This window comes from Xenopus laevis, chromosome 1S (genome assembly GCF_017654675.1).
Source record: "Xenopus laevis strain J_2021 chromosome 1S, Xenopus_laevis_v10.1, whole genome shotgun sequence".
Lineage (NCBI taxonomy): Eukaryota > Metazoa > Chordata > Amphibia > Anura > Pipidae > Xenopus > Xenopus laevis.
Window position 1 is genome coordinate 44194122 of NC_054372.1, and position 72089 is coordinate 44266210.

General features: G+C 38.0%; 1 protein-coding gene and 1 long non-coding RNA gene across 7 annotated transcripts in view; both read right to left on the reverse strand.

The window, feature by feature from the left end:
• Nucleotides 1–312: 312 nt before the first annotated feature.
• On the reverse strand, nt 313–51017 carry trim2.S (tripartite motif containing 2 S homeolog). Of its 6 annotated transcripts, none has more exons than NM_001092023.1 (12): nt 39279–39342; nt 17645–17823; nt 16553–16790; nt 10575–10726; nt 10035–10215; nt 9188–9911; nt 7517–7620; nt 6584–6751; nt 6321–6501; nt 4659–4729; nt 3290–3430; nt 313–2126 (listed from the first exon to the last, which is right to left on the reverse strand). In NM_001092023.1, exons 2-12 carry the CDS (start codon nt 17776–17778, stop codon nt 1974–1976), a joined length of 2247 nt encoding a protein of 748 aa, NP_001085492.1. In that variant the 5' UTR covers nt 17779–17823; nt 39279–39342; the 3' UTR covers nt 313–1973. The 6 variants fall into 6 exon arrangements, with proteins under 6 accessions (NP_001085492.1, XP_041431161.1, XP_041431158.1 ...); XM_041575227.1 differs by lacking the exon at nt 39279–39342 and adding an exon at nt 50742–51017 and having other exon boundaries at nt 1488–2126; XM_041575224.1 differs by lacking the exon at nt 39279–39342 and adding an exon at nt 33361–33494 and having other exon boundaries at nt 1488–2126.
• A 20238-nt stretch (nt 51018–71255) lies between these two features.
• The window catches only part of LOC108706053, a 6857-nt gene continuing 6023 nt past the window's right edge, over nt 71256–72089 (reverse strand). The window contains exons 2-3 of the long non-coding RNA XR_001933981.2: nt 71695–71800; nt 71256–71527 (exon numbers count right to left, since the gene is read on the reverse strand). This is a non-coding gene — a long non-coding RNA (uncharacterized LOC108706053). The remainder of the gene's footprint in view (nt 71528–71694; nt 71801–72089) is intronic.

The following is a 72089-nucleotide window of genomic DNA, read 5'->3' on the forward strand; positions in this document are numbered from 1 at the left end:
ATCAGTTTGGTTGGAATTGGCCAAAATGTGTAAACGATGGACTTCTATGTGAGCAGCTAAACACAAGCCAGAATGTTCCATGGTGGTGAGTGTAGGTGGAATCAGAGGATAGATCCTATCCTAGAGGATAGATGATAGGGCTGGACAGAGAGGGTTTGGATAAGTGAAAGGATATTTGAATATTTGGCTATAGAGGCTCCATTCAGAATTTGGATTGTAGCAGTGAAACCTGCAAAATATGAGTGTGTGTGTGGGGGGGGGGTCTGTTTATATTACTGCATCTGTGTATAAATGGGAGTCATTAAAAATATCTCAATATAAACATGGATATGCCATTTATTGGTCAAATGCGATTTACAGAATTCTGAAAACATGATTAAAACATATCATTCCAGTGTTCCTTCAAAAAACTGAAAAATGTTTATTTTATCAAAATCGGACTTCAAAACAGACTTTCTACAAAGCTTCTTTTCCCAACAGATCCACCTTTCCCTGATTTCAGGTAATTCTATAGCCTAAAACCATACATTCACCAGTTTATCTTTGTTTCTCTCTATTCTTGGTTCCGTTTTCACTACCAAAAGAGATGTAAGGCAAAAGGTGTGCACATGGGGAAATATTTAGATACAATCCTCCCGCATTAATTTTAATACTACAGGTATGGGACCTGTTGTCCAGAATGCTCGGGATCTGGTGTTTTCCGGATAACAAGTCATTCCATAATTTGGATCTTCATACCTTAAGTCTACTAGAAAATCATGTAAATATTAAATAAACCCAATAGGTTGGTTTTGCTTCCAATGAGGATTAATTATATTTTAGTTGGGATCAACTACAAGGTGCTGTTTTATTATTACAGAAAAAAAGGAAATAATTTTTAGGAATTTGATTATAATGGAGTCTATAGGAGACAGCCTTTCCGTAATTCGGAGCTTTCTGGAAAATGGGTTTCCGGATAATGGATCCCATACCTGATATCTGATTTTAGACATGGAGAATTGTCATGCTCTAATTTTCTCCTGCATAATCTTCAAATTAGATTATCACTACTATTACTAATGTTGCAGTCAAATTATCGGAAAAGTGCTATCAAAATATGTGACTCACCCAAACCAATTTCGTATGGCTATTTATCCATTTCAAGGCAGCCTAAATTGTCCTTCTGCTTTCTTTATATTTAGAACAATGTATGTGAAGATATCTTATTAGGAAGGGAGCATGCAATAATGTTTCAGTTCCCCTTTTCCTTCCACATAGTACTGTAAGTTATTAATCAAGCATGACCTCACGGGAGCTTAGAAGTAAAAAAAAATGAATTTATGAGTACATTTAATATGAAACGTGTATTGTCAGAATGCATGAAAATGGAACAATATGTACTGAATTTATGCTCGTTATATCAGTGTACCACGGAATAAATAGAAATGCACATGGCCTTAAAAGGCTGCTTAGATTTGTGTAATAATTACAAACATGACAACAGCTTGAAAATTTTGTAAGGATTACACTGTTCTTTACAATGCTATATTAATGTACAGTTGTACAATCTACTTTATAACACAACAGCTACTAATATACATGGATGAGAAGAGTTCCAGATTTCCGTGTTGGAGAGATATGAATAACAACCGGTTAGTAATTATTTGGAAACTCGCATATGGAGTCGCCATTCCAATATGAGTATGTATTCTAAAAGGTCTATGACCTAAGTGCACAAGATGCGTTATTTACATTGTTGTATTAAGGTTCCTATAACACGTTAATGCCATCCTCTGATAAGCTTACAAGTTCATTCTGAATTCATAGCGATGAAACACTTTAAAGAAAAACAAGTCATCGCCAGACCGTAAACATGGTTAAATAAAATCTTTTGGAATTCACTTCCAAAGCATGATTTATTTTCCCCATCCATCTTGCATGAAGGTGCTGGTTCAAATACAATGCAGTATTACAATAAGGTTATGGCCCTTTAACTACTGCAGGTATCGATAAACTTTGAAGCAATGGTTTCCCGAGTCTGCTACAACCACATGACCATCTGATGTCAGGGAAAGTCCCTGAGGCCCATACAGTGGGTCTGCAGATGTATTAATATATGATAAAAATGATCCACTTCCATCAAAAACCTAAAAAGCAAGAACAAACAATGTTAATAACACACACACACATATATATATATATATATATATATATATATATATATATATATATATATATAGTTCACCCTGTACCTTCATCAACTGGTTTAGAGTGCAAATGTTTGAACATATATGTAGAGAGAGAGAGAGAGAGAGAGAGAGCGAGAGAGAGAGAGCGAGAGAGAGAGAGAGAGATTGAGAGAGAGAGACTTTCATTATTATGCAGTATTTTGTATTCATAAGGGGCAGGCAGGGGGCAGTACATGGACATCCCCTTGTATTCAGACATGCAAGTTAGGAAGCACCAACAGGAGCAAAGTGTTTTGGAGTCCTGTAATTACCACCTGCCTCGGTTGCCATTTTTATTCCAGTGCAAGGTGCAGATTGAAAAAGCCAATGTCCCCAGTGCAGCAGTTAAGTGCACAATCACAGTGCATCTGGGTTAAAAAATAAATAATCTATCCCTTCTCTGAGAGTTCTCCAATGTCCTACTATTGGGTGTTATTAAAATACTAGACTGTTTTCACCCCAGAAAATTAAAGTGTTTTCAGCCCCAAAACTGCCTGTACTAATGGTAAAACCGAATCACAATAGCCTTAGTATGGGTCTAAGTTTTTGTACACATTTTGCAGAATTTATTAAAAATATCTCTGCTCTCACATTAAGTGCACAATCCATCAATCTTATTACAAAAATTTTCTATATCTCATATAGGAGAGATTTATCAAAGTGTGAGCTCATCACAGAAAAACTCACTTGCTCTCTTATCAGTCCAATGTGATTTTTACTCATTTGTAAAAGTTCGCCATTTGATAAATATGATTAAAAAAACATAAAAAGTGGTTGAGTTTTTTCTGTGATGAGTTCTAATCTCACACTTTGATAAATCTGATATATATATATATATATATATATATATATACACATACATAATAATTAAATTATTAAGCTTTTAAAGGGAGTGCTGGTCCCTTTTAATGTCCTTATGCTATTGAATCCAAAATTACACTCGATATTCATGAGGCGGATTAGTATTCTTTGGTTCTTTGCCATCAAGGATTGATTTAACATGAAGCATTTCATTATAAAAAACTGGACTCTGGAATAATCATCAATATGTCCTATGCTATTTAACTGGTGGCTCTTGTTACCTGTATCCTGCTGTTCCCCCAGTCAGCTACAATTATGTTTCCATTGGAATCCACTGCAACTCCAGTTGGAGCATTAAACTGCCCATTGCCTTCTCCATTTGAGCCAAACTTTAATATGAACTCACCATCCTGGTTAAATACCTGAAAATATAATATGATTAAACCACAAGTTAGAAGTGTCACTGTGGTCCAGTAACCCAGTAGCTATCATCAGTTAATGCAGTGATCCCCAATCAGTGACTCGTGAGCAACATGTTGCTCTCCAACCCCATGGATGTTACTTTCAGTGGCCTCGAAGCAGGTGCTTAATTTTAAATTCCTGGCTTGGAGGCAAGTTTTGGTTGCATTGAAATCATGTAAACTGCCAAACAGAGCCGTCTGTAGGTTACCAGTTCACATAGGGGCTACCAATAGTCAATCCCAGCTCTTATTTATCATCCCCAGGGACTTTTTTCATGCTTGTGTTGCTCCCCAACTCTTTTTACAATTTGTGGCTCACACGTAAGAAAGGTTGGGGATCCCTGAGTTAATGATTAAGAAAACTAAATGTGGACATCCGATTGGTTTGCTATGGGCTGCCTGACCGGTTTATACCATTTAAACCTGTTTTTACTTATTTATACTTATTGTGATCATACCTATGCAAAGTGAACTGATAAGTGCTGCCTTCTCTCTGCCAACAATGGAATGGGGCATAGCTCTTTCTTTTGCATTTCTAATCCAAACTACTGGTATGGGACCTGTTATCCAGTATGCTTGGGACCTGCAGATAAGGGGTATTTCCATAATTTGGCTCTCCATACCTTAAGTCTACTAAAAAATAATTTAAACCAAATAGGATTGTTTGCCTATAATAAAGATGAATGATATCTTAGTTGGGATCCAGTAGATTCTGTAGGTACTGTTTTATTATTACATATAGAGATTTTGGTCCAATTGTGGCCCTAGCCTAATGGTGCAGATTGAAAAGTCTGTTAGCAGAAATGACCCTCTACTTTCATCTATAGCCTATACAAAGAAGAACAAAAGCTGTCAGCAAAAGTGTCCTTGTACTGATCAAATTCAAAAGGGAAAAATAATGGTGAACTGTCACAGCCAGCAATAAAAATGCAAACAAAAAGCTTTGAAAGATTAATAAATGGCAGGTTCTACTTTTTTTTTAAAGATTTTGAAATAATAGTTTTTTAATTTCTCTCAGCATAACATCTACAGCTAACAGCTCATTTGTGTTGGACATTCCTAGTGTGAGATTTCTAGCATGCCCATGTATCCTAAACATAACAATTCATATAAACAGCCAGTTTGTTCCTAATATCAGTAACGATATCCATAGTCTGATAGTGTCCCACACTTTCCCCAGGTTACATACCTTAACTGAGTGGTTATGAAAGTCTGTCACGATTATTTCATTATTACTGTTGACAGCTGCAAAATGAGGACCTATAAAACACAAGAATTGTATTTGCCTTATTGAAGCCCACCATATATTGCAGCATTTTTGTTAAATTGACACTTTGTAAGTAATATCTATTATACACTGTGTCAGTATTTGTTCTTTTAAGTAGCTACTGTAGCTGCAAAAATGTTATGGTTCTCTCTAGATGCAATACCATTTTTTCATATAGAGCCTTCAATTCAGCTCTATTATAAAACATTTACATAACATCTGCTGATTAAATAAAATTAGATACTTTAAATCTACTGTGGATACTCCAAAAGAGTACCAATAGCCATACACACTAGTTTCTTATCTCTTAGGACTAAAATCTTTTAAGGTCTCTTTGGCATCTCTGTAGAGTAGGATCTGTAACACATCTCTTTTATAAAGTCAGTATGTCAAAAGGACAGGGGCATATCGTGAACAACTATGTTGCCATGTGTGGTCCTTTTGCTTGCTTTGGAGAGATGCAGGTAAAACAGAAGCAAGTTCACTACTATATCTAGCTAACTGGTCGGTGTATATTGATTGGCAGCAGCAAACTGCTGCAGTCAGGCTATGGCTAGGGCCACACGGGAAAAATCAGCCTGCTGAAATATGCAGGCTGATTTTAGCCCCTACAGTGGACAGTAGCCTCCTTCTTCTGTTTACATCTGAAACCATTAGGTTGGCTCCAGCACAAATGAATGCTGGAGCCAACACAAAGTTTCTGGAAGCAAAGAAGAAGGAGGCTGCTGCCTGCAGTATTTCGGCAGACTGTTGCCGTAGCCAACAATGGCCAACTTCCAGCACTGTATAATGGACACCTGGCCTACCCCAACTGACATTTACTTGCCTGCCTGCATTACATTTTTTTAAAGAAATTCTCCCACACCCTAGGAGTGAAGACACATGAAGCTACTAGTAGCAGCTACAAAGTACCAATACAATACTCATAGCCAACAATGAGAATTGCCTAAAACAAGACAGGACTGCTGGTGTTTTCTTGACAGAAAGGAATTGAACAAATGAAGGTCTCAAGAAGTGAAAAAATTATTATTTAAAAATATAAAGGAGCAGTATACCCCCTTGTACAACATGAATTCAGTAAAAAGGACTAGTACTGAACATAGTTTTTTGCTATTTCTTGAGCTAAACAGGGCACATAGAAACTGAACCTACTCCATTAGATATTCAGTATACAACCCCCTTCCTTCTTATTTATGGTGACAGTTTTGTTAGAAGAAGGTCGTTATACAGGGGCATTATCTGTGGATTGCTGTCCCTACGTCTCCTTTATTAAATGGGTAGTATGGCATTTATGACTTGGCAAGAATAGTTAATAACACAGAACCCAAAATCCCTTCAATACAGGGTCCATAACTGTACAGAGACACTATATATTTTATATTGTTTTATACAGGATCACATAATAGTAATACCTGGGTCAACAAAATTAAAGGTTAATAATACTGACTGGTATGCTTATCCAGATACACACACATTATCATCTCATTATATCAGACATGCATAACAGTCATGCCAACATGCTAATTATACTTGCACAGCATGCAAAATATTAGAAACAGACAACATAGGTGGCCTAAATATTACCATGGAGTGTACCTGCAAACTGTTTGTCCCCATTTCCTCGGCTACCAAACCTGGTAACTATTTTTCCATTTGGCTGGAAAATAAACACACAGCAAGCTTTGTTGTCCACCACAATGATGTGGCCATTGCGGTCAACAGAAACACCTTTAGGTCCCATCAGTTTTCCTGATCCAATTTTGGTCTTTTGAAGAAAAAAAGAAAGTGTTACAGGCAACGACATAGTGTAAAGCCAAATCACATATATAAACAGCAAAACCAAATACCTTAAATTTGCCATCCGCTGAGAAAATGCTGACCCACTTGTTATCATAGTCTGCAATGATGATGTCACCACTGGGATGTACAGCTACTCCTGTTGGTCGCTGTAGTTGACCTGGGGACCTGCCTCGAATACCAAAGCGGCTTTTGAACTGTCCATCATTAGAAAATATCTAAAATAGAAACGTGGTACGATATTAGGAGACGTTTACTCTTATTATTGGTGAAAGTTTTAAAGACAACCATGGACATAATTACATGCTTTAATGTGAAATCACTAGCATGCACATGTATCTTAAACATAATTCACAGAAGGAAAAAAAAAAAGTGACAAAATAGAAAATTAGGAGACGTCAACTATTATTATTGATGAAAGTTTTAATAACCATGGGAGTAACTTCATGGCCCAGAGTATAAAAATTAGCACTCGTGGTTCATCTACAGTGCACACATACTCACCATATATGCATGCTGATTACCCAGAGGGCTGCAAATAAAAAATCCACCCAGTGTGCCAAAGAACCAGCAGAACTGATTTTGTTAAATGTACCTGTAACCTTTATTTGTCTGTTGTGCCTTAAGGGCAGAGAGACAAACTCAGATTCGGGGAGATTAGTCGCAAAGCGACAAATCTCTTCTTTGGGTGACTAATCTCCCCAAACTGCCTCCCGCCGGCTAGAATGTAAATCACTGGCTGGATGGCAATTGGTGCGATTCCACCCCCTATGCCATCAATCTACCTCTTTGTTTAGATTTAACCACTGGCAAAGGTGGCAACCCTAGGGTATACTGTGCCTTTAAAATAACCCAAGTTGGGCTTGGCTGACAGACCTAGAGGTTGAGAATATCAAATTATACAAAATCAGATATTGATTCTTGTTGAGCTAAATTAAAATTACCCGTGTTACTGAACATGTAAATAGCAGAAAACGAAATACCTGAACACACTGGTTATTACTGTCTGCTATTAGGATTTTTCCATTTGTTGATGCTGCTACCCCCTGAAGATTTGTAAATTCACCTTTATTTCTTCCTTTGGTTCCTAAAGAGAAATGGAAAACAGGCTTACTGTCATAAAAACAAATTTAAAATCAAGTGAAATTTCTCAGTGCTCTAGGACAATATTACATATAGATCAATTGTTGAAAATTATTTAAAAGTGTATATGTGTATGTATATACACACATATATTTTTATATATATATATATATATATATATATATATATATATATATATATATATATATATATATATATATATATATATATATACACACACGCACAGGTATGGGACCGTTATCCAGAATGCTAGTGACCTTAAGTCTACTAGAAAACCATGTTAACATTAATTAAATCCAATGGGCTGGTTTTGCTTCCAATAAGGATTAAATATATCTGAGTTTAGATCAAGTACAAAGTACTCTTTTATTATTACAGAGAAAAAGGGGAAAAAAAATCAGAATTATTTGATTATAATCGTGTCTATGTGGGACATCCTTTCCGTAATGCGGAACCTTATGGGTAATGTACCAGATCAACGGATCCCATACCTGGATATCATTTTCAATTTTATTTTCTCTGTGTAACATGCACCCATTTTATTAGATTACCAAAATTATAGCCAAACAAGTTAAAATAACACCTGTATGAAAATGAATATCCTCACCATCACAATTTCCTGCAATAAAAAAAAAACACTCGTTTCTGGCAGCTAAACAACATAAAGAAGACTAGTCGTTGTAGTGTGGTTGGCAATAACTTCTATTGACTTCTATACTTCAGTATGTTCTGCCCATAACGCATCTATAAAACTCATAAAGGATGTCAGTCAATTCAATTTATTTGACCATTTGTACAGTAGCTTCTAACTTCTACACAAATGGGCATTTAAAATGCAGAAACATTTTTATGGACCAGATTCCCATCCAAAACAGAACAATTAGTCTTTAGGGACATATGGGGTATTTTCTCTGATCACTAGATGTTTTCAATTCAAGTGACTTGAAGGTGTTAGGGGCTGACACATGCCAGCCGAGAAAACACCCTGTTTGTATTCAGCCTAATGGATTTAGAATGTAATAGGAGTGTTTATATATATTATGTATTAAAGCATGACTTACAGAAGTAATAGTCTATGAAACAAAGTTATTTTAACTTAAACCATCAATTATAAAGAAGGAAAGAACTGCAAGGTTGCCAGAAAATACTTTTGCATCCAGGATGAAATTTTTTTGGCACACATCAATGCAACACATAAAAATTAAAATGGCTTATGTCTTTACTGAAAAATAGACGATTTAACTAAAAAATACCCTAAAAGAATTTAAAGCTATTCTAATACATATAATACACAAGAGCAACCAGTGATGTCATCAGTTATACACTGTGCTCGGTGACATCATTTCTGTCACAAAACTCACTGAAAATTGTTTATTCTAATAAATAATATACCCCCCTGTTTTAAATTTTATTTTACATTAAAAGTCACCTGGGAGTTCCGTGACCTTTATATGGTCAAGTGACCTCGTTGACTCATATGTTGTAATACTAAATGACTTTGCATAATTAAACCTTAAAAGTAAAATAATATAAATGTAAGTGTTACTAACCAACTCTGAAGATCAAGTCATCTTCTATAGGATTTTCTTTCCGTTTTCCTGTGCTATACATACTGGCAGGCCTCTTCACAGCTTTCTGCTTGACATGACTGCTTCCAGGTGATTTCACCCTCCTCTTAACTCCTTCTGTGGTGGGTGAAACATCTGCTGATTTAATTACTTTCAGTTTAAAGGGACTACCCTTTATATGTTGATCATAAAGTCTCAGGGAAAGAGTGAAATCACCTTCTGCGGGTATTGTATATGAAAATTCATATGTACCATTTTTATTGTCAACTATTTCACCATCAGTAACACTACCGTCCGGGGTGAATAGGTCCGCTGAAAGGCAAGCGCTTCCAGTCTTACATAGTTCTCCATCTTTGTCTTTTGTTGTTATGGTGACTGACATTGGTTGTCCAATAACACTCTGCCTCAACCCCTCTCCAGTGGCCACTGTTTCAGAGGCCACGGCATTTGTGGTTAAGATAGTTCCAAGGTTGTGAATGGACTTTTTCAATCCCTCTGTTTCCACAATAAAGTCCAGCTGGTCATTCTCATGTGGTTGTAAGGGAAAATCCTGTTCTGCCAACTCATTCAGTTTGTCACTCATTTGCTTCTTTACTAACAAAACCTCTGTTTCTGTCCCATGGTTAAATGCCTGTGCAGTAAATGTAGTGCAACTTTTAATACTGTCCTGACCTTCAATTAATGTATCTAGCTGTGTCTGAAGAACCTATAAACAAGAGAGATCCAGTTTAGACATATGGAATAGCCTGACTCAACATGCTAGAATAGAATTTATCTAAAGACATCAAAATATGTAAGAACTGGATATATATTCATTCATGCTACTTACTTTATGTTTCAGACCATAGTTCACTTCAAGTTCCATAAGAAGGACGCTTTTGCGTACATTTAGGGTTTTCTGGAGATCATCAAAGGTGGAGTGTATTTCTTCTACAATGCTAGTTTTTTGTGAGGCTAATTGATTTACAATTTCAGACACACACTGAAGAGCAGAATCAATCTCGGGTAACCTGAAAGCACATCATACGATTAACATGGAAGGAAATGTTAGAAAACTGAAATAGATCTGCTCAACAATGAAGGTCCTGTTCTGACAAGTCAGCAAGCATTAGCAAATATATATGATATGCAAATAAATATTCAGACCCTTGACTAGTACTACAATCTTTCGAAATAATACATCCTAAATAAATGATATTAAAATTTTGTTTTATTTTTAAGAAATTGTTCAGTATAAAAATAAAAATTGGGTAAACAGATGTGTAAGCTTCAAAAATAAAACTTGTTTAAATGTTATTGGGTACAGCTCATTGGCAAGGATATACTCAATCTTAAAAATACAAACAAAGCAGAGTATTCACTTTGGTACCTTTTCTTGACAGCATCCAGCTGTGTCTGTAGTGCAGCTTTATGTTGTTCCACCACATCTTTAAGTGGCACAGTGGGGTGCTCAGCATGCTCCCCTCCTGTACAATCTTGGCACATGGCAGTCTCACATGACTGGCAGTAAAATTCCATCACCTTGGGCAAAAGAGAAATTAATTAATGTACCACACTGGTTAATCGACTGGCCCCCATGTTTGCACCTAATTCATAATATGTTTAGGTGTGATAGACAGAATAATACAAGGACACAGGGGTATAGGGAAAAAATGGCATTACTTTTCTTAAATGACATTACTTTTCTTTCATATTTGACCATGTAGTTGTACAGGTATAGGGCCTGTTAACCAGAATGCTCAGGACCTGGGGTTTGCTGGCTAACAGATCTTTCCATAATTTGGATATCCATACCTTAAAGGGCAGATTTATTGAAGATGAAATTGAAAATTCGAATTTTCAAAAAAATGTTATGGTCAAAACACTCAAATTTGACTAGGGAGTTATTCAAATTCGATTCCAGTTTTTTTTTGTTTTTTTTAAAAAATTGAATTTCTAAATTTATCATACTCTGGCCCTTTAAGAACTCAAATTCAACTGTTTGCCACCTAAAACTGTCTTTGAAATTAAAATCTAATTTGATTCAAATTCTATTCGAGTTTTCGGGTCAATTCTTTTCACCCATCTTTGAAAAATTAGATTTTATTGATACATTTGATTTGGTCGAAATTCGAAATTCATGGGAGTTTTAAAAAAACTCACATCAATTCGAAATTCGACCCTTGATAAATGTGCCTCTACTAGAAAATCATGTAAAAAATAAATAAACCCAATAGGCTGGTTTTGCTTCCAATGAAGATTAATTATATCTTAGTTTGGATCATGTACAAGAAACTGTTTTATTATTACAGAGAAAAAGGAAACATTTTTTAAAATTTTAGATTATTTGGATAAAATGGAGTCTATGGGAGATGGCCAATCCTTAATTCTGAGCTTACTGGATAGCGCGTTTCCGGATAAGGGATCCAATACCTGTATACAGTGAAACACCACACTCAATACATAGGTTATATGGGAGCATAGCTTTAAAGCTTCCTAGAAAAGCAAGCCTTTGCTATGTCATTTTAAATATCTCAGATACTATAAAATGAACTATTCATAAACCCGTTAACATTTTTATTAAATGCATGGGTTTTAGTAATAACCATTAAAAATCCACTTGAATTATATTTCCAGACATTACAGTTTGCCTTTGACACATTGGTTTCAGGTTAACATAAAAATTATTTTACAACATGGTAATATTATGGAGGATATTTTAAGACATAAAAACTCATTTATGTTTCAAAATTGTAACATCAATCATTTTGTCAACAGATGATAGTAAGCTACAACTTTGACATATGAGTACTGAGGGCTGTGTGCCTGAAATATAAAAAAGAAAACTATACATCACTGGCTAATAAGAAACTACAGATCCGCTAAGAAGGTATGTAAAGAAAATGGGTAATCATTTAACCTGTAGTTCTAGGTTAAGTATAAGAAACTTGCATCTTCAATCATCCCTAATAAGCTTTTGCTATTTGTTGAGGGAGGGGGTGTTTGCAGGGTTTTTTTTTTTAACATCTTTTTATTAGTAAACAGACAGGTAATGCATGTCACAGACAGAGTCGTTTTAAAGTGTTTAAAGGGATACTGTCATGGGAAAAAACATTTTTTTCAAAATGAATCAGTTAATAGTGCTGCTCCAGCAGAATTCTGCACTGAAATCCATTTCTCAAAAGAGCAAACAGATTTTTTTTATATTCAATTTTGAAATCTGACATGGGGCTAGACATATTGCCAATTTCCCAGCTGCCCCAAGTCATGTGACTTGTGCTCTGATAAACTTCAATCACTCTTTACTGCTGTACTGCAAGTTAGAGTGATATCACCCCCTCCCTTTTTCCCCCCAGCAGCCAAACAAAAGGACAATGGGAAGGTAACTAGATAGCAGCTCCCTAACACAAGATAACAGCTGCCTGGTAGATCTAAGAACAACACAATAGTAAAAACCCATGTCCCACTGAGACACATTCAGTTACATTGAGAAGAAAAACAGCAGCCTGCCAGAAAGCATTTCTCTCCTAAAGTGCAGGCACAAGTCACATGACTGGGGGCAGCTGCGAAATTGACAAAATGTCTAGCCCCATGTCAGATTTCAAAATTGAATATAAAAAAATCTGTTTGCTCTTTTGAGAAATGGATTTCAGTGCAGAATTCTGCTGGAGCAGCACTAGTAACTGATGCGTTTTGAAAAAAACATGTTTTCCGATGACAGTATCCCTTTAAGTGTTTTAAAGGAATGACAGTATAATGTTGTGTTGCCCTGCACTGGTATAACTGGTGTGATTGCTTCTGAAACACTACTATAGTTTATATAAACAAGCTACTGTATAGCCATGGGGGCAGCCATTCAAGCACAGGATACACAGTAGATAACAGATATATTCTGAAGGATCCCACTGTATACTACAGAGTTGATCAGTTATCTGATGTGCATCCTGTGCCTTTTCTCCTTTTTCACCTATGAATGGCTGGCCCCATGGCTACACAGCAGCTTGTTTATATAAACTATAGTTCTGTTTCGGAACACACCATTTTTACCAGTGCAGGGCAACAGTACATTATGTTGCCATTCCTTTAAATCACTTTAATGTTTTGGTGTGCTCCTTTAAATTAGTGGTACAACGATTTTACAGGAAAAGCCAGTTAACATCCCATATAAATAATCAGTGTGTTTGTAAAAGGGATGCACCGAATCCACTATTTTGGATTCGGCCAAACCCCTAATCCTTTGCAAAAGAATCGACCGAATACCGAACCGATTCAGAATCCTGATTTGTATATGCAAATTAAGGGTGGGAAGGGGAAAACATTTTTTACTTCCTTGTTTTGTGACAAAAAGTCACACAATTTCCCTCCCTGCCCCTAATTTACATATGCTAATTAGAATTCGTATTTGATTTGGCCGGGCAGAAGGATTCGGCCGAATCCTGCTGACAAAGGCCAAATCACAAACCGAATCCTGGATTCGTGCATCCCTAGTTTGTAAGTTAAATTAAGTAGTGAAGGACCTCTACATTTGGATACCCTCTATAAATGGTTTGTAATAAAACAAATACATAAATATCAGCTGCAGGAATAAAGATAAAAAAATAAATAATGGGAAACTCACAGTCATAACATAATTGGAATTTTGGCAGACCATTTAAATGCATGAAGGTATGATGCTATGGTTTCTGCAACACCACAGTAAGTATCAGTTCGCTCTGAAAGCTGCGTATAAAGGAATTATCATATGGCACTTAAAACAGTCCCAGGGATTAGGCTGGTTAAAATAATAAGATTTTGCATCTGATTAGTGGAATTAAGCACAATCCTCTCTAATAGGCTCCTTTCATTTCCTACTCTCTACACTCTACAAGGGTACTATTGGAAGTTGGACTGCATCTGACTGCATCAAAACAATCATACTGTGGTGCATTAGTCTTTAGGAGAAAAGCAGTTGAAGGAATTAAGAAAATAGCTCCAACTGTCAAAGTAGTGTTCAGCAAACTATACTCTGACATAAAATGATCATGATTCCCAGATGCTACCAACCATCACTTTTAGGGAAAAAACAGTTTGCCCTAAGCATATGTGGTCAGAGATTTAAAAAAAGACCAAATTTTCTCTAAGAACCAGGCAGTGCCCCACAAGCCCAAATAAAAATATGTGGTTTACAACAGCACCTCTGGCATTTCCTGGAATATACGGACACCCCAAGCAATGAGAAGCAATGGATACTGGCACCCCTACCATGTACAGTGAATGAAAGTGTATACTGGCTCCCCAAGCACATGCAGTGATTGTCAGGAGGTACTGGCACCCAAGCACAGTCACAGTGCAGTGCTGTTAGAATAAAATAAAAGTACAGTTTATTCTATTGTGCCACCAACGTGGGCACTGCAAGTCATGAATCAACACAAATCACATGCCCACAATCATATAATTTATAGATATACAAAGTATATGGGACACACCACTCACATTCTACTTTTCAGTACTTTCTGTTTTTCTGTTATTTTCATGTCTTCTCTGCTGCTTTCCTCCACTTTCCCTTCTTCACTTACCGCACTTTTTCTTCACATCCAAGTTACTTTTTCACTCGCTTTTTTACTTTTCCCACTCTTTTCACATTTGCTTGTCTATCATCAAGCCACTTCCCTCAATTCTACTTTCTCAACAAATACTTGCTACCCCTTTCTGCCTAACTGTATATATTTTTTTTTTTCCTACTCTCTATAACTGTCCTTGATTAAATTTTCTTAATTTTTTCTGCCCTTTTTGATTGTTCCTCTCTACTCTGGCTCACCATGTTACTTCTCCCCATTACTCTCTGTTCCCACAAAACAAAAACTGCTCACTCACTGACCTTCATAGCTGCTCCAAAGTCCCAATCAAGAAACAGAAACTCGATTGGCTAGAGGGAGGGTCTGTATTCACCTTCCAGCCGATCAGATTCCCTAAACCTGTAATGGGACTTAATCTTTACAGGTACCAGCACTGAAACTTTAGAAAATGCTTGACCTGTAGTCATAGATGTGTAAAGTAGCCAGGCACTTATATAACAGCCCCACTATGTATGTCTGAGACAATAGGCTACATGTTTCATCCTCAGCTCAAGTCTTTATTGAGTCTTTGCATCAGCAAGGTGAAGCAATTTTCCTTTTTTTTTTTGTCAGGCAGTTTGGGGAGGCTTAGGCTATGGACACACATGGCGGTTCGCACCGTGGTTTTTAAAAAAAGCCAACCGCTGGCAGAAGTGCCATAGCCTTAACTTGAAACCGATATGCAGCGGTCGGCTTTTTTTAAAAACCGCAGCGCTGACCGTATCGAAACTGCCGTGGTTAAACGTATCTGTGTCCATAGCTAAAGGACAAGGTCACACGTAGCTGCGCTTTTAAAAACATACGGCTGAGCATAAATACGCACAAAATGGAGCCCTATTGAAAAGAATGGAATACGCACTATAGCAATTCCCACGGGGTGCTTGCGAGCCAACATCCACCACAAGACGCCAGTATTTGCGTTTTTTAGCAGAATCGCCGATACGTCAAGCAAATGCCATATTATTGAACTCTATGGGATCTGCAGATTTGGAAAAACACTTTGCTGAAATACACAGTGTATTTTCAACATGGTGGCTATCACGAGATGGATTTCGCATATACGTAATTACAGCATTGTATGCTGGTAACGTAATTACGTTGCATATTGACGGGCAGTACAGCTACATTCTGCATGTAAATTGTTTTTTCCACAAAAGTTTACTAAATCTCTTATGAGTGGAATTGTGGGGAACGAGTAAAAACAGAAATGCATGTTGGGAAAAGAAAACTACAAGCTGAAAAACGTTTATTATCATGCATGTGTGGTTACATTGGTGTATTTAAGTTTTTAAAAATGCAATGTTAAAACGCCACGTGTGACCTTGTTCTTAGTCTATGGACACACAGGCTGTTGTCAACTGTTTTCAGCCTGCTTAATTGGGCTGATCAGATTCAAATCAGGGCACTGAGCAGATCTGCTTCTACTCAGGTTTAAAACAGCCGCTGATCAGCCTCTGAAAAAAGCTTGTGTGTCCATAACCTTAGCCTCCCCAAGTCTTATTAAAAATGGGCAAATTGGTGCAGTTTTAGAGGGAAGTGGGGCTGTCCCAAGATACTATATTTTATCTAAGCCGTTCAAAACTCAAAAAAACAATGCATTCTGGATCATAGATATCAATCCTTTAAAAAAATACATATCTACCATTAAAAAAATGAATGTACAACAATATGTCTTCTTTTACTACATTTAGCATAATATTATATATATTATATATTTATTATTCTTAGTTGTGTAGCAAGCATTAATCTGTAAATATTGTCATTTGTTTCTTACATTTCCATCATGGTTGGGACAGGACAATGGCTTTCCCGCTGCAACAGCACTCACTGTCTCCAGAATGGAGGATTCCTCAATGCCATTATCTGGACTCCGCTGCAACACATCCATCAGGTTAGTAATAAAAAAATTATTCTGTAGAGCAGAGACGCCCTTCTCAGGCAGGATTGATGTCTGACGGCAGACAGGGCAAGAAAGGGTCAAGCTGTGAGCTGGAATGTAGTTCTGCAAACACCTGTAACGTGAAGATACCATACATTTCTGAACACAGGAAGCATTTATGAGTATTCTGTTTGCACATTTCTAAAAGTATTAATGGTATTAACTTTTATGTTTTGCAATCTAAACTGAAAGGCATTAAAAAAATATCAGGGTCTGGGTATTGCTAAAGCTAATAAAGCTTCTAAGCTAGTGAAGATCTCATTTAAATAGCTCAGGAGCAGCATCTTAATGGCATAATGATAACTACAAGTCAGAAATTTCAGGGGCAGATTTATCAAAGTGTGAATATTGTGAACTTTCACTTTCTATTTATTGCTATGGGATTTTTAAAAGCATATTTCTCAAATGGTGAACTCAGTTGATAAATATGATTCTAAAAATCCCATAGGATTGAATAGAACATGGGTGAGTTTTTCTGTGGTGAGTTCTAATCTCACATTTTGATAAATCAGCCCCTTAATGTCTGCTATAAAATCTGCTTACTTGCAGACGTCATGGTTTTGGTACAGTTCTGGTGAGTTGCAGTCTTTTTCCTCAGTCCTTTTTGAACAGAAATAAAAGGACATAGGAACATACAATATTCATAGAAGAATTTGGCCCTGTAACCCTAGTAGGTTTTTGGTGGTATGGAAATAAATACTTCCTTGGCCTAGGGCAGCAAGTTGTTAGGAATAGAAAGCTCCCCTATACTCCAGAGGTACACAGGTATGCTTTTGCATGAATGCTGATATCATTAATATATGAAACAAGGGGACAACACCAATCCGTTGGAGGGCCAAATACGACCCTTCTTTTTTCTTGCGATGAGAATTTTTCTTGCGATGAGAATCTGCTGGTAAACACTGACAAAATATAAGACAGACTCACCTTTCACAAAATGTGTGTAGACAAGGAAGTACCTTTGGATTTTTATATCGGTCGAGACATATACTGCAGATCAGAAACTGCTTGTCTATCTGACGCACCACAGGACTGGGGATATTGGAGCCTTCACTGGCCATCCTAGACCACTGGCATGTGGGTTAAGCTCCCTTCCACCTTGCACACTATAAATGAAGGAAAACCAAAGCGAATCAGAAGACAGCAAATGAAAAAAAAAAGATAATTGACAACATATATATTTTATAGATATTTTTTCTATTACTCAGAGAATGCACAGCTTTAAAGGATAACTAAATCTTAACCACATAAATATAGCAGAAATGTTCATTATGTATGGTATATTGTTCATAATATAAATTATTATTTGGGCTTTTTTACCAGTCACAGCCCTTTAGCAGTAAAGATCTGTGACTCCAACAAGCCTCTGTGCTACTGTCAGTTACTGAGCAGACTCACAATAAACCTCATTTTCTGCTTGATGATTTGTGACAACCCCTAATCTTAGTTTCTCAACAGCTGCCCTGAGCACACTGAGCATGTGCATGTCACAAACACTTCTAACAAACTCCAAGATGGGAATTTCCTGTGACAAACTGAAGACCAGGCTGCTGAATCTTAAGGCGGATTCAATATATAAAATATGGAATTTCTAGCCCTATTTATGTTTTTGGGTTTAGTTTTCCTTTAAAGTGATACTGACACTAAAAACTACTTTTTAAAATATGAATAATGAATATGTACATTAAAAGTTACCTATAGGTCATGTTGATCATTTTGCTGAATGGTTTGTTTTTGTAAGTGATTGTTAGTTGCTTTTTCTAAACTGACTGTTTAGAAACAGCTAGTTTCTTCGGGACAACTCCGCCTCTATACTATTTTCTAATTTCTAACTTTTATTTATGAATTGCTGACGCTTTATTTTTAATTGTTTGATACCATGAACTCACTTTAAAATGATAACTACAGCACTAGCACCTTATTTAATTCATATAAGAACCTTATTTAATTCATATAAGAACCATGAACTTTTAGATTATTCATCAATTGTGTGCAGATAAATTTTATTGCGGGTCACATCACCTGATTTATTTTATATATTTATATATCGATTGAAATACCATTAATTGTATGTTGGTGCTAAATTGATTGAGAACTAAGCATATGTTTATAATAGCACTAAGCACTTATATAATTAGATCTCAATTAATTTTAGTAAGGTAGTGTGGGGTTTTACTGCTTTCTCTTGTTTTTAGTATCCCTTTTCTGGTTTATATACCCCTACACAGCCTGAAATTGGGTAATACAAGTGAGTGAACATTAATTACAAGTGAACTATATTTTTGTTTGTGATCAAACCTGACTGTTTTGCCAATAGGGTTGCCACCTGTTCTGTTTTGACCCCGAACAGTTTGGTTTTTCTAAGGCCTGTTCGGGTCTCCAGTTTCTGTTCATTTCAGCCTTGTGAAAACCGAACACTAATCTGGCCAATAAATTATCAAGTGAGGTTAATGTTTTATTACAGAAACAACAAAAAAAGAGCAAATCAATCAAAAATAAACTGTTTTTCTAAATTAGCATTGCTGTATTTCAGAGCCTTCTGGATAAGTGATTTCTGTATAATAGATCCCATATCTGTAATTAAAGGATTGGGCTTACTCATCAGGAATAAGAATATAGAGATAGGGTCGCCACCAGTGTGGTTTTGAACTGGACATCAGAATTTTCTGTCCAGTTTACAACATTGAGAAGGTGGCCATACACAGGGAGATCCGCTCGTTTGGCAACATCAATATGCCCACATTGAGGTGGGCAATATCTGGCTGATCCAAACGTGGCCCTAGGGCCCAACGATCAGATCAGAATGCAGGCAATACAGGCGGTCAGATTGCATCAGTGAACAGATGCGGCCGCAATCTGATGGGATTTTTTTACCCTACCCGATCGACATCTGCCCGACTTTCGGCAGATATCAATCGGGGATGCCCGTCAGATGGCCCCACACAAGGGCCAATAAGCTGCCAACTCATTCTGTCGGCAGCTTTTATCGGCCCGTGTATGTGGCCTTTAGTGATGCAATAACCCCACCCTAGCATCATTACTCCACCTACTTCAATGTGTCTCCCCTTGCTCCACCTCCAATGCGATCTGCTGCACCGCCTTTGTTCGGGTTTAGGCGCCAGCAAAAGTGGCAACCCTATTTGTCAACCTGTCCCATCTCAGCCTGTCAGTTAAAGTTTCTAATGTGAATGGACTCCTGCTGCACAAATATAGCAGCCCCCTCATACAGGAACATGGGGCATCAGCCAGGTATGGCAAAGTTATAAGTTGCTTTCAAAGGCAATATTATGATAGAGGTAAAAAAAAGTGTTTAAAGGGATACTGTCATGGGAAAAAAATTTTTTTCAAAATGAATCAGTTAATAGTGCTGCTCCAGCAGAATTCTGCACTGAAATCCATTTCTCAAAAGAGCAAACAGATTTTTTTATATTGCATTTTGAAATCTGACATGGGTATAGACATATTGTCAATTTCCCAGCTGCCCCAAGTCATGTGACTTGTGCTCTGATAAACTTCAATCACTCTTTACTGCTGTACTGGAAGTTGGAGTGATATCACCCCCTCCCTTTTCCCCCCCAGCAGCCAAACAAAAGAATGGGAAGGTAACCAGATAGCAGCTCCCTAACACAAGTTAACAGCTGCCTGGTAGATCTAAGAACAACACTCAATAGTAAAAACCCATGTCCCACTGAGACACATTCAGTTACATTGAGATGGAAAAACAGCAGCCTGCCAGAAAGCATTTCTCTCCTAAAGTGCAGGCACAAGTCACATGACCAGGGGCAGCTGGGAAATTGACAAAATGTCTAGCCCCATGTCAGATTTCAAAATTGAATATAAAAAAATCTGTTTGCTCTTTTGAGAAATGGATTTCAGGCAGAATTCTGCTGGAAAAGCGCTATTAACTGGTTCATTTTGAAAAAAACATTTTTTCCCATGACAGTATCCCTTTAATTTTTGGTTTTAGTATCTCCTTAAGACTAGAAATAACAAAAATAACAAAAAGCTCTGAACAGTAGCTTACAGTGTTTAGATAATAAAAATCTGATGTATGAGATGTAACATATGATTGAAGACCACTAAACAACATATGGGCCCATCTTTTGGGCCCCAATAAAAGTTACAAAAAAAAAACCAAAAGAAAAAAATTTCGGGGAGCCTTTGGCATCAGATTCCCTTCCCTTAGAACACAGCAACTATTCTCACAGCAAACAGAAAGACAGAGGTAATTCCAAGTATGGATGTCACTAAATTACAAGGGAGGGGAAGGTGGCATCAGAACAATAATGAAAGGGGGGGAAGAATAGTTTCTATGGAAATGCCCTTGAAGAATAAAGCTAATGTGGGAGAAAATACATCAGAAAAGAGTATAATGCAGTGGCATGCACTGACAAATGTGGTCTTTTCCTGTATTCCTGCATAGCAAAATATGCACCATTAGACTAAGTGCTGCAATATAACAATACACTACCAATACTACGAATGTAACATACACAAAGCCTCTCCCTCATTTTATCAGATATGAGCTATACTAGAGAAACACATGTTGTGTGATGCTTCTTCATCTTCTTGATTCAAGAGCAGGCAATCATGTTTTCTCAGTTTAAAATACGGCAGTTATTGCCAAGCTATGGGATCCGTTATCCGCAAACCTGTTATACACAAAGCTCCGAATTACGGGAAGGTCATCTCCCTTTTATTTAAACAATTCCGATTTTTTTTTAAATGATTTTATTTTTCTCTGTAGTAATAAAACAGTACTATGTACTTGATCCCAACTAAGTTATAATTGATCCTTATTGAAAGCAGAAATAGCTAATTGGGTTTATTTAATGTTTCCATTATTGTTTAGTAGACAAGGTATAGAGATCCAAATTACAGAAAGATCCATTCTACGGAAAGCCCCAGGTCCTGAGCATTCTGGATAACAGATCCCATACCTGTACAGAATTCTAAAAAAACTGGGATAGTAAATTCAGCCTTGAATGAAAACCAAATAATGCAAATGTAATATAATATGGAAGCATAGTTCTGCTCTGTTTATTTTGAGTCTCTACGTAGTACTTTAAAGGACAAGTAACATCAACAAATTTTTTTTTTAAAAAAATCGTCTTTATTAAGAAATAACTTAACAAAACTCTGCTTGCGCTCCTCTTCAGAAAAGGGGATTGTGATCCATCATGTGTCGCTCGATTTCTCCTCCCTGCCTTCCTTATAGGAGGAGAAATCGAGCGCCGCATAATGGATTGTCGCCCTGTCGCCTTTTCTTAAGAGGAGCAGAAGCGGAGTTTCAGCAAGTTATTACTTAATAAAGGCTTTGCAGTTAGTTTAATTTGTCTTGGTGTTTTTTTAAACATTTTTTAATGTCACTGGTCCTTTATAAAAACTGCCATTCCTGTCATTTCTGCCCCAGTGGAGCTTACTTTTTTATTACTCTTCAAGTCCTCTCCTTCCTCACCTAGGATACAGTGGTGCTTGAAAGTTTGTGAACCCTTTAAAATAAAATATTTTTATGTGAATGTAACCGAAAACATCATCTTATCTTCCCACAAGTCCTAAAAGTACATGAAGAAAAGCTAGTTAAATTAAAAAAAGTATTTGGTCATGTATTTATTAAAATACATGTAGGAACAGGTACCGGTACAGCTCTATTGCGCATGCGCCGAATGTCACGAAGTGAAATCGGAAAACTTCGTGACATTCGGCGCATGCGCAATAGAGCTGTACCGGTACCTGTTCCTACTGCGCATGCGCCAGAAGACGCCGGTCAGAGCAGGAAGAAGACGCGCGTGGGAGAAGATGGCGACTGTGAACTCCGTGGACAGGACCTGCGCAGAGGGGTGAGTAACAAGTTAGGGCCATTTGCCCAGGGGGACAGGTAGGCCAGGGGGAGGAGGGAGGGGGGGCAACACAGGGGAGGGGGGGAGGGGTTTTGCGCCCTGGGGCTTTCCTTCTCCTTTAACAATGGTCCAAACGCTTTAGAGATAGTCTTGTAACCTGTTCCAGCTTTATGGGTATCAACAACTCTTTTTCTCAAGTCCTAAGACACCTCAAGCCATGAAATACATCCACAAAGGTGTTGTATTTGTGATGAGGCTTTGCTGGATCCCTGTTCTTTAATAAAGCAGGGTCTCTCACTCACAACTGATTGCCATCCCATTAACTGACTGATTTCACCTTCAAATTATATGATAATTCTATGGATTCACTTACTTTTGCCACACACAGATTTGTTATTTGAAGTAACTCGAGAACTCCCTGTAGTCAGAATTTGTGTATAATGTATACCAACCAACATACTCATATTTTCATTTTGTTGTTACAATACATCTAATGGACTTCTTCGCCCTTTTTATTATTCTACGTTTGTCTTTACTTCTTTTTTGGCTAGCTTTCTCACTAATTTTGGGCCAATTTTTTGTTTCATCCACTATTCCACTCTTCACCCATTCAGCTGTGCAATTCTCTCCCTCTCTCTGCCCTGCCTTCTCTTCATAGATTTGCCCCCTCTCAATTTCTCTCCATGGATTCTTCTCATTCACTTCTTCCTCTTTGGCATTGTGTTGCTATTTCTTTGTTGGTTCTCCTTCCATTTGTATTCTCCTTTTGCTTTCTTTTACTATTCTCAGTGCTCCCCTTACTTTTGAGTTCGCCCCTCTTGTATTTTTTTTACCTTAAAACATGCATGTTGGTATGGTCATAAGGAGTTAATTCTGTGAGACTAATGCAGAGGCTAGGGCACAGAATCAAATAGGCTTTTCTTTTGCATTCTCTGCAATGCACTTGCTCTCTTTGTATTCAGTTCTGGGAGGAAAGAATTTCTGTGCCCCATTAGTCACAGTATAATGGAGTCTAGTTTAGAAGAATGCGCTCTGATCAAGGAAAGCTCTTCAAATCACACAAATACAAAATAATGAAAGTATGCCCTTAAAGAAGACAAAACAATGAACTGCACACATTTTAACAAAAACAATTTGCTGGGTTAACACTAATCCAATGTAACACCTTTAGAATTCTGCAGTACAAAACAGCCAGACACAAAAACAACAAAATGACTACAGTATTCACCATAGTAGTAGCACAACATATACAAACTGGATATACTGCAAAACTGCGACATACGGTAGTGATGTGCAGGCCGGCCCAATACCCGCGGGTCAATCGGGTTCAGGTCGACCTTGCACTCTTCCTCGTGAGTGCGGGTTGAGCTCTTCTCCTGCTCTCCTCGCCCACTACCCTCAAATGCTGGCTTCCAACTTCCGTGTTCGTCTTTTATTGACGCTGCACCTGCTTGCCCTGCTCCTTTTGTGACGTCATTGGCGGGTCTATCAAAGCAACCCAGAAGTCAGATGTGGGAGGGCGCAGGCTATTGGAGGTCGAGTGCGGGTCGGGGAAATCCCGACCCGCACATCACTGACATACAGACAAATTGGGTATTTTCCAATATTCCTCATTTTCTTCCTTTCTGCATCCTCAGAGTTCCATGACCTGTATAAAAACACTCGGCCTTTGGCCTTGTGCTTTTATATGGTCATGCAACTCCTCTGTAACTTATAATATCCTTATATTTTACAAGAGGGGGTACTTTATTCAATATATATATATATATATCCATAACGACTGCCCCCAAAAGCTGTACAGTTTAATATTGTCCGGCTAAATGATCTACTCATTTGCCCAATGGACAAATTCAAGAAACAATCAGGAGAGTTGCAGTTTCTATCAGTGTCACTTACTGATGCCCTACCTGTTCTGACAGGATAGCAGGATGGTTCACCAAAACAGGGTCCAGCAAGGCCATACTTAAAGAGATGGCAAATTCTCAGGTGACATATTTGCATATATGCTCACCTTATTCACCCTCATGATTTTGTTTTCAGATTTTAATGTCATTATTCACAGGCTTTCCCGGTTGTGTTTTTATATAATACTAATATTTCTTATAAATGAGAATTTCACTTTATATTCAGAAAGGTCTAAGCAGGTTTGGTCTATAGACTTTTATCTGATAACAAGCTTCTCTGCAGTACAAGCTAAAACCCTCAACCAATTCTGTTAAAATTGCTTTTGCTGTTGTCCACCCACGTTAGAGAAAAAAAAAGCGAAGGTTCACTCAGAATTCAGATGAGGGATAAAAGCAATCTACTTTACTGAATTAACAGGCCCATCTGTTACATATCTACAGGGGATACAAGCTGGTATATCAAATGGCTGAACTCAAACCAGGCAAAAACAAATAATTTCTGTTTTTCCTATCTTGTCATTACCCATTCACAGCAGTGGTTTTATTTATTTATTTATTTATTTATTTATTTATAAGAAATAGAATGCTATTTATGACAGCTCTAGAAAACTATTACATGGACTCTCGGGGAAGAAAGCTTGATCAATCCTGTTTAGGATTAGAGGCAGAAAGCAAGACTCAATCACTGATTACTTTTTGTTCAGAGGAATTAAGCAGATAAAGTTATGCAAGAATGAATACATATAGTTAAATCAGGTTGAAAAAAGACAAAGTCCATCAAGTTCAACCCCTCCAAATGAAAACCCAGCATCCATACACACACCCCTCCCTACTTTCACATAAATTCTATATACCCATATCTATACTAACTATAGAGTTTAGTATCACAATAGCCTTTGATATTCTGTCTGTCCAAAAAATCATCCAAGCCATTCTTAAAGGCATTAACTGAATCAGCCATCACAACATCTCCCAGCAGTGCATTCCACAACCTCACTGTCCTGACTGTGAAGAACCCCCTACGTTGCTTCAAATGAAAGTTCTTTTCTTCTAGTCTGAAGGGGTGGCCTCTGGTACGGTGATCCACTTTATGGGTAAAAAGGTCCCCTGCTATTTGTCTATATGTTATTCCTTCCCCCCTATTATTAAAACAAAACTATGTTACTTTCCCCCCACCATTATTCATTTTGGTATCATAGGTTAGTTGCATATACAGGCCTTGTTGCAAGTTATCTTGGCATACTCTTGGTTATGTAGCATAGATAGAACTCCACTGCTACATCATTTAGAGTGTTGGAAACAGGCATTGGAAACATTGCCTATAATGAAATAGCTAGCAGTTGTAATTGAAAAACATCTGGAAAGTGGCAGGTTACCCTTCTATAACATATAGTAATTAAAACAATAAAGACAAAAGCTCTGTATAAAAAATAATAATAAATAACCCTAAAATATATAGGGATCCAACAAATTTCAGACTCAGTTTTGCCAAATCCGATCTCTTTAAAGCTCACTACTACTGCATATGACTTATACAACTTATACAAGTCCTTTATAAAGGCTCCAATTCAGTTTGGTATTTGACAACATCTTTTGTGATGCATTTGGCTTAATCAAAAAAACTGATGAAGTGGGTGTATCCTTAATACTCACACCATGCAACTCTAAGGGGCACATTTACTTAGCTTGAGTGAATGAATAGAAGAAAAAATACTTGGAATTTCGAACGTTTTTTTTGGCTACTTCGACCATCGAATTGGCTACTTCGACCTTTGACTAAGACTTCGAAACGAACGATTCGAACTAAAAATCGTTCGACTATTCGACTTTGACAGTCGAATATCGAGGGTTAATTAACCCTCGATATTCGACCCTAAGTAAATGTGCCCCCAAAAGTGAGAGCATTCATAGTAGTAATAGAATTGGGCAACCAGCATGCTATTCAATTACACACAGACTTGACCGTTCTCCCACAATCCACCCAATCTGTGCAGGCTGCTTCTCTTATTGCCAAAATGCATTCTGCAGATACAACAAGAACGGTTATGTAATATAACATAAGAAATGCAGCCCCCCCCCAAAGGAATCCCACCAGCTTATCATAGAATGTACCCTGGCTGCCAAGAGCTAGTAATGCTTGCCCTGCCATCTGCTCCCCACCCAGGCACATTGCAGATCTGTGGAACAGCCAAATCCAGAGGCCGTCCATCTCCATTCATCTAATAATGGATAGTGATGGGAGAGGCTCCGAACGTGATTACATCCCAGCGCAGCTACATACAAGGCTGATGTTTAAGTGGGTAGGGATGGAATCATCTTTTTTTTGTTTCTTTTTCAGATGAAAAATAAAAGGACATTTAACCTTTTGATCAACAAACAAAAGCAGTGATTTTGGAACAGCAGTGGCCACAATGAACACAATAACTGCACTGATAGCTGCATAAGAGGACCCATTCTGTATTGTTAACCAAAGAACACGCAGCTGCTTCCACCCAGCAACCCGCTGTATCAGTGGAAAACTAGCAGGTGCATATGCCAGCTAACAACCCCAGCCAAAACCACAGCCTCACCTGATTCATGGCATACATACCCATTGTCGTTGGCAAATCTATGTAGTCAGCAAAAAGACCAGGCTGAAATTCTATTGTAGTAATGAGAGACAACAAAATCCCAAAGGAGAAAGCATCATCCTTGCAAGTAAAGATTTCCAGGCACACCACAGGGAGAGGCAGGGCAAGAGATCCTCCATGTGAAAGCCATTCTCATCAGTGGCTGGTGTTGGATTCCTGGTACTGCAGTGACGCACAGGCAAAACGTAGCAGAACCAAGATAGGCAGCTTCAGCTCTCTCGTCAGGTAAAGAGGTGGGGAAAAAAACCCATAACAGAATTCTATGTCATCGATTATTTTAGAGTCCCTCGATAGAATTCAAACCTATCAATCTTTATTTAGTGAACGGCTTTTCTCTGGGAAGCTGGAACTGAAAGACTGCAGCAAAAGAGGCAAAGCATTGTGGGATGGGGATGCAGCAACGAGCTGCAAAGGGATTTGTCTTTTTTTTTTCTCTCACCCTCACAGCATCAGTCAGCAGTTTGAGGAATGACTGGGCTGGTGTAAAAGGCTGGGGGGTGGAGTGTTTCTCAGGCTTCTACAGAATCAATGTTCAGTTCTGTCACAAATGCCAGATAATAAACAATACTGATTGACATAAAATTGACATTTTATTCCAGAACAAACTTGAATATCTGTTCCTCCACAATATGCCAGAATTTAAAGGAAAAAAAATGTTTATTTCATTAGGGTCAGTAGTCTTCCACTTGGATTTTCGGTTGGCTACAGATTTGTGGTACGGACCTCTATAAGATGCTGCTTCATTTATGAGGCAATAAAAATGCTGAAGGGTATACTAATGCCTAATATAATATACTCATGAACATCTGAAAGTGACCTGCTGAAATTCGCCATTTGAGTAAAGATGCTGCAACATTTCTGATTATTAAGTAATTAATAAGAAATGTATATAGGATTTATTATTAGCTGATTCAATGCAATTGTTGTAATTTAATGTTTGGTTTAAATGACTTAGGCAGGAGATGTGCATTCATATGCCTTTGCGTAAGTACCTTTAAGATCGTGGTAGTTTATTGTATATTTATAGCAAGTGGCTCAGCTATTTAAGGGGCATATACCCCCTTTCTCAACATTAGTTTAAGGATTAGGGGCTTGTGTTAAACATACGCTATGCAAATTGCTTTAAAGGGGACCTGTCACCCTAAGAAATAATTCCAAATGCTTTATTATCATGTTAGCTGAGCAAAATAAACTTTACTTACACTATATGTATTATTTAAATTTGTTTCCTTCAGTCTTAGAATTGCACTCACAGCAAGCAGGCAGGAGCCATTTTGTGGACACTTATTAAGATACATTTTGTATCACCCCAAAAACTTGTGTATGCACCAGAATGGGGAATGTAATGCCCGCGCACAGTGCCCTACTTAATTATAGAGCCTGAGGATGGTGGGGGCAATGTGAGAAGTGCAGTGATATGTAGGAAGTGCTGAACTGAAAGTAATTGCCTGCCCCACCTCTATGCCTTATGCCTAATATTCGATTGACAGCTCAAATATTTAAATACCTTTATGGATGTTATAATTAAAAAAAAGAATTTGTGTTTCATGTTTAATTTGCAAAGGACTTTCATTGTGCATTTTTTTATGTGTACTTTAATTAGGAAATGTATTTTTTTTTATATTTCTTGAACTCAACAGAAAAACAACGACATTTTGAATTAAAAGTAATGTCATATTCCACTTCAGTTTTGAAGAATCACAAAACAAAGAGGAGCCTCTGTACAAACAAACCCCTCTCTTTCCTAAACTGAAGCTTTTGTTAGGCATGTTATACAGATAGCTTCTTAGTGCAATAAATAAATCGAAATTCCTCATTAAAATAATAGGCAAAAGGAGGGTGTACACTGCCCCTTTAAGATATTTTGCATAGGCCACAGACAGTCCATCGGTGTTGACTAATTCTTTAACCAAGATTGGATGGATAGGATGGTGTGTCATTTTCTTTACCAGATTAATACTTACAACTAATTAAATGCATTTCAGTAAGAAAATTAAACTTCTCCGTTTAGCATCTATGTATTTTGTGAATGTTTATTACATATGGATGCATTACCACTAAAAGGACAAGACAACATAAAAATGGACCTCATACCATTTAAAGGCCAAGCCAGTACAAAGAACTTAATTTGGACTTCATAAGCAGCATTCATATGACTCTAGCAAAGCCACTTATATACAAAAGAACATGGGCTACCATCACCCCTGGCTTCAGCAAGTCCACCCCCCTGCTTCTTAAGTATGGAACATGCACATTCATTATCATCTATATTAAATCACATTGGTCCCCAGAGCCCTTACACATCATTCTAAATTACTGTGTCCCTGTATCAAAGAAAAACAATTACAGCCACCATCTTGAAAGCTGAATAACTGCTGCTAATCTCTGCATTCTTGCCTATAATACAGGGGCATGGTAAAATACTTGTCATGGGGGCGCCTAATGTAATAACACACACAAAACAAGGACAACCACATATTAAGTCGAAGTAACATCTGGCCAAAAAACCTTAGCCAGAATTTGCATTCAATTTAATAGCTAGATACATTTTTTTTTAAAAAAAATGTGTTTCATTACTAATTCATTAATGACCCACTTACTGCCTGATCCTTTCAAGACAATATCAAATATAACAATCCTTTCACTGGAAAAAAATCACAGCTGATTTCCACCTCATAACACAAGGTTTATACAAATAAATACAATGTTAAAAAGTGTTATTTTTAACGTATCTTGCTGGGGACTGGGAAGGCAGGGGGATATATGCCCTATAGCTCTGTTTCAGCTTGAATGGCTGCAACTTGGCTATCCCACTGCTGATATCCATAAATGCAGTAGCTCTTTTTGAACCATACCACTTTTACTACTGTAGAGTAACAAAACATATTATTCCATTGCATACAAAAGCCTTTAGTAAGCATTTGGGCGCAGAGGTACCCATCCCTTATCCATATGACCAAGAGGGCACATCGCATTCACTAGTATTCAGAGCAATGACAGGTGGAGCAGGGCATTTCTTCTGCTACAGTTTTCCAACAGATGAACCGTAAGTTGGCTACATGCTGACTGATTCCTGTGAAACACAACAAAAATAACCGGAACACATTCTATTTCTAAGTAAAGGCTTCCATCAATACACAGTTATTATTAAACAATGGATGTAGATAGACAAAATGCCATGTTTTGGGGGGTGGACCACAGCCGACATTGGCTCATTTGATTTCTGCAAGAGGCAATCTGTTTGGCTACACGAATAAACAGCCAAACTGCAATAATCAGTCATTCTAGTGGCTACATGGCTATTTGTAGCAGCAGCAGTAATAATAATAATAATAATAATAATAATAATAATAATAATGACAGCAGCAACAATAAAAATAATGACAGCAGCTAAAACATACCTAGGGAAAGCCCAAATGACAGATCATTATATGGGTGGTACATACTGAAAATTGGCAGGGTTTGCGTAAATGGACCATGTGACCTAAATTGTCTGTTTTTCTAAATCAAATGCTGAACTGTACTGTGTGAAAAAAAAAACATGAAAAATATTCCAATGAGCAGCAGGGTAACTACAAAGGAAGCAGACCCTGCAGTTGCCAGGGGGCCCAGGGCTGTAAAGGGCCCAGTAAGGCCCTAATTAATGAGCTGTTTCAATATATCTTGGTAATACAGGTCAATGTACTCATGTTTTGGGGCCATAAATTTAATTTGCTGCGGAGCATAGTAACATCTAGTTATGCCGCTGCTGTATATGTACACCTCCTGATCAATGCATTTAACACCATAACTAGTACAGTGTAACCCATTCAAGTCAGCAAGTAAATTCCTGCGGTAAAATAACATCGATGGATGGATAGACAATGTTCTTTAATCAGCATTTTCAAGTGGCTTCATGTCTTACACTGGAAGCTTACCAGAAAAAAGGATATGCCGAAAATGAATATACAGTTTGATAAATATGCAGGTTTTTACATGTTGATGTCTGACAATCATATGATATGTGGTGTATTCAGCTACTGTTTATACACAGTTTGAAAACTAGGCCCCCAAATTTAAACTACAAAAACTGCTATCAAACTGGAGATTGAGCTACACAGTATAAATCAATTGAGAATTAGACCTGCACTTTTAGTTTCAGTTTGTTCCAAACAACATATACATTTCAGTTTTATATACAATGTTGTAATTATATTTTTAACCTGCAAAAAACACCTTTATGCTCCTTGTGATAACACTACAGGCCCCACTGCTGTGTGTAAAGGACCCGACACATCCCCAAAAGTTTCCACAACAAACCCATAAAGGCATCACAGTATAAATAGCTGTACAGGCATCTGCGCTACAGTTAACACAATTCATAGGTCTCATTGTTACGCTGTGAATAGGATTACTGGTTCAAAGAAATAATGGCGTCTGGTGGCAACATCTGATTTGTTCATTCATTCATAGAAGGCAATTCACTCTCATTTTCTGTATCATGATCCTATCTCAGTTAATCCTGAACTGAAACCACACTGCTCTTTATATTCCCAGCCATATTCAGAGTAAAAGTACATGAACATGAAAAACGTTCTTTATTTTTTCCATGAAAAGAGTGCTGCGTAATTAAGCCTTGCTTTTTAAAAGACTTTCCTTGCACGGTGGGATGCACTTATTTCAGGTAATTATGTGACTTGCAGCTGCTGCCTTCCTAATATGAAAGGCAGTGCTTGCCCCTCAGAGGAGCTTTGTGTCTTAGTGTAAAAGGATCTGGATGGGAAACTGAGGTATTGAACAATTCACATTAGTGCTGTAACTTAGGGAGCTAGTTAAGCTGCCCTCTCTACTGCTACACAACTGCAAAAATCAGCAGCTGAATCAATTGCTGAAAGCAATTAAAAGTCAACTGCAGGCTCCATATTACTATTTATAGCCATTTAAAACAAGAACATTCTAATGTTTTACTATTTAGTGATTAATAACGACATATGAAGTCTGTAAAAAGTGCAGAATTAAAGCAAATGTGCAAATCTGGACAGCCGATGAGCAGAACATGTCTCCAACTAGAGACTTAAATTTCACATCTGGCCCTCCAAGCGATGTATATAGCCCCTAAACTACACTAAAGCCGCAGATCTTTTTGTATGCAATAAATTAAATGGTTCTCTTGCATGACATGCGTCAGATGATTTGCTAACTGCTGTACATAGAAAACATTGCCTAGCGATTCTGGTGCAGTTGTGCTCTCTGCACAAGAAGAGGAGAATTTTTGGTTTATTATCAGGAAATTTGGCTTTTTAAAGTTACCAGGTGCGGATTTTTTGTCCAACCCTGGTAAACTGCAGGGCAATGCCACTAGAGGCAAGATTCGCACATTATTTCATGGCAGGTGTGCCCCTGTTAGCACTGAATTAGTTAATAATAAATTCTCAATTGACCCTTCTCTAAAAAGCTATTTCTATGGCAAAGGATATTTGAGCGTATTTTTAATTCCAGATATATTTTCACCATTAAATCATGCTTTCTTGGGAAGAAAAGCACAGATGTCCCATCAGTGGGACATGTTTTATGATCTGTACCCCTGGGTGTTTCATCTTACATTTGCTATACAACACAGTTGCTGGACACAGTTACTTGACAGTAATACTGCCTGAATGCTAAACACAATGGACCACTGTATTTTTCACTCTACCACATTAATTCCTGTTGAATTCCAAATGAATTTCATTCAGCAAAGCTGTTAGTTTAGTTTGGTACAAGGATAATGGTCGCCATAATTCACTGTGTAATTGTAAATGTTTAAAAATAATTGCCAAGGCACTTAGAAGATGGGCTTGTACATTTAATGCTATTTGCCCATGGTTAGAATAGGACTTGCAGCTTAATTTCCATTTCTGAATCAGCCTTACGTGGTTAGATTGTGATCATGCATAACATACTTAAAATTTTCCCATATCATTAACAGAAAAACTGGCAAAGAACTGCGTTAAATAACCTGCCAGCAGTTAATTTCACAGCACTGATTAGTTGGCCTGCTTTCAACAGGAAACTGGCCTTCCTCTATGGTTCTACTCTATTTGCTGTCTACGAACAGACACTTCATAAACTTGCATGGATATTCCGTCTTCAAAATGTATTTGTATATGGACAGTGTCCTTAGATCAAAAACATATGGTTAAACCCCGATCCAAACTAACAAAGTAAAAAATGCTGCACAAGGCTTTAAACAGACAAATAGAACATACCTTAGAAGGGTTTAGCTCAGACTCAAAACAAAGCTTTCTTACCAAATGAAGCACACAAGGGCAGCCAATGATCAGCTCCTGTTTACATGCAGGCGGACATGCAGTGTACGGTGATGTTTTCAGTCTGGACTTAATTCCTGCCTTCTGTTTATCCCTGGCTGATCTGTCATTGGTTTTAAAAAAAAAGCCTTCTCTCAATGTTATGGGAGGGTGCCGTAAGGCATATTACTCACATATTAAAAATAGCAGGCAGTGAGGGCTGTAGAGATCCCCACCCACCTTCCTTGATCACATTCATGGCTGCCGAATAACAGCACAGAATTGGCTTCCATTGCTATTTCATGCCTCCCTAAAAATTAAGTCATCAACTTTCCACAGATTCCGCACAAAAAGATATGCATCATATTTAAATTGTTCCCATTCCTTTTCCAGCTTGTCTAGCTGGGAGGCTAACCAATCAAAGCATCCTCTCCCTGACATATCACTTTCCAAATGCCAAAAAGAATATAAGATAAGGAAACTAAGTGGGGAATAACATAAACAGAGGTATTTGGCAAATGATCTTAAGTAAACACGTAAACACTAAATTGTTTCTAGAGTTCCTGGCACATCATAACAAACGTTTTAAACTGCAGCACATTAGCGGAGTAATTCAGTCCTACAGGTTTGCCTTGCTGTCAAAAGAAACCCGAATGAATAAAATCAAGCTACTTTTCAACAGATTTCTTTTCTTGATAAACAAATGCTCTACAATGGGATTATCTGCACATCAAGCTTGTTGTTTTACTTACACAGTGACATTTACAGTATCTGTAATAACTCAGCAACACATACCTGTAATACTCCAGTTGTGGTAAAGAGACAGGTACAGAAGGATTACACAAAATCCAAATAATCAGACACACACACACACATATAGGATTTCATTAAGTTACTGCTATTTCTACCCTATGTCATCCTGCACTTTGCTGTATACAGTGATGTCCAATATAAAATTAAAAATGTATATTTGTCATTGTTGTTTTACTCCTTCAAAGCACAGTGTGTACAATACTTTACTAAACATTACACATATTCAGGCACAAATGCAAGCATCCATATTTAACCCTTAGATTGTAAGTTCTTGTGATCAGGCCTCTTTGACCCATTTATTATTATGTAAGCCTTGTTTTTTTTATTATTACAGTGTTACAGTGTGTTATAAAATTATGTTAAGGGCTGCATAATTTGCTGGTGCTATATAAATAAAATGATAATGAATATCCATAAGAGGTGTTACCCCACTTATTCAGAACAAATATGGGCGAAGCAATACTCCAGGGTGGTACGAAACCTCCCTTCATCAGGCGTTCATAAAAGTGACAAAGTAAACAGTAAAGATTACAACGTATATAAATTTCCATAGAGAACGAAAGAGCTTCAGTGTGGGTGGCAGAGATAAAAATCAGATCATTTGAATTGAGAAACGTTGTGCACCCTAGATGAAAAACTTGTTCATATACAGCTGATCTTTTGTGATTCCTGCACTATCTTTTATGCACTGACTGTGAACGTGTGACACAAAATACAGCCGGTAAAGTCCCAGCTAATCAGAAAGCCATTAGAAAGGGCACTTCTAAAACCATAATGAAAGGAGAATTAAAGCTTAATTAAAGAAATAAATGTTGTTCATTATGTTTTGGGCTTCTATACCAGATCCGAATTATGGTACATGGCAGCTCAGAAAACAGCACAGTTAGCAGCATAATTTAATATACAGCCCTGTAACATCAGCTTATAGGATGGTGAACCTCATTATGAACTGCTAAATACACTGAGCATGTCCGTGTCTTAGACACTCCTAACAAAATCCAAGATGGGAAACTCCCGTGACAACTTTGAAGGCCTGAATCATTACTCCTACAGAGATGCTAAATCTTTAAGCTGGTTCATTAAGTTCAGTATATAAACTATGGCATTTCTAGCCATTTATTTTTAGGGTTTAGTTCTCCTTTACCTGAGTATAAAGCAATAAATCCAGGCAAAAAGTCAACGTTAATAAAATAGACAAAATAATTTCATTAATCATTTCTGGAAGTGACAATACAGGAGTTTCTAATCACAGATAGTAGCAAGTACCAAGTAACTTGGGCACAGGGTGGGAAGGCTGCCCTTTGTCCCCATCAAGTGTCTTCTCATATACCATATTCTTGATACTCCACTATCTCTTCGCCTTATTCTGCCCTCTAATTTTACTGTGACTTCTGCTCACCCCTATAGCAAGTTTGTATTCCATCTTTCCAAAACTCCACACTCTTTCCCTATTCAAAATATTCAACTATCCACTCATTTCAACCGTCTAACATTATTTTTCTCATTATAGAACTTCTTCCCCTTAGCCCATCAATCCGCCATATTTCTCTTCTGTTCTCACCTATTGATTCTTTCCCCTACATTCCATCTGCCCCTATTCTTCCACCCGATCTTCCACTCTTATCCACTCTTCTTCAACTTTTCTCTTCTAATTCCAACACTCACTCACCCACTCAAACAAATTCCACCTCCTAATCTTCCTGGATGGTCATATGATGATACTACAACATTTTGGGGCCTACAGTATTCTGTGTAAAACTTTGGAGAAAAACATAACCACTAATGGTGCCTATAGCAACCAATCAGCACTTACATTTCAGCAGTCACCTACAGTAGTCACCTACAAGTTATAAAACAAAAGCAAAGATCTGATTGATTGCTATAGGCAACATCACTGGTGATATTGGTCTCCAATGTAATTAGGAAAATTGAAAAAGAAACCCCTACAAATAGCTATTCCTATATCAATACCAAGTTAATTCAATGGTTACACAACAATTGTGTAACAATTGAATTAACTTGATATTGATATAGGAATAGCTATTTGTAGGGGGTTCTTTTTCAATTTTCCTAATTACTTACAATATCTGAGCTAGTCAGACCTCTACTTACAGCTAGGAATATACATATAATATATAAGGTTATATATATATATATATATATATATATATATATATATATATATATATATATATATATATATATATATGGGTATCCAATTTTTTGCTTATATCGGTCTCCAATGTACTACACAGTATGATAGACAGGCCTCTATTATGTATTAACATTTCAAAACTTAGAAATAACTATTCCTAATGTAGGTCACATTCCACACACCCAGAATATTTGCACTTGCAATGTCTTTAAGCATAGGGAGCAACAAGGGCAGAAGAGTAAAGAAGAGTAAAGAAGAGTGTACCAGCCCCACAGCTGCTATGGACATTCACATAACAAGTTTGACAGCATATTTCACACAATTAACCTGAGCAAGAGCCAGTCACATCTAACTTAAAAACTACAATCCATGAATAACCCTCAGTGAAAAGTCAGACTCCTACGTGCAACTTTCCCGCCTATCCCAAGCTAAATATTAAACACAATGCATAACTGAAGAAACCACCAGCATAAAAAGACAAAAATAACATTTATTATTACACATAAGAGCGAGAACTGCCATATCACCATTTATTTTTAACTGCCAGGGTTGCCTATGGAGAATGTCTGAGCCAAGGTAAACAGAACAGCAGCTCCTACTCATATGCTTAACTGCAAATAGAGAAGAAATGTTTTCTGCACTGTATAAACTTTGCATTATCTAATCTAAACTGAAGCAGCCACTCTCTAATTCCCATATGAAACCTTCTGATCAAAAAACCTGGATATTTCAATCCACATAATTAAAGCCCAGACATACTCCTAAACTCACAACTTTTGCATAAGCATTGTCCCTTTTTGGACCTTTAAACTGGGCTGTCCCATCTAAACAGAGTTAATTATGTGGCAATAATTCCACCATGAAACTCTGGGTATGTGTTATGGCAAATTATGAGTTTAAATGGAACACAATACTCAGTGACCCATTGGAGGAGTGGTGCATGGTGTAACCCAGGGATCCCCAACCTTTTGAACCTGTGAGCAACATTCAGAAGTAAAAGGAGTTGGGGAGCAACACAAGCATGAAAAATGTACTTGAGGTGCCAAATAAGGGATATGATTGGCCATTTGGTAGCCCCTATGTGGATTGTCAACCTACATTAGTAATAGCTGACACAGAACATATTTTAATTATCAGTAGATAAAATTAATATTACTGGAAAGCAGCAATACCACTTATAGTCAAGTTCTTATACATACAGAGTTCTACTGTCCATTCATACACTTGTGGTGATATTATTCATACCTATAACAGTTTATTTGTGGGTAAAAACATGTTATGGGGTTATATAATAAAAGACACTAAGTTTGCCCAGGCGCAGTACCTGTTTTAAAGCAAAACGTTACTGGATGCTGTGGGATACTGCATCTGGAAAACATTGTCTTTTATTACATATAGGGCTTGGAGGAACCAAGTATACTGTAGACATTCATTTTGGGTTTTTTCTGGTAAAACAGCAATGTTTTACCATGGACTTAACCAACTAGTACTGTGCCAAAACAACATGGACAGACAGCTGGCAGGACTGAAACAAGCCAGTGCAACACCAGTTCTTTTGTGTTAGTGAGAAATATACAGCCCTTAAAAAATATTCGAAGCAGCAGGATTAAAAAGTAGGTCTTATAACAAAGGAGGATTTAGTTCTTCTTAAAAATGCTTTAAATGGGTCTCAAAAATTTTAGTTTTTAATTTTTAATTACTGTCACATGGCCTGCAAGTGTACAGCACATGGCCAACTGGAAGAAAGGAATTGGAAGAGATTCTTGACATTTTGTCACTGGACTAGGGCCACTGACATAAATAAATACTACTGATTGTTGAGTGAAATGGTTATCTTTTGTTCAGGCCCTCTCCTATTCCATTTTGCAGTCAAACCAATACTTAGTTGCTATCATCAGTGGGACCCTAGCAACCAGATTTGGAAAGATACTGAACAAATGAGTTAAATAACTGAAAAAGTTATGGTCCACAAAACTTAAAATAATTGCAACTCTTAAAAATTTTGTATCCAAAACATCAAATCTATTTTGACACATAAATGTAAAGTTAAATGAAAAAGTTGGGGTGTGTATTTATGTATCTTATACTGGGTGATCATTTGAAATGGCCTGTATGGCTCAGACGTGGCTTGTGACTTGTGTTTTACTACATTTGCCAAACTTAGCACAAACTCCCCTTGATCCATTGTGGATTCATCCAGAATCCTTCACCCTCCCCTCCTATGTTTGACTTAGATGATGTCAGCATAATTTCCATCAAACCACAAAAGCAACCTCTAACTGTGACATTTATTCCAAAAAAAATAAAATTAAAAGCCCAAGTAAAAATTAACTCACTCGGCACAAACATTTCCCATTCTTAACTGGGGGAAAACACAATATTCAACTGTTTTGCAGTTACAAACTAATGAAAACAGAACTTTTTAGAGAATATAAAAAATATGCTGCTAGCAAACAGGGCATCTGCTCTGATCAATGAAAGATGGACTGATGATCCAAGATCCAAACCAAGAGTACTGTATCTTATGACAATGGCATGAATCAAGATTATCTTGTACTATTACAATAAAGTAAACCTAATTACGCATTAACAGATCTTTTATTAAAGTCTGCCATGCTTGAATCAGATTGCAGGGCTAAGATTCAATACAAAGGTCCTATACAGGGGAGTAACTACAGAGGAAGCAGATCCTGCAACTGATGGGGGGGGTGGCACTGACTGGTGATAAGCACTTTCCATATATGTTTATGCCTTATTTCCTAAAATAAAGGGGAAGTAGACATTTCTAGTTATGCCACACAGGTCCTGTGTGCAAGCGCTTGTCCATATCATTATAAATAGGAGATCATTCAGCAGTAGCAGCTGCCAGTCACTGTGCTCTGATTGCAAGTCAGAGCAAGAATAATGCGTCCTATTACTCAGCTCCCAGTACACATAATAAACAGCTACTCACTGGCGATCCATAGTGTATCCTTTTGCGTATCCCACGTGCAAACTGATCTGATCCTTGCAGCAATCACCCAATTCTACTGGCGACAGTCTCACAGCAGCCAGTCAGCCCAAGCCAGGGGGCGGGGCTCTGCATAAGGGGGCGTGCCTGTCAATAACCAGCTCCTGCTGCTTGGGGCACCACTATGCAATGACATGTTTGCTGCATTCATAGAAAAAGAAAGCAATGGCAGAAGTGATAAGGGGATGATTTGTGGGGGTTGGGATTGAAAAGAAACAAACAAGCAGATGTCTGGAGTCTGAATAAAAAAAAAGTACCTGTGGCAGGGGGGTTGCTATGCCCACAGAATACACAAGGGATAGTATTGTTAGTTCTATATTAAATGTTACCTCACAGTGTTGGTTTAAAAACCTCTAAATCCCATCATGTGATAAATTCAAAATTAGTTATAATAAAATAGAATGGATCTTAAGATCCTGATCATCCTCATGGTGCAACCATACTCTCCCTCTCTCACCTAAACTACTAATATGCACATCCATTTAACGGGGAAGGTGAACAAAACACTACATAGTGATGTCACATGATGGGCTGCCTGAATTTCTCTGGTCTTAAAGGGATACTGTCATGGGAAAAAAAAAAATTCAAAATGAATCAGTTAATAGTGCTGCTCCAGCAGAATTCTGCACTGAAATCCATTTCTCAAAAGAGCAAACAGATTTTTTTTATATTCAATTTTGAAATCTGACATGGGGCTAGACATTTTGTCAATTACCCAGCTGCCCCATGTCATGTGACTTGTGCCTGCACTTCAGGAGAGAAATGCTTTCAGGCAGGCTGCTGTTTTTCCTTCTCAATGTAACTGAATGTGTCTCAGTGAGACATGGATTTTACTATTGAGTGTTGTTCTTAGATCTACCAGGCAGCTGTTATCTTGTGTTAGGGAGCTGTTATCTGGTTACCTTCCCATTGTTCTTTTGTTTGGCTGCTGGGGGGGAAAAGGGAGGGGGTGATATCACTCCAACTTGCAGTACAGCAGTAAAGAGTGATTGAAATTTATTAGAGCACAAGTCACATGACTTGGGGCAGCTGGGAAATTGACAAAATGTCTAGCCCCATGTCAGATTTCAAAATTGAATATAAAAAAATCTGTTTGCTCTTTTGAGAAATGGATTTCAGTGCAGCATTCTGCTGGATGAGCACTATTAACCAATTCATTTTGAAAAAGATTTTTTTCCCATGACAGTATCCCTTTAAGGTGGCCATACACAGGCCCAGACTGGCAATCTGTGGGTTCTGGCAAATGCCAGAGGGGTTGCTATAAGTTTCCATAGACAGTCACTATATTTTGGGCTGGTGGGAGGCTATTTGGGCCTCTGTGTACCTGAAATGCCAGGGCCTATTTTGAATCATCCAGGCCTGGCCATACATGAAATAGAGTCTTTTAGAGACCAATTCAGCATTTTATCTACTAGTGCAATGTTGTCCAACTTCTGTGGTAAGGAAAGCTGGATTTTTTCTGGCCTATAAAGGGAAGGACCGATAATGGAAGCCAGTGTAATCCACTCCCTGTTGTTAAACCACACCCACTTTAAGCCACACCCATGTTACCACAGGACAATGTCAACATTAATGGTGGTAACACACCAGAAAACAAAATGGTTGGTGCTTACTGCAGGGATATCATCACTCATGTGTGAATGTCTCATTAAAACATACCCTTAAATCCACACAGCAACCCTCTATCACATAATTAAACACCTTAGCCCCCCCCCCCTAGCATCCATTTCCAAATACTAACAAACCCTAATAATTATTTCACTTTATTTGGTTACATGATTTGCTATTTAGTTGGCTGTAGTGCTTTAGTAAACTCAGAAAATGAATACATACTATTTATTGCCATGCTAACTAAAGGCTGACAGCAGACAATACAGTTTCCATTGGTTTCCTCAGGTACGTTATTTGCCACAATTTGTTGCCCATGTGGTTTACCTAGCAGAAAACAATGAAACCTATCGGAGCCTACTCCAGTTCATATGAAATAGCCATAACATAGAGACTGCAGTGCAATGCATAAAAATCACCAGGGAGATCCATATAAATAGTAATAATGTTCATTATAACATAATGAACCCCTTCCTATATATTACATAGGAACACACATGTTTTAATTTGTGGTGTTACACCTGTCACTGTGTTTGGTGGTTCTCAGTAAAACAAGGGAGAAATTCCTAAATATATGCAAATATAAAAGGTGGGGAGAAGACCATACTTTTCACAAAGATGTACTGGAAATAGGAAATGTTCCTCTGCAATGTAATAGCATAAAATCGTCCACTATAAGGCCCCAGGCCAGTATATTATCACAGCAGCACATTGTCTGGAGTTACTGAAGGAAATTAAAATATGTGCTTAGTAAGAGCTGAACCAAGTGTGTCAGTTTCTGGCCAGCAGTCAGCACTTATCAGTTTTGCACACTCAGAGCTTGTGCCTATCTTCAGGCAAATTTCTACCATTATAGAAATATATTTGTGTTTCACAACCACGCAGATTTCCTACTGCATGAATATGACCTCTCCAGAAAGGAATGACAGCAATACAAATGCACACCAGAAAGTCTATATACTGATTAAAGTTGGGTTTGCAACTTCCCTTGAGTTCTTAATGCAAACTGCAACATACAGGGGGAAAAACCCCTCTCCTCAACAGGCCATGGAAAGTGGACCCACAGGTAACCAAACCTTCCCTTAAAAAGGTGGCTAATTAAACACATAAAAGAAGGCTGTATATGAACATTTTCCCTTGTCATCCCCTCCTAAATTAGACTGGTACTGAGGTCACTTACGAAATGCTTTCTGCAGGACAGGAATGATTTTAATCCATCCCTGCAGTCCTCATGTTTTTCAGTGATTGGAGTTAAACGGCCCATCAAGGTATTTTGGCTGTGAGAAATCTTCTAACAAGGTACTTACTGTTTCTGTGCAAGCTGAGTCTCTGGCATCTATACAGTAAAAATTCTTATAAAAACTTAACTTATAGAAGGAGTAAATGAGTAACTGGTTTTCCTCTGCGTAGAATCATTCATTATAATTTAAAGAGGCAAAGTCCATTTCTCGCTGTGATTAATGTTGCCTTACAAAGCATGTTAGGTTTAAGATTATAGATTGTTTTTTTTTTAAATAGTTTTTAGTTAAAATATTGCTTTAATAAAATGCCAGCTTCAAAAACAATTTACACTGTAGAAAGGCTGAACTGACCCCATATTGAAATAACATTGCAGTGTGAAGCAAGGATTTTCCTATACAGACCCATTAGTATAGTAACAACTGGTGCCATTTTACTCTGTAGTATAACAACTAATCACTCTGGAGTATAACAACTAATCAGACCCAATTGGTTGCTCTGTGTGTTTCAACTAGTATTTCCTTATAGTCTATGTACACATTTCACATATACATTTTGATCCTAAATTAGATAAAATTTAATGCGTATCAAAGAGATTGCAAGTTTGATGTTACTATTTATGTTCTTATAATCTGTTTGTCTTTTGCTTCCAAATGTAAGTCCCATTATATTGCTAATAATACTCCAGAAACACCTGAGATGATTGTAGACCACTGTTGCCATGTGACTTTATTTATCATCACCTTTAATAAAGGAACTGCTCTGTTAATTATTGAACCTTTTAAAAGGAGAGTTTTATAACCCTACATGCAATGTTACTGCTGAACAACAAGACATTATTTAACTCTACAGGATTCATCTTCATTACCAATTAGTTCCTCAATCATCCCTTTATAAAACTAGAAACCTATAAAACTGAAGAGGTTGTATGACTGATAGGTACTCACTACAGCTGCACAATGCCTTGTTTGCTATACATGATTCCAGTGCAGGGATATTTTGGGACTCTTAGATTGTTGTACATCTGTCACTTCTGGGGTGGCAGTGATTTAAATATATAGTGTGTGTACTGTAGAGTACTATGGCAAATGTACATCCTGCTAATTTAGGGCTTGCATATTTTTCTACACCTTTCTTATGGCCTCCCTGCAATATTAGCAGCTGAATGTTCTATCTGGTCTTTAATAACTGATCCACAAAAGCTAACAAATTGACTGAGGCTTCAGTTTTATTAGCACTTTTTTTTGTATAACTTTTTTCTATTTAGGCCCCCAATGTATTTTCTTTCTAGCTTCTACAGAACTGTCTTTGTGCTCCTAGGATAATTTAGCCATAGCAACCAAATGCAGTTTAAATTCCAAACTTGCTATTGACTAGTCCAGTTTAGAATTCATAAAATAATTTATGTAATTAGTGTTGTGTGTTACTGTTTATATAGTATGTTTGCCACTTTTCACACTGTCTGAATTCATCCAAGTGATTTCAATGGGTTAAAGTCTTTCTAGAGTGATGTAAAATAATGATGTCTTTTAGCCGTTAGTCTGGCATAACAAAAAGCTTAACTATAAATATACCCCTATTATTGAAGCTCCGTCTGCTCCTATATTTATCGTCCCTGGATGACACTAACAAGAATACCAGTTCTGCAGAGTCTGACATGAATAACTCCCTCAGCATGGTACTAGAATTAATTATATCATTATTGTGGTAATACTCTTTCCAGAATAGTGACGTTTCTGAATAACCTGAATATTTACAGCATGCCACAAAACCTGGAAATGCTTGAATAAAATTCTAAGCCAAGAATAAAAAAAAGTAACCTTTGACAGTGTTGTGAATCCTCAATCGGTACTTTAGTAAATCTCTGTATTATATATATTTTCCACAGACGGTTCCTATAGTATCAGTGGGGATAATAGCCTCTGGGAACGGACTGTAGCTGTGGGATAGCAGGTACATTATAGTAGAGAAATATGGTGCCCGTAGTAGCAGTGGATTAATCATTTCTGGGAAGGAACTGTGGCTGTGGTATAGCAGGTATAGTAGGGAGAGGTGATGCCTATAGTAACAGTGGGATAATAGTCTCTGGGAAGGGAGTGTGACTGTGGGATAGCAGGTATAGTAGGGAGAGATGGTGCCTATAGTAACAGTGGGATAATAGTCTCTGGGAAGGGAGTGTGACTGTGGGATAGCAGGTATAGTAGGGAGAGATGGTGCCTATAGTAACAGTGGGATAATAGTCTCTGGGAAGGGACTGTGACTGTGGGATAGCAGGTATAGTAGGGAGAGATAGTGCCTATAGTAACAGTGGGATAATAGTCTCTGGGAAGGGAGTGTGACTGTGGGATAGCAGGTATAGTAGGGAGAGATGGTGCCTATAGTAACAGTGGGATAATAGTCTCTGGGAAGGGACTGTGACTGTGGAATAGCAGGTATAGTAGGGAGAGATAGTGCCATGCTGAAACCTATGGTGCCTATAAAATCAAACGGCATACTCCATAGTCTATGGAAAGAGAATGTGGCTGTAGAATAGCAGAGAGGGTGAGATGGTGCCTATAGTAACAGTGGGATAATAGTCTCTGGGAAGGGAGTGTAGCTGTGGGATAGCAGGTATAGTAGGGAGAGATGGTGCCTATAGTAACAGTGGATAATAGTCTCTGGGAAGGGAGTGTGACTGTGGGATAGCAGGTATAGTAGGGAGAGATGGTGCCTATAGTAACAGTGGGATAATAGTCTCTGGGAAGGGAGTGTGACTGTGGGATAGCAGGTATAGTAGGGAGAGATGGTGCCTATAGTAACAGTAGATAATAGTCTCTGGGAAGGGAGTGTGACTGTGGGATAGCAGGTATAGTAGGGAGAGATGGTGCCTATAGTAACAGTGGATAATAGTCTCTGGGAAGGGAGTGTGACTGTGGGATAGCAGGTATAGTAGGGAGAGATGGTGCCTATAGTAACAGTGGGATAATAGTCTCTGGGAAGGGAGTGTGACTGTGGGATAGCAGGTATAGTAGGGAGAGATGGTGCATATAGTACCTGGGGATAATAGGGTAAAATGGTCTCTGGAAGTTGCAGTGGGAATGACAGAGACAACTGATGTGGCAAAGTAAGTATAGTAGGGTAAGATAGTACTTTTTGTAGCAATAAGGATAATAGCCTTTTGGAGGGAATTAAGGCGTGTAGTAGCAGGTATATTGAGATGAGATGGTGCCTATAGCAACCAATGGTAATGATAGCTGTGGGTACATGTCGGCAGATACAGCCTAGGTTACTAGCAAACTATATTTCCATTAGCTCATGACCAGCAAACAAACTGTACTGTTTGCATCTTCCCAGCCACAAGTCAGTATTCCCATAGCAGTGTCTCTACCAAAAAATACTTATATTTTTAGCATTAGTTAAGATGATTTGTGAGACTATTGCTGCAAAGAATTTTATAATCCTCCCCGTTCAGTGGCATGTGCCAGCTCCCATTGTAGTTGCACATACGAAGACTATGATAGATAAACTCTCTTGTGATGGCTATGCATGATAAATTCTTTCACCCTTTTCCAGATCTATATCAAAAGTGTGGTGAACAGACCTACAAACCTAGCTGTCTTGATATAAAAGTAACATAGCACCATAGCACTTTGTATTCTGCCAGAACTATAAATGTTAACCTCTGTACTTTTTATAGGTGCTATTTTCAGATTGACATGATTTACAAGAAAGCTTGAATTCCTTATCAGTGTTGGATAGATCTATATAAGCAAATCATTTCCTTCATAGATAATATACGTAGTCAAGTGACTGTGGTAGCTGGCAAATGATACCTATACATGGAAATCTATTATAATTTAATTGGGTACAGAGGGCCCCCAATAACTCCTGGGTCACAAGGCAGTTGCAATATCTGCTTCCTCTGCAGCTATAAACCTGCCGCCCAAACTTTGCAGGCACACTTTCTGTTTTTCTGTGACATCAATGTTTCAGGCTACAATAATTGGTCTCATTCCCTGTGAGTTCTCATAACCATAAATTCAAAGTCAACACCTGGATGATGGACATTTTGAAAGCACTTTTCCCAGATTCTTGTTCTTTTAAGATGGCCATCTTTGATGCATTTGCTGCTGACTCTGCTACCCCATATCTAGTCAGCAACTTATTGGCCCTTGTAATTGGAAAAAAACTAAGGCTTGACCAACTAATATCTGCCTTTTTCATGTACAGAGGGGTTTATTTAATAAAAAAAAAAGTGCTCAAGAGCAGTAATACATATCAGTCAGTTATATTTCATGAGTTTAAAGTGGAATAGACCATTCAAATCAGATCTGGTTTCAGTGATTTCCAGTGGACAAGCCACCTTCCTCCATCCTCTGGCATGACTGTTTTGTTATCAGGAGTCTATTATGCAAGGACCAAGCTTAAGCTGGCCACAGACGCAAAGATCCGGTTGTACTAATCAATCGCACTTTCCCACCTCCCGACCTGCCACTAACCATTAAAATCAAAGTCTTACCATTCAGATCAAATAAAGTACAAAAGAACAGATCAGCCGATGTTCTGCCCCTGACAGCAATCGTATGATAGTTACGTCTGACAAAGCTAGTGACAGTCTCCCACTGAAAATCATACGATCGGCAATACATGCAGAGATATTATCGGCAGCCGACAGAAATTTTCTAACCTGTCTGATCGACCAAACGTCCGATCTCCGCCGGACGAAAAATGTCAGGACTCTCCACACACGGTCCGAAAATCGCACGAATCCTCAATTCGTACGATCGGATCTTTACGTCTGTGGCCAGCTTTAGAGTTGTGTCAGTCTTCCGTTTGCCCTTTTATCTCAAGAAATAATAAAAACTATAGTTTTTTCTTGATTAAAACAATAGGAAAAAAGAATGTTCGGCACAACCCCTGTTCACTCTTGCTGAAACCAGATATACTGCCCCTTTAAAAGACCAGACTTATTTAATACATAAGTGCAAAAAATATATTTATTTTTTTTACAAAAAATGCACTATTCGTTCCCAGAATTTTAGCATAATCATATCCACTGCAATAAGGTGTACATTTTATTCCTAGTAAATTTTGCATTGGTTAGTGAACTGTATGTAACTTGGTGTAATCAACTGCAAGCAATTTTTACATCACTCAATTAAGTGTCTGTAAGCAAAATGTCTAGTCATCTTTAATAAAAAAGATTTTAAAATAATGGTTTAGTTTGTGGTAGTTTCATTTGGCGTATATACAAATATGTATTTATATAGAAGGGAGAAATAGGCAGAAGGGGAAAAGAAGGGGGTTGGGTAGGTAAGGATGGGAAAGATAGGGAAAAGTGCAAAGGACAGTGCAGAAAAAAGTTAAAAGGCATACAAAGGGAAGAGCAGAAGAGACTATAAGGGAATAAAACTGTAGATATAGGAGAAAAGACAAGAATGAGCAAACAGGAGACAGCAGACAGTAGCTAAAGATTTGTTTAATGTGAAAGAAATTGGATTTTCTTTCCAAAATAAAACTGTATCAATTTATAAAAATGTAAGTTGCAGGGCTGTGTACACCCCACCCAGAATTGAAGGGCTTTATGCTGCCATTAGATACGTGTTCCATTTCAGGTGAAATACTTCCAACCCTCCCTGTGAGCTGGGGCAAGACAATTTAGTTCTTATTGTGCTTAAAGTGTTTTTTCCTTCTTTTATTATTTTGTAAAAAAAATAAATAATAACAATAGATAAATATTTGTGAATTTTTTTTTGAAAAATGTCATCTTGTTATTTGTTCCCTCTTTTAAAAAAGCAGTATAACTTAAAGTGGTACTAACTTCTAACATAGTTATAAATATAAAAGGTTCATTATTACGGAAGCAATATCCTTTCAAGTATCCCTTTGTACTGGCTGCTTGTCTGCTGTCTGGAAGCACATTACTGCTTAGTCATCATAGAGCACAGTGCATGTTCATGAGTGAAGACCACCAGCTGTATTCTAGTGCTGCAGCAATATGTCAAGGACAAATTCATAAAGACCGGAGAGAGGGCCTAATCTACTATGTATTTTTGTTTGTCCTATTATTTCCAGTCTGTGCCTTCCCACTTGCTAAAACACTACCATTCCATAACACTTAAAAATAAGGGGATGCTGGGAGTTGTAGTTGCAAACGCTATTCCTCTAATTTATAGAACATCAATCAGATATATAGTATAAATAAATCTAACATTCATTGAACGATACAGTATATAAATACAATCATGCAGGAAATGAGAACTAGCTAATGATATTGGTGCTTGCTTTCATGTAACAAATATTTGCTTTGCATTCTGCCCAGTGTAGCATGGAGCAGTGTGTGATAATATTTGTTAAACAATTTTTCTGCAATAAAACATTGTATGAAGGTACTCGGAATATAAGGGAGACACACTCAAGTTATTTCTGCAGTGATTGCACTAACATTGTTCTGCATGTTCACATATACTGTGTATGTATCCGCAGACAAAGCACAGGGTATATGAGCGTGTTTTCATGCATGAATATGTGCAGCTCACATATTTAATAAAGCTGAAAGGGGTTCAAGGTCCAACAAGCTTGTCAGTCTTACCATTTTCCTTTCAGAGTAAGCCTTAGTGGAGCACAAAAGGACATTTGTCCTGTGTTCTCAAAATAAACTAATTGTGTCGCAATTTTTGAAAAGATTTTCTGTAAAAACTGTATAAACTGACTAGCCAGCCTGCAGACTCCTCTAGCTGTTATTAAGGTGTAGCATCCCCTGACAACTAAAAATGGGATAGTTACATGTTTGACATCCACAAATTGTACAATTCCTCTCCACTCACACACACAGATAAGGGGGCATCCTTTTTTTGCTATGGCCCCCTCTTCACTAACTCATTGCTGCCATGTCTTTTGGCTGATGTTCTTTATTTCAGTATCCCAAAAAACATTAAAGCCTCCCACTACCAATAGGTTCAGAGCTGTCCATCTTCCAGATGTGAGGACCCAATGACACATATCCAGTTAAGGTGGCCATACACGGGCACATTAAAGCTGCCAATATCGTTCCTTTAGACCAATTCGGCAGCTTATCTGCCTGTGTGTGGGGGTTCCCGACGGGTCCTCCCGATCGATATCATGACAAAAATAGGGCAGATATCGATCGGTCAAGTTTGATTTTTTTTCCATGATCCAGGACCAAATCGGCTAGTTGATGCGGTCCTGTGACCCGTCTGTGACCATTCGTAGCATTGTAATCCAATTGGATTCACCCGATATCACCCAGCCGTTAGTGGGCATATCGGGTTTAGATCCACTCGTTTGGCAGATCTAATTGTGTACCAGTTCCAAAGCTCAGTATTCTGTGGTGCAACATCACAATGAATTCTGCACCCTGTTGCCTTGCACTCTGGAACATTGCTGGATATTGGGTTAAAAAATAGCCGCCCACCACAGACCAGTCCAGCCATATAATGTAAATGAAAGTTTTGCAGCTCTCTCGTTGCTGTTTTTTAGGGACAGATCCTTCGAATTTGACCAAAACTGGATCTCTAGGTGTTGTAATTCTATCCCTATAAAACATAATTTATGGTGCTTGGGGAATATTGGTATATTCATTCTGCAACAACCAATGTGCTAAATGCTCCCATCTCTAGAGTTCTCAAGCAATCTGGGGAACACAATAGACTTGTGTGAGCCACATCCAGCCTCCAGCCAAACAGAACTGATTTAGTGAAATGGCTTATCAATGTACAATGTGGAACATGTTTTTGTGGTGAGTCAATTTGCTCCTGTTAAGTAGTGCAGAACATTCGAAGCACATTGGGTAAGTGATAAACAACAACTACATAATAAAATTAATTGCTTTATAATGGGTAGCAGAGAGCGTCCATGCACACCCTACAGATAAATGATATATAATATATTGTAATATATATATATATATATATATATACAAGAACATGCCTAATTAACAGGTCTTTTGCAAACACTGTGCATATAATATTCTTTTTTAGTGTCTCACAAGAAATGTATAATCATACCATCAACAGAATGCAACTTAACCGCTTTAAATGCCAGTGGCAGCCCTACTGAATATTCAGTTCTCTGCAGCATCTCCAACATCAAGGCTATGTAAAAGACAAGGAACTTTAATCACTATGAAACCATGCAGTGTTCACATACATGGAACCAAGCTCATGCAATCACATACTGTATATATAAATGCATGGAACATAGCAATATTGTCAGCCCTAATAGGCAGCTTCTTCATATAAATTTAGTGAACATATTTTTTACACTTTAATGCTTTAAATTCCATACCAATGACAATAAAACAATAGCACAATTCACATGCCAGATCCCGATTTAAAACTGAGCTTCAAGACAAGACTTCATATTCTGCAGTATCCTCTCACAAGAAACCAGCACAGTAATCGACATAGGAAACAGCTGTGTGCCAGTGCATTACCTTCCATCCCTGGGAATGCTGTTGTGATTTATGGAATGAAAAAGGTTCCAGCTCTGCATTATCCTTGCAGCCAACAGAGAAAATAATTACCATTCTAATTCATGGGGAATAAAGCAGGTACTTACAGTAAAATGACTTAAATCCGATAGCTGCTGATGGCAGAGAGACTTGGTTTCTGCAGCTAATGAAAGACTGCAGTGACTGTGCGCTCGCTGTTCATTTGCTGTGCACCCAGCATCACATTTTCTCCCTCGACTGCATTTGACAGATTTGACCTCTTGTCTGTCTGAGGGGCTTCGTCTAAAGTGCCTGCTGCACGGTGATGGGCTACAGTTCCTTCTGGCTGAAATAAGTGCTTCAGAAGGGGAGCAAATAATAAAACTGGCTATTTATGAGAGCTCTGCAGCTGCTGGGCTTGTAAAAAGGCAGAATAATGAAAGAAGAGCAATAATGACATCACACTGCTTGCATTTTAGTGGCGTCCCTATGCCCCCTACAGCTGTTTCATTTTGATAAGTATTACCCTGTTTTGCATACATTGTCAAAGGCCATACAGCCTCACAGGGAATATAATTTAGTGAGAGAGACAGTAATGGTTTTAAGACAGGGTAGAATGGGAATTATTGGGGGACCCTGTTGGACAGAAATGCCCTTTCTAAAAAAATACTCTTTACATCTTATTAAACTGTTAGTAGATCCCTTTTGTATTCAAATCAGGGATCTGCTGACATGGCCCTACCAACATCCCACTTATACCCAAGAAGTAGAGTAGAACCATCAGGTGCACTGGCATAATGTATTCCAGCAATAACCAAGCACTGTACATGAATTTAAAAGTTAATATGGTTGTTATACCAATTTGCCCAATTTAGTACAGACATCTATATATCACATGTCTGTGTCATCACAATCTAGCCCAAAATAATTATTAAGATAATTTTGAACCCTCCTCTATTATCCATGTACTATCACAGTCCATGGGATAGAGACACTGGTCTGTTGCTAAATCTCTAGCTGGTTTGTTAAAAAGACAGTATCATTTAGGAATGCATTGAATCCAACTGTCAGGTATCAAGGCGAGTCTGTAGGTAGAAGCCTCCCCCACGCTTCCCACTGAGCTGCGCCCTGGAAGTTGGTACAGGGCGGTCCCAGATAAGGAATAGCAGGAGTGCCAGGTGAGCCCGCAGAAATAACAGTTCGTAATAAGGACTCAGCACTTATCTGCAGTTGAAGAGACGAAGTCAGGGACAGGCTGGGTCATACACAGAGAGCGATCAGGAAGCAGGTGCCAATTGAGGAAAATCCAGCAGAGTAGTCAGGGAAGCCGAGGTCAAGATCAGGAATAACAAACACAGGAATCCAGGGATAATCAAAAGAATAGTCAGGAACAAGCCTTAGTCGTAATCAGAATAATCATCAGTAGTAAATACGCTTAGTGTCAGTAGAGACGATCACCTCACATTGAGCCTAGGCCTGAGTGACCTTTTAACGTCAGAACACGCGCCTGCGTCAGAACGCGCACCTGCGTCTGGACGCGCGCGTGCGCATGAGCCCGCGCGCCCGCGCTAAAACGCGTGCATTAGAACATGCGCCCGCGCTAGTAACAGGCGCTGTCGTGGGGACGTTGGCTAGAGGGAACGTCGGTTCAACCCGAACCTGACCTGCTGGGACCTGACACCAACATTTTTACCAAACATAGAAACCTCAACAAATTATTCTGCCACATATTAATAATTTGCTGATTCAAATTAAGAAAAATCCAAACAGACCATTATCTGTCACATGAAATTAAGATTAAGGTTTGGATATTGTTCATTCATAATTTCATTGTAGAATGCGAATAAAACTATAATCCCTGCTGGACAATTTTCCATGCAATATGATGGACTGCTTAGTTCGTTCTATGAAGGAAAGCTCTTCAAAATATGGGTATCTTTGTGGGAATGAATGAATCCCCTGCTAACCAAGCTACAAGATGCTTAGAAGGTGGTCAAGTCCAGTGTTGAGAAATAATCTGTGATTTCCAGTGAAGCAACCCCAGAAAGCACCTCAGTATGTAACCAACCACTAGAAGGATATTGGCTGAACTACAAACATCACCTGTTGCTTGATGTTCCTAAATGTAAAGGTTGTGTGTCTGTACTTGTCACTGTGCTTTTAAATTGCCCAATCAGAGTTATAAAGAGAATTGATAATTTAAATGGACTGTATATATTAGACAGTGTGCTAGTCGTATCAACAAGATAGAACCATTTTTGTATTGTATTAGATAACTGTTTCTCCTTTCTTATAATGTTTACAGTTGGGCCTTTTTTAGTATGTTCATGGTTTTATTCGTAGTGGTTTCCTAGTTATTAACAGGATGATGAACTATCAAACAGTAGAAAACATGGGACTGTCCCAGAGGCTGTTAAAAGTCAAATGCATAAAAGACGTATGCCCCCTGCTGCTGCTGCTGCTTGTGGCCTAACAAGACTCTAGCATTATCCTGCAATTGCATTATGGATCACTTAGCACTTCAGTCTGCTGCAGTAGCATTTTATTGTGATAGCTTGGACTTTGGGAAGCTTTGGGATTAGATACTGGCCATCAAATCACCAAAGAACCTGTGTCACAAATGCAGAATAATCGATTCTCAAGTTTTCTAAACCATGACCCACTAAATGACTGTATACATTGCACAACATTCGAAAAATGTAAAGAGGGACAAAAACATCAGCCGCATGTAGCGAAGAGATATTTTTTGACCATGCCCATTTTATGGACACACCCCTAATTGCAATATCCATTTTACAACATTTGGCAGGTTATGAAAGTTTGAACACATTTCTGGGAGTTTTAGGGCCATGTTTTATGTGTTATAGCAGTTTTGCTAATGAAGTCGAAATTGCCCTTTAAAGGGGACCTGTCACCCTAAGAAATAATTCCAAATCATTTTCTATCATGTTAGTTGAGCAAAATAATAAATAGTAAATAAAATGTACTTACACTACATTTATTATTTACATTTTGTTTCCTTCCGACTTGGAATTATACAATCACATCAAGCAGGCAGGAGCCATTTTCTGGACACTGTTATTAAGACAAATTGTGTGTCACCTCAAATCTTATGTATGCACCAGAATGGGGGACCTAATGCCCATACATAGTTTCTAGAGTGTTAGAAAGGAGGGGGAATGTGTGAGGGCATTGACATCTAGGAAGTGAAAGTAAGTGACTCCCCCACCTCTAGGCCTCAGGCATAGAGGCAGAGCAGGTAATATTTGATTGACAGCTCAGATATTTAAACGCCTTTAAAACAGGTATGTATGCTTAACTGAATTCGGTTCCATGTTTAATTTGCAAATTACTTTTATTATACAGCTTTTTATGTGTAGATGACAGGTCCACTTTAAAGGAGAAGCAAACCCAAAAGTCAAAAAAACCCTACCCTACATAGACCCCCTCCTTGCACCCCCAGCCTAAGTATTACCCTGGGCAAATACCCCTAACTTTTTACTTACCCCTCGGTGTAGATTCACCATCGGAGTTCACAGGCGCCATCTTCAGCCACTTCAGTAATCTTCAGAATGAGACTGGCGCTTCTGCAATTCTCGTGAGTTTTGTCACATGCGCAGTTGTCGCTAAACAGAAAATTGGTCCAATTGCACATGCGCTACTCCGCTGGTCTCATTCCAGAGATTACAAAGAGAAGGAGATGGCTCCTGTGAACTCCGCTGGACAGAATCGGCATAGAGGGGTAAGTAAAGACTTAGGGCGGGTATTTGCCTGGGGTAACACTTAGGCTGGGGGAGGGGGGTCTATGTTGGGTAGGGTATTTTTAACTTTTGGGTTTGCTTCTCCTTTAAATGAATACTGTCATGGGAAAAAATGTTTTTTCAAAAGGCATCAGTTAATAGTGTTGCTGCAGCAGAATCCTGCACTGAAATCCATTTCTCAAAAGAAACATTTTTTTATATTTAGTTTTGAAATTTGACATGGGGCTAGACATATTGTCAGTTTCCCAGCTGCCCCCAGTCATGTGACTTGTGATAAACTTCAGTCACTCTTTACTGCTGTACTGCAAGTTGGAGTAATGTCACCCCCTCCCTTTCCCCCCAGCAGACTAACAGAACAATGGGAAGGTAACCAGATAGCAGCTCCCTAACACAAGATAACAGCTGCCTGGTAAATCTAAGAACAACACTTAATAGTAAAATCCAGGTCCCACTGTGACACATTCAGTTACATTGAGTAGGAGAAACAACAGCCTGCCAGAAAACAGTTCCATCCTAAAGTGCTGGCTCTTTCTGAAAGCACATGACCAGGCAAAATGAGATGGCGCCTACACACCAATATTACAACAACAAAAAAATACACTTGCTGGTTCAGGAATGAAATTTTATATAGTAGAGTAAATTATTTGCAGTGTAAACAGTGTAATTTATAAATAAAAATTACATCATAAAAATCATGACAGAATCCCTTTAAGCTGAATCACAGTTCTATCAAGAGACTTGATTACCTTAAATAGTCACATTTGTATCTTTGCTAATCTTAAATTGTTACAAATGTATTGAAGTGCAATGTTCTGGGCTTTCTGCCAAAAAGATCTTGTTTTAATTAAGTTTCAGAAACTTTGTATCTTTCTAATGGTAGAAATATACTCTGAAAGTAGTCAAGATCAATACTTTGATCAGTAGTGGCAAGAGCTTCCTGTAGATCATGAAATTCTGTGGATCTTTGAGAATTCTTTATGCATCTTGTGTTCTGTTTTCAGACTGAATTTACAGTGACAGCCTGGCCTGGGCAAGTTGGCAGTTGTTTAAACATCTTTTATATTTGTAGGTGATTTCCAGACAGAATTATTGATATACAATTGTACAGCAACTGCATGGAGAAGTGGGAATGATTTCCCCCTTTCTGATATTAAAACTAATAGACTATAGCAATTGAGCTACCGTTTTAGCAAAGAGACTAGATGCAACAGGTACTCTAATGCTCGTCGGGTCTTCAGCAGTGGTGTATGACCACTAACCTTTACTGAGCTGTACTGTGAACCGTATGTCAATACATGTATCATGAACGATTGTGCATATATATGTCTTGTATTTTCCTTTCTTTCTTCTACCTTTCCTTTCTTTCTTTGCTTTAATTGCTTGTATTGAAAATGAAAAATAAAAACTTTTAAAAAAAAAACTAATAGACTATAGAAACCCAGCCATACTTGGTTGTTTCTGCCAAAGGGGCAATGTTAGGTAAAAGGTAGCCAATGGTATGCCTATTTTTTTGTATAATACATGATTGCAAAGTATTTATTAAAATATTTATCTGCTACTGGAGTGCATTCATCTTACTGAGATATATATGTTTAAAAATCAAAGGAAAACTATACCACCAAACATGTAGGTCTCTATAAAATATGTCACATAAAACAGCTTATGTAAATAAACCATTTTCATGAATATAAACTCTTTTAGTATTATGTGCCGTTGGGTAATCCTAAATACAGGTATGGGACCTGCCTAGGGCGCAGAGATAAGAGGGCGCTTGGCAGGTACCTATTAAAAAGATACTGACATCAGAAAATAATCTTTTTACTATCTATCATACCATTGTCGTTGAATGACAATGAATGATAAGCTGGCTGCCATATTTGTGCAGCAGAAGTCTGTTAACATTAGAAACTCTAACTAACAAGTTGAGAAGGGACAGTCAGTCAGGTTGGCAAAACAGTCCGTTTTAGGAACTTCAAGTGACAATTATTTACAAAAGAAGAACTACCAGCGAAAAACAATCAACATGACCTATAGGTAACTTTTAATGTAGATTAATATTTTGAAAAGAAAATGTTTATTGTCCATATCACTTTAAGGGGCATATTTATCAAGGGTTTAATTTCAAATTGAAAAAACTTCAAAATTCTAATTCAAAAAGACCAACCGAAATTAAGTTGAAGTTTTTTTTGGTTGAATAGGTCCGTATTCTGCCAAATTCGAACCGTACAAATCGAAGGAATAGCACATTTGATCGAATTCGATTCAAAGTTTTTCCCAAAAAGTCCACCAATTGACTCCAAATATGTTCTAGGAGGTCCCCCATAGGTTCGGCAGGTTTTAGATGGCGAATGGTCGAAGACAAATTTTTAAATAGACAGTACATGGTAAATTTCAGTATTCAAATTTTCGCATTTTTTTAAAATTCGAATTTGGACTATTCCCTAGCTGAAGTAGACCAAAAATAGCTTGTAATTAAATTTTTTTTTCTTTCAAAAATTCACCTCGACCTTTGATAAATCTGCCCTAAGTGTCTTCTGCCTTCTCTAGTCTGTGTTCGCTGCCCTCTCTAGCTCTCCCCTCTCCTTCACTCACCCATCTGTTACTGCGCGCATTGGCTTGTCCCAGCCCTGTCCAGAATGCTAGGGATCTGGGTTTTCCGGATAACACATCTTTCCATAATTTGGATCTTCATACCTTAAGTCCACTAGAAGATCAAACATTAAATAACCCCAATAGGCTGGTTTTGCCTCCAATAGGGATTAATTATATCTTTGTTTGGATCAAGTACAAGGTACTGTTATTACAGATAAAAAGGAAATCATTTTTTTAAATTTGGATTATTTGATTATAATGGAGTCTACAGAAGACATCCATTCCGTAATTCAGAGCTTTCTGGATAATAGGTTTCTGGATAACAGATCCTATCCAATACTAAATTGCCATTATAAGAACTAAGTAAAGGCTGCTCCCTGAGATCATACAGTTTGTGGTGTACACAAACAAACCAACGTACGGATGTTAGGTCACATGAGCCAATTAAATTCTGTCTTTGCTTCCACACTTCTTCCTTTTACAGTTAGAGCTGCAGTATTTTTGGTCAGGGATCTCTGAGGCAGCACATAGAATATTATAAAATGGGGGATCAAGGGAAAAGATGTAAAAGGGCAATATTTACTGATATCTATATTCCAGTTTGTTAATATTCTTTAATATGTCACGCCATATCCATCCAAAAGCAATGATCAGATGTTCCTGTGGAACATTTAGGTGCTCTATGTGATCTCAATAAATAGTGTACACAAAGTTTCCCTTCATTTTGCTGAAGTTATTTGATAACCTGTATTTTGCAGCTTTCTGCCATGCCTTCTCCAGCCTGAACCTATGAGAAAAGCAGGACTTGCTTAGCAACATCCAATCCCAAACCCACGCATGACGCATTCTGCTCTCATTGCCATTTACCTCATTTTCTTTGTAGGCACTTGTCTTGGTGGAGAAATGTTGCCATGGAAACTGGCGATGGAGAATTTGCCTAGTTACCATGGAAACTTAGCCTAAACCATACCAGGTCATATTTTAAACAATACATATGTCCTTAAAGATGTCTGTTAACCCTTCCCCATAATCATGTATCATTTATGATAAGGCAAAGTCTGCCATTGTATTATACCACTATCTTTTTCATGCTTGTAAGGCAAAATATATTGAAAATACTGAAGAAAAACACAAAATATGTAAAAATCAAAATCTGTAGCATTAACATGTGGGTTGACTGTAAACTATTCAGACTTCATATTCACAAGGAAAATGAAATACTGTCTGTAATTGCTGATACCTATTCTAAACAAACACATGATAAGCTGTTTATTTTCAAGAACTCAATAAAAAATGTAATATAAAAAAAAGGATGCATATTTGACTCTTTTGAGAACCAAAAAGTTGGCCTAAAATAAAAGCTTTCCACCACCTTTACTATCAATGAAAATATTTTGTCCAAGTTTCCAGACAATGGGGCCATTGGCTGATTTGGCCACAGGCCTGCGTTCAGTGCAGGGGAGCACAGGCCCAGACGCAGCCGACTCTTCCTTACTGTACTCACGACAATGCATGTAAGCTCCGAACACAGGTGTAATGCAGTGTGTGCATTTCACCTCTGTTTGGCACTTACATGTGTTGTCATGAGTACAGGCCGCTTTAAAATAATTAATTGTGTTTAGCAGGCAAACAGGCCGTGAGTAAGAGCCCTTATCCTAGTCACATCAGAGACTTGTGTGAATTGAAGGTGGCATACACAGGTGGTGGATTTTCTACTCTGCCCACTGAAGGACACAAGGTCAAGAATGGAGGTATTGTCAGCCAAAATACATATATAAATAAATACTACAATATATATATATATATATACCTCTGTATTGGCATTTTAGGACAGAAAATGGGCACTTTGTGATTTCAGTTGCAACACATTTTGCTATTTATCTTCACCACATGTCCCCCCTCTGGGACAACTCCCATTCAGAACATTTCTCAGAACTACTGAAATATGAACACTGGCCAGATTTTGGAAGTCAAAGCACAACAGTTACTTTAAAAGCTATGACCAAATCAAACTGGCCAAACCTTCAAGCCCACTGCGCTTCCCAGTGCTCCCCGGAAAGCGGCTGGACGGCATGCCACCCCTTATTTGGGGGAAAATTATGCGTGAACTTCATGCTAACCTTGATTTCCCCCAAGTTGTATCCCCTGAGGTTTGTCTGATGGGAATAATTAATGACATTGTAGTCCATGGTAATCAAAAAACTGTTATTTTATTCACAAAACTAATAGTTAAGAAATGGCTAACACATCCCCAACCCTTAAGGAATGGGGGTAAACCATAGTGACAGCATTGCCTCTTATTAAACTCACCTACCTATCCAAAGGCAGCCCCCAAAAGTATGAATATATCTTGCAAACATGGGAAGAAGCCTACATACAAGGTACTAGTCGCTAACATTAACTAGTCCCTAGCATTCTGTTCCATGGAAAAAATATTACTCAAATATTATATTGATTTATGAGAGAATTTATATTGCTTTACTTAACAAACCTATATTTCTTATGTAACCTTAACATAAATATCTGAATGAAAAGCATGAAACAGGAGGGTGATTTAGACAAGCTGTTTGTCCACAGTGTCTTGAGATCTACTGATCACCAGCTGAAAGTCTACTGGTAGATCCCAATCTACCTTTTGGGCACCCCTGTCCTAACCCCTGCACTACAGCGAGTTAAGTATGTGATTTAACAAACTGTGAATGTGACTTTACCTTGACAATGAACTCATGCTTAAATGACCAATGAACTATGCTACCCCACCAATCTGTACTTCATGATATGTAATAGCATTGCTTTCTGTTTATTTGTTTAAATAAAGCCTTTTAAAAAAAATCCAGAAAAAACTGCTTCTCTGAAAATTATACTCCATGAAACAAATTGAAAGGAATTTTACATGGATAAAGGTTCTAGTGGAAAAGTATTCAGGAGTTGAGAAATGTGAAGTACTGGGTGGAAATATGATATGAGAAGAATTGTATTTTTTAGGCACTGCCCTCGGTTGCAATTGCCTAATTTGCAGAACTTTCCAGGAACTTTTCTCTGGACAGTTAATTTTTACCTAGGTTTTTTTTTCATATTGTAGCCAATTTCTTGTTTTTTGCAGAATAGCAAACAAATAGCATGGTAGTACTGTTTGTGATTAGGGTGATGGTTCCCTTGGTACAGGGAGGTTTAGACATTTTTTGTGGCAAATGCAGACCAGTTTACCCTCATATGATGAGAAGCTGATCTGTTTATGAGAAGTTCAGGTAGTGTTCTGGTGTTGGGACCTTTGGGATCAGATAGCTGTCTGACCTTGCTTTACACCATCTCTCCTTGTCTTTAGTTTGCTTGCCATATAAGTTGATGCTACAGGGCTGATTATTACATTCGTATCTGGTTCCTGAGCTACCATGTGCAAATAAATTGAATTATTTACAAAGCAGCCTTATATTGTGACATTTACTATATATATATATATATATATATATATATATATATATATATATATATATATATATATATATATATATATATATATATATATATATATATAGATATATATATATATATTTTCCATATGTTGCCCATCTGACCCTAAGCTCAGTAAGCAGCACAGAGCATGTGCAATGAATCAGCAGAAAAGAAGATGGGGAGCTATTGGGAAATCTTTAGCGGCAGAACAATTCACTGCTAAAGGTTTGTGATTGCCTTGGGCTGGTATAGAAGCCCAAAACATAATGTACAATATTTCTGCCCAGGTCTGTACTGTGAGTCAAAATAGGTTACGTGGGGTTGGGGGTAGGGGTTTTTTTTGGTAAAGGGTTTGTTTCTCCTTTAAAGACGAGCAGTGAGTCAGAAATAACAGATAATAAACATGGTTAATGGTGGAAAGGGTGGCACCAAAGAGAAGATGGGCAGCTTTAGACCAGTTCACCGTCCCACTACCATTCAGCCTGAAAAGGAGTATCTAGTGATATCTACTGTCCTTGGGTTTGAGGGTTCATATTTGAGGAGCATAGAATCAATAGCCCATATGGCTTTATTCCCCTACAAGTGCTCAATTTCTTTATTGCTGGGTTAAAACCCATGGTTCCATTTCTACTAGGGTTGCCACCTTTTCTGGAACCGGAAAATGGGCAGGGGGGCTGGTGAATGTCGGCAAGGTGAGGCGGGGCAGGACCAGTGATGTCAGGGGAGGGGGCATGTATTGAGCTACCTCAGGTGCTATGAGTATTATCAATCCTGTGGTGCTTTTGTTGAGTAAAGCCTGCTGTTATTTTGTTTGCAAAGAACCCCTTGTGTCCTCTTTTCTATTTTTTTACAATTTTGGCAGTGTTGAGGTCCAGTTCAACATCCTCCTCGGATTATCTTCCACATAGTGAAGGTCCATACTGTTGAAAGAGAGTCCAGTGTAACCCTTGCTCTATTCTACTAGTAGGCTTTAGCTATTTGTAATTAAAATATGGTTATATATTTATCTACAAATACACCCATTATCAATATATTTAAGACAGAGACATTTTGTGCATACTGCTACTGAAAAATGCCTTACCCTTTAAACAAAACAGGGATTGTTTGTCCATATATTGCAATATATTTAAGCTGGCCAACTACATCAAAATCATCTCATATCTGGCCAGTCCTATCCTAATTATACATTTTACAAAGGGACTAAGTTTTACCTGCAACTTACTAGCTGCTTTCAAAGTAAAACTCCCAAACTTGGCTGCCCTTTTATTAGACACCAGTGGGATCACCTGACTATAACTGGGAAGGGTGGGAGCTACAACATGGAGCTGGTCACTGCTCCAGTTTGGGAGAATGCATGAAAGTGACGGGAGAGGAGGGGACACAGCATAAAATCTGGTAACTCCTGATAAATTGAGGGAGTTGACAGTACAAGCAGTTACTCTTATATGTGTAATTTTCTTTGTATCGTTTATTTTGTTGCTTTAAATGTAATGCCTTTTAATATGTTGTGGTCCAGTTGTTTTATTCACCCCATGTTTATTAGCAAGTTCCTAACAATCCAATATGGAAGAACCTAAAGCGCAGCTTCAACCTCTCGTCAGTAAGAACCCTTAGTGCCTACTGAGTAAATACAGTAAGTGCAACCCTGTTTGGAGAAACATTACAGGCATGAAATCTCCATTACTAGAGTTTTTGACGGGTCACACCCTGTTAGCTACATGGACATGAATTTTGCATGGAGATTGTAACACAACAGGAAGGCTATGGGATGATATAAACAAGGTGTTGGTCAGAATTAGAACAACAGCATTGGAGGGCAGAAACTGTAAGGTTGATTAATAAAATCTTTATAAGAGGCAGGTCAAACAAACCTAAAGACAGTAACACAGCAACAGTACCATTAGAATTAGGTACACCAAAATAATTTAATAAAAAAAGGTATATGGACCTTTCTCTACCATTTAATGTAGCATCTCTCAGATAAGGGAGTGCCATTGTTGAACTCTATATCCTAGTTTATATTGTTTTCAATTGTACAAATGACAGGAATAATGTTCCTTTAAAACCAGCATATAGATTTTCAAATGTATTTTTGCAAAAGAGTGCGTATACAGGCACGTTCACTAAAGACTGCTACCCTTTCGAGCTAACTGCTGATTGATTGTCTTGTGGTCTGTGTTGTGATCTTTTCCCTAACCTATGCAGCAGCAATTCCCAACAAAGTGCCAGTTTAATAAAGCAGTGAGCCCTGAGCAGCATTAGAATGCTTGTAGGCATACAAGTGATTGCTTAAAAATGAGGATAGTCAGCCTGGGGCTGAACTGGAGATTTCAGGCAATATCAGTGTAGCCACAGGCTGTTTTACCTTTAATTTAGGAAATCTCTCTCGATATAGCCTGAATTCTTTTTAAAGAATTTGAAATAAATACATTTTATTTGATGCAAGTTCAGCTATATCCACTAATTAACTGGGCACCCTTTTCAGTATATAATTATGCCTCTTACGCTCCATAAAGCAGACATTCAAGCAACTGAAGCGTCTGTAAAATAATTAATATTTTAATCTGGCCAATCATAGCTCATCAAATCATAATCATGCACTTACGTCTGTTGACCTCCCGTCCCTTGCTCAGAAGCTGCTGCTTCTTTTTTTCAGTTTGGTAAATGTCCCGTGAAGCGATGATCACAAAATCAACCCAAATAATGTGTGGTGACAGGAGGACTTGCTGATTAGTACCAGGTTGTCTTGATGCAGAGTTTGGCAGCATAACAAGAAGTGAAACCGCTTTGGGATATGACTGTGTTAAGGCACGCTGCTTTCCTTTTGGCACAAGGATGTGGATTTTGTATATAACATCAATGTTTCTGGACTTTATGCATTGCTCACAAGACACTTATCTGCCAAGCAGAGCTAAAGGCATCAAGCACATTATAGGATTTCATGCTAATCTGTGCAGGAAAGACTGAGAGCAAGAACAGATTTTGTACTATAGGGTGTGTTTGCTAATCCAAAGATAATGAAATCTTGGTGGAACAGTACTTAGTTAGCTATTAACTCGTTCAAATACTCAGCTTCCAGCCTATGGATGCGCTGCAAAAATCTGTATGGGATAAAGCTCAATTTTGTCAAAAATACATGCTTCTTCATAATTTAGCATTTAGACTTTTGCCTCACGAGGAAACTTCGGGCGATTTCGGAAATCAAGCGCCGTGAGTGCATTGCGCTGGCGTTTTCTCATTCAAGCAGGCGGAAGGCAGGAAGAAGGCAGTTTGGGGAGATTGTTGCCCCGCAGAAGAGGCGATTAGTCGCCAGGCGACTAAATCTCTCTGATTCTGTCCGTCTGCCCCTGCCCTTAGCAGAACCCAATCCCTTCAGAATCAGTGCAATATATCAATGTAATAGTTTTGCTATTTTGCCATGTTTCCATATTGTGCATAGTATCTGCCATACATTTTGCTCTTTTGAGCCTCACCTGCTGCATCACTTTGGTTGGCAAGTGAGTGGAGAGGAAAGGTGCTCAGAAAAGTCAGTGAAATGTGTTCACTTCACATGTTGGTGCAGTTTTCCTGTATTCACAAGTAGTGTGTCTGTTCTCCATGTGTCTGCATAGGTTTCTTCTATTATCTGCTCTGGGAGATACCCATCTGCACAGCACTAAACTAACATAAACATGGCGTTTTGCCTTTAAATGAACCCTGTACCTGTACTTTGCTAACAAATGCATAGTACAGATATAGGATTTATTATTTGGTTTTTGTGGATAAGGAATCTTTCCTTAATTTGGTTCTCCCTGCCTTAAGTCTGCTAAAATACATTTAATTAAATAAACCAAATAGAAGTGTTTTGCCACCACTATGGATTTATGCAGCTTTGTTAGAATCAAGAAAAAAGTACTGTAAAGTACAACATTTTAAAAATTAGAATAATTTGCTTAAAATGCACTCTATGGGGCAGATTTACTAAAGGGCAAAGTGACTAATGCTGGTGAAAAATTCAGGCGCAGGCGTAACTTCGCTAGCGAAAGAGACAGATGCTAGCGATCATTTGCACTCTATCACCAGGCCAGTTTTCACTCTGGCGAATGGACTTTACTCTGCAAATTCACTAATATGCGGATTTTACTGAACATTACCTCTTTCGCCAGACTTGCATTCGCCAGCTCAGACCAGGGAAAGTGCAATGGAGTGCATAGATCTTCCTCAATTTTAGTGGAAAATTTCCCAAAAAAAACGCTGGCGTCTTTTCATTTTTTCAGAGTGATAGCCAGCAAAGTTCTGTAAATTATACTTTGGGTAACCGGGTTCCCCCATACATTTTCTAACATATGGAACATAAAATATACAGTGGGCTCATGTGTAGGGCGTTATAACAACTCTATTTTCTTTTATTAAGATTCCCTGGACTTGTGTAATGTAATGTATTTGCATGCAACTTTATAATTTCCTCCCATATGCAAATTAGCCATCGCTAGCGAATCTTCGGTTTGATTGCCGAAGTAATGCTAGTGAAACTTCGCCAGCGTTCGGGGCCCCGGACGCAACTTCTCATTTTAGTAAATTAGCGTTGTCCTAGACGAAGTGTTGCAAAGCTGTCGATGGTGAATTTTCGCCGGTTAGTAAATTTGCCCCTATCGGAGATGGCCTTCCCATAAGTCGGAGCTTTCTGTATAATAGGTTTCCAGTTGAGGGATCCAATACCTATATATAAAAAAGTTTACTAATATCTCAAATACCTCACACTGACCGTTACATAAGGGGGTAATATTGAGAATATTTAAGTGGGAACTTCCATATTGCCTCAAACATCTGTGCTGATGCACTTGTCTTGCTCTTTCGGAAGCTCTGCAGTAAATGATGTCCCAAATTTCTGTATATATGTATATTTTTATTTATTAACACCACTTGTATCCAGCACTATATATTGAATTTTTGTAAGTTGTCTTTCTTTGCAGCTAAGCGTTTCAGAAGAACTTGTTCAGTATCCAGGGGGTGAGTTGCTTTTCTGGTCTCACCCAGATGATCAGAAGATATTTGCACCAGAGAAAATTTTTTAAGCAATAACCCACGTGGAAACAGCAGAAAAAAGCCCTTTGGGCTGGGAACAGATAGTTGATTAATTATTAGAAAGAAATGGCAACTGATTGCATGGCAATGGCTTGTTTAGATTAAACTGGCATCAGCAAGGTAAATTCTCTTGGTGAGACACTGGCACACCTCTAAATATAGCCTGTGCACCCTTCCATATACAGGGGTTTTATAGTTTGACGACAAGCTTATACATACACAAATATTTTCAAGAATGAAGGGGCAGAAAAATCAGGGTTTTAGGAGATTTACCATCCTTTACAAATACCAAACAGTATTAGTTTCAATATACATGTATGGGATCGTTTATCTGGGAACCTGTTATCCAGAAAGCTCCAAATTATGGAAAGGATATCTCCAATAAACTCCATTTTATCCAAATCCAATTTCTTAAAATTTAAAATGATTTCCTTTTTCTCTGTAATAATATAGTGAATAAAGTACCCCCTCTGGTAAAATATAAGGATATTATAAGTTACCGAAGAGTTTCGTGACCATATAAAAACACGAGGCCAAAGGCCGAGTGTTTTTATACAGGTCATGGAACTCCAAGGTTACTTCTAATATCCTCATATTTTGCAACTGGGGGTACTTTATTTATTATAATACACAAATTTCAGTGAGTCATGTGACAAAAATTACATCAGAACTCACCATTTTTAACTGATGACATCAGAACTCACTTTTTATAAGGATATGATTTAGAAGATATTCATGGCTTTTGTGTATTATAAAACAATACCTTCTACTGGATCCAAACTAAGATTTAATTAATCCTTATTGGAAGCAGAACATGCATATTGCGTTTATATAATGTTTACATGATCTTCTAGTAGACTTAAGGTATGAAGATCCAAATTGTGGAAAGACCCAGAAAGCCCCAGGTACCTGAGCATTCTGGATAACAGGTCCCATACCTGTATCACTTGCCAATGTAACTTCTGCCATAATCAGTTTTGCTAAGTTAGATAGTATTATCAAAGCAAGTCCTATATAAAACAGTACTGAACCATTCATTCAGGTGTAATCCTCTATACCAGGATAGAAACTAAAAGAAAAGTGCACTCAAAAAACAAGGCTGCCCAATTGGAGGATCATTGGGAAGAAGTGGACCTCCAAGGGATTTATGATCTCCATTGTAATCAGCATATACCTTTTTGTTTAGCTTTTTTATTTGTGGGGGTTTTTTTAACAAAAGAAATAAAAGAGAAACAGTAGGGGTACAGAAAAGAAAAAAAGGGGGGGGTAATTCTCAGGCAAAACATTAAACAGCTTTTCTATAATTTAAAAAATCATACAATAAATATGAGTATGCAAATTAGACCCTTCCATGAATCGACTTATGTTGTTGTTTCGAGTAACTAAGGAAGGAGAAATAGCAAGTGAGATGAAATATAAGATATTCCTTCAATAAAAAACCTTTTTGTTTAGCTTTATTGTTTAATAATTATAATAATAATCTGTGCTATGGCATGGGAAATAACATCAGCATAACGTTAAAAACTGGAAAACTGGAAAGCTCTCCAAGTTACTCAGGAAGAGTTGACATGGCAATGGCATCAGGCTTGGATTTGGGAAAAGGCCACAAAGGCCCAGGACTAGGGCGGCAGAATTTTAGGGGGGCATGCTGCCCAACCATAATTGTATTGGTTCGGAAACACTGGGGAGACGCAGGAGATACAATAGTTTTTAAAATTTCCTGTGCACCAATCCTCAGTACTCTGGATCCAATGCTGAAAATTTGCACATGTGCACAAAGGAAGGGGAGGGGACCGATGCAATGAATGGCCGGTCACCTGCTATGTAAATCCGGCCCTAAATGTCATTCTAATGGGCATATCTGCAAGCCCGGTAGAGGGGACAAGACCATTGCACAAAAAAGAGGCCAGTGTGTGCTGGTGGGTCATTCATTGGATCATACCTGTGAGCCCTCACTACACTATTCATGATTATTAGCTAATCTAGGGAGTTCAAGCAATTCCTCTGCATAAGGTATTCAAGGTATTCTAGATTAAACCAATAAAGGTTTTTGCAAGTTGCCCACAAACTCATTTCAAGTGCCATCAGGCATGTCTCCAGTCTAATGCCAGCCTCTTGAGAGCTAAGTCCATATATTCACATAGCAGGATGACACCTAAATCAAAGTACAGAACCTAGAAACACTATACTGGCATTCTTTGCTAAACATTATAGTATTATCAGGCATAAATACAAACATAACCAAATGTACTTTATAACCCCTCTCATAAAAACATTTTTCTTTTTCTTTCTTTTTTTTTAACTGAAAACCATGTTACAGGATAATATTCTTGTTAACAAAATTATTTACATTAGGATTCTGTCTGTACCTCTCAGTGCTGCATCATTGACATAATTGGACCACCTTTTACTGCTCATGGCAAGCAGTTTTTCAGGCCTTTCCATTGGAAAATGACAGGGTGCACATAGGGGAAAATACTTACCGGTACTCTGCTGAGAAATACTATGTGTGCCATTACCCTAAGAACATACTGAGGAAATCACAGCACTAGGTGGCTGCCTCATGTACCAGGAGTATTACATTTTCAAAATTAAACAATTTTTCTAATTTAGATTTACTAGCATTTATTTAATGGAATACACTATTTTCAGCCATAAAGTCCCTTTAAGTATACAACAAATATTGAAACTCATCTACCATTATCCTGCCCTGATTAAAGGGCACCATCAACCCTTTAATCTGGATTGATTTTAAGAAACAACTCCTAGGAATGACAGACACCTCATTTTATCAGATAAAATGGCTCTGCTTTACTTTTTTTGTAATTACTTTTTTCTTTTAGCTCTCTGTTGGCAAAGCAATTGTTGTTTTTTTGTTGTATCATTGTTATCAATATATTGTGGTGTCCCTTGAAAAAAAAAAAGTGTTAAAGGGATCCTGTCATCAGAAAAAAGTTTTTTTCAAAACACATCAGTTAATAGTGCTACTCCAGCAGAATTCTGCACTGAAATCAATTTCTCAAAAGAGCAAACAGATTTTTTTATATTCAGTTTTGAAATCTGACATGGGGCTAGACATTTTGTCAATTTCCCAGCTGCCCCAAGTCATGTGACTTGTGCCTGCACTTTAGGAGAGAAATGCTTTCTGGCAGGCTGCTGTTTTTCCTTCTCAATGTAACTGAATGTGTCTCAGTGAGACATGGGTTTTTACTATTGAGTGTTGTTCTTAGATCTACCAGGCAGCTGTTATCTTGTGTTAGGGAGCTGTTATCTAGTTACCTTCCCATTGTTCTTTTGTTTGGCTGCTGGGGGGGGGAAGGGAGAGGGGTGATATCACTCCAACTTGCAGTACAGCAGTAAAGAGTGATTGAAGTTTATCAGAGCACAAGTCACATGACTTGGGGCAGCTGGGAAAATGACAATATGTCTAGCCCCATGTCAGATTTCAAAATTGAATATAAAAAAATCTGTTTGCTCTTTTGAGAAATGGATTTCAGTGCAGAATTCTGCTGGAACAGCACTATTAACTGATTCATTTTGAAAAAAAAAAATTTTCCCTTTAAGTTCTGCTAGAAACAGTAAGTCCTTATGAAGCAGGCTTGTTCTTCTTAAGCACATTGTCAAGTAGACTGTTACTGATAATAATAATAGTAAAAATAGTAAAAAGTTGAAGTTATTATCACTGTTCTTTAAAGAACACAAATGCATTTGCTATTATTAGTTATTAAATGAAGATAGGAAGTCCGCACTCACCCATAGGGTATATTGGATGCAGGTGCAGGTCTGAGGTGGCCACTTCCACCCGTTCTGTAAACAAATTCGATGAACAGACAGCACCACACTTGAGGTAAATTCTTAAAAGGCCTTTATTCCAAAAGGGCTTATTTCAGGATAAACAAATAGCAGCAGCTATTTGTTTATCCTGAAATAAGCCCTTTTGGAATAAAGGCCTTTTAAGAATTTACCTCAAGTGTGGTGCTGTCTGTTCATCGAATTTGTATTATTAGTTATTACCAAGACCAAATGAGAGTCTTTCCTAGTAGGTTCCTGAGCTACATGAAATAAAAGTTGTCATTTAGCATTTTTACAAACCTGCTATCCTTGGATAATTGAGCCGGGCTTCATTCTCGTCACTTATACTCGGTGGTTTGTAGCATATACCAAAGATACAGTATATTTTTTTAGTAATTTGTCCATCTAAAATCTTTACCCATAGGACTTCCACTGAATCTTGAATCTTCCACAAAATATCCACCAGAATACTGATTAGGTGGCAACCCTAAATTGAGGCCTTAAAAAGATTTTGTTGTGGCACCCAATAGATTCTAATTACACCCCTATGTTCAGCAAAGGGTTGCAAAATCTGGAAATAGCTGTGACAAGGTTTGAAGAATCTCTCTCTATCCTCTTCCTTCTTCAAGGGTCTGGGGTCACGGAGTACTGTGAATGATAGTTATATACCTAAAGACTAGATATCGGATTAGGTGGCACTTCAGTATTCAGGGATCATTTCCCTTTACTGCAAACGAGAGTCCAAGATTGATTGCCTTGTGCTGCAGCACCATGGACGCATGAGGTGCAATTACCTTCTTGGTCCAGTGGGTGTCACTGTAACAATAGAAATGTACCTTTATAATGACACCCATGTCACATATTTTTTGTGTGTAGTGCTAGGGTTTTTTTGCCTTTTATAATTAGCCCTATATAAGCATCTCACAAGCAACAATGACAAGACTGAATTATTATTTTAGCTGTCAGGAATGTAACGTTTCACTACCACTGTTGTGCCCAGGTCAGGGGACTAGTAAATGCTTCTCATTTCTTTATAGCACATGCCCTAAAATCTATTGCATATTATTATTATTATTATTATTATGCTGAACCAATGCTGAACCATCCTATGATTAAGGGGCACATTTACTATTGGTTGAATATTGAGGGTTAATCAACTCTCGATATTCGACCATCGAAGTTAAATCCTTCAAGTTCGAATATCGAAGTCGAAGGATTTACCGCAATTCGTTCGATCGAACAATCGAAGGATCGAACAATCGAAGGATCGAACAATCGAAGGATCGAACAATCGAAGGATCGAACAATCAAAGGATCGAACAATCAAAGGATCGAACGATTCGAAGGATTTTAATCCATCAATCGAACGATTTTCCTTCGGTCACAAATTGCCTAGAAAGCCTATGGGGACCTTCCCCATAGGCTAACATTGGTGCTCGGTAGGTTTTAAGTGGCGAAGTAGGTGGTCAAAGTTTTTTTTAAAGAGACAGTACTTCGACTATCGAATGGTTGAATAGTCAAACGATTTTTAGTTCGAATCGTTCGAGTCGAAGTCGTAGTCGAAGGTCAAAGTAGCCAATTTGATGGTTGAAGTAGCCAAAAAAATACTTTGAAGTATTTTTCCTTCTAATCCTTCACTCGAGCTAAGTAAATGTGCCCCTAAGTGTTTATGACACGAAACGCGTCAGGCTGTGTACACAATAAACTCTTTTCACTTCGAACTATTGCCTGGTGGAAGTTTGCCTTCCTTGAGTGCCTGCTCCATATTGGTTCGTTGCACCTGGGCCACTTCCCCTGTGTGGTGAGTAACCATTATACTGCTTGGAGACCCCAATACCACAGATGTATTTTCATTATGCTGAAATATACTGCAAGCCTGCGCTCCCCTGTGTTGCGCTTTCTTCCGTTCAGCCGCAGGAGTAAACGCATAGAAGAAATTCCAGTGGCACACTGAATGCTGAAAAAAGTTTTAAGTTTATTCACCCAAATACATACAGACAAGGGCAACGTTTCGGACCACTCGGGCCCTTTGTCAAGCCTGGTGTAACAATCATGTAATCAACCTTTTAAAGTGTGAGGAGGGGGTGTGGGTAGAGTCTCCTCCCCTTCCCTTCCCTTCCTAATAAGTGACATCACTACACAGGTGATCATATTAAAACATTTAAAGTGCGATCCAAGTCCATGAAGCTTCAAAGTCCAAAGTTCATTGTGATCATAAACAAAGTGAATGGTAACCTTAGTGAATCACAAACCTGTTAATACACATTAAAATCATTTTAAAATCATTGATGTAGAGCATATTGGAAAAAATCTTTTTTTTGAAAAAACTATTTTGAAAAATATTGAAAAAATCTTTTGAAAAATTTTTGAGAAATGCTTGAAAAAATCTTGTAATATAAAGGTTATAAATAGTATTTACCTGAGACGCCAGAGTGACCCATTCCACATACTGTACTCAGCACCTTCCTGAGACACATGTTAGTATGTTGGTGATGTCAGCACTCAGTGTGTTTAATACTAGTAACCTTAAAAGAAAAGAAAAAGAGAGACAAAAATTAGTATACATATATGTCTTTACATGATTCTTAATTCCACACCATATCAGACTGTATGTAAAGGACTTAGTCACCTACCGAAACATAAACATAGCAGGTGTGTATTCCCTATTAAGACCCCTGGGCCATATAGTGTCCAACTTGTGGATCCATTGCATTTCAAGCTTTTTGAGCATCATAAGTCTATCTCCACCCCTTCTTGGTTCGTCCACAGAGTCAATGATCTGAAATTTGAGTTGGCTCACAGAGTGCCTAGCTG

Excerpts from the sequence above, each read along its gene's own strand:
- trim2.S (NM_001092023.1), bottom strand. The coding sequence starts at position 17,778 with ATGGCCAGTGAAGGCTCCAATATCCCCAGTCCTGTGGTGCGTCAGATA. Across the intron at positions 10,727-16,552 it reads GTCCCAACCATGATGGAAAT|GTGATGGAATTTTACTGCCA; the intron begins GTAAGAAACAAA and ends CTTTTGCCCAAG. Across the intron at positions 2,127-3,289 it reads GGGGGAACAGCAGGATACAG|GTTTTTGATGGAAGTGGATC; the intron begins GTAACAAGAGCC and ends CTTGCTTTTTAG.